Below are 59,568 nucleotides of genomic sequence, written 5' to 3'. Positions count from 1 at the left end.
CTTGCTTCTATCACCAGTCACATCCACAGCTAGGTATTCTTTTTGCTTTGACTCCATCCCTCCATTCTTTTTGGAGTTATTTCTCCACTGATCTCCAGTAGCATATTGGGCACCTACTGACCTGGGGAGTTCCTCTTTCAGTATCCGATCATTTTGCCTTTTCATACTGTTCATGGGGTTCTCAAGGCAAGAATACTGAAGTGGTTTGAGGAACCCACACCCGAGGCCAGGGGCGGCGGCCAGGAGGACCAAACCCACGCCCAAGGAGCCGTGGCTGCACGGGCGCAGGAGGGCCTAGAGGAGCACTCCCACGTTGAAGGTCAGGAAGGGCGGTGGTAAGGAGATACCCGTCGACTAAGGTAAGGAGCAGCGGCTGCGCTTTGCTGGAGCAGCCACGAAGAGATACCCCACGCCCAAGGTAAGAGAAACCCAAGTAAGATGGTTGGTGTTGTAAGAGGGCATCAGAGGGCAGACACACTGAAACCATACTCACAGAAAACTAGTCAATCTAATCACACTAGGACCACAGCCTTGTCTAACTCAATGAAACTAAGCCATGCCTGTGGGGCAACCCAAGACAGGCGGGTCATGGTGGAGAGATCTGACAGAATGTGGTCCACTGGAGAAGGGAATGGCAAACCACTTCAGTATTCTTGCCTTGAGAACCCCATGAACAGTATGAGGCATGACTTAGGTTTATGTATTAATAAAAACAACTCCTGTGTTTGGGTTTCACAGTTTATCAACCAAGCCTGTGATTTCATAAAACAAGCCTGGCTTTTGTCATCACACACAACCTTGGTTTAAAATCCTGGCTCCTTGATCACTTTTTTGTAATCTTGGAAAGGTTACTTATCTGTAAAGTTAAGATATCTCCTCTGCAGGGTTTTTGCAAGAATTAAAATAAGTGTATGGATATGAACCATTAACACCATGATTGTTTTATGGTTGTCAATGAAGAATGGCAGCTGTTAGCATTCCAAACATATCTGGATGGGAGAAGGGTAGTAATTTTCAACCTTGTTTCCAGTAACATAAGGTGGTTTTGATTGAGGCAGTTTGTACTTCTCAACATTTTTTAAAAATATATATTTTCTTGGCCACACCACACAACATGTGGGACCTTAGTTCCCCAGCCAGGTATCAAACCCACACTCCCTGCATTGAAAGTGTGGAGACTTAACCACTGGACTGTCAGGGAAGTCCCTCAATATTTTATAAGGGAGGGTGTGTGCCTGTGTGCACACACACATTTTTTTTTTCCTTTGGCGAGGGCATTGTTTATCTCCCATGGCCCTCTTTCCTATTGAAGTTGTAGTCACTCTGTTCTTGGACTAGTTATTGTTATTCATCAGACAGGCAATATGAGATGAACAGGGGTGATGAGTTGCTCCCACTGCCAAGCAAGTTCATGTTTTGCAGGAAATGCCAAGTTGTTTCCTGCGGGGATGTTTTTCAGGAATGGAAGGACATGCTTCACTGGCCTTCACAGACCCCATCCCGTCCCCTTAGTGATGTCACCTCGTGGGGTGATAGCATAGCTGTTCAAAAGCCAGTGCATGGAGCTGTTATCCAGCTGTCCTGGAAGTGTGTTTGCATTGTTGTTATTGTTGTTTCTTCTTCTGGTAAATGAAACCCACACCAAGTAGGAAATGGATTGCAGACCTCCCACATTTCTTCAAAAAATATCCCAACATTTTCAGTCCCTTCATAAACTAGCAGGGTGGGGGAGGCTAGTGAAAGGCAGGGAGTGGAGGGGAAAGAAGGAATGTCTGAATAAAAATGGGATTGGAAAGTGTTTTGAGACCCCCACCCCGCCACCCTTCTAATTCATATAAAGACCAATGCATATTTCAAACTAACAAATGAAGATGCAATTGTCATAAAAATATGTCTTTGCATTTTTAGTTCCTCCGCCAGCCACATTTATTCATGAATTCTCCTTATGGACTTGGAGCAGATTTAAAAGAGAGAGGAAGAACGTCTTGGCATCCTAAGCTGTCTGGGGATTTTTGCTGGGCGTATGAGTTTTCCTAAAACTCTGGTGAAAGCACAAATTACAAGTGATCAAATTTCAGTTTTATTTCAAATAATGATTTTGAGTTGCATTTGTAAACAACCATTAATATTCAGAAGTAGCCTTCGGAAGAGCTTAAAAATCTCTCTCCTCCGTGTTGACACATGTTTAGATTTTACAGTTAACTGAAAGGACAGGAAAAAAAAATCAAACAGGATTTTACTGAAGATGGGAAGCTGAATCCCCTGACTTACTATTTGTCCAAGGAGACCTCTAGTGATTTGGGAGGGGAATCCTGGGCACACTGGTCTGGAACTCTGGGGCCACAATGGGGTAAGAGCACCTTCTCCACCCCAACACAGAAAATCATGATTGAAGAGTATGTCAGGTAATTATTGCTGTGTGACAAATAGTCCCCAGATGCCATGATGTAAGATGACAATCTGCTGGTCAGTTCTGATTAGTCCCACTCATCTGGACTTGTCTAGGATGATCTATGTCCCTCATCCTTCTTGGACCAGCTGGCTGGCCCAGGCAAAATTTTCTCATGGTAATGGAAAAACACAAGTGGGCAAAGAGTAACATATGAAATCTCCTCAGGTCTAGCCTCAGAACTTGAACACCATTACTTCCTTCTCGTTCTGTTGGCCAAAGTAAGCACATGGCTAAACCCAAAATCAAGAGGTGGGGAAATATATTCCACTTGATGAGTGGAAGGAACTTCAAAGTCATGACAAAGGGTAGGATTCAAGGAGAGCTCAAGCCAGTTCTGTAATCTACTAAGGAGAAGAAGGCCTATGACTCTGTATACTTTATAATGGAATCACACAGCTTATCTGTGGTATTGATGATAGTAATTATAAGTTGATGCTATACATCAATCAATAGTCCTCCTAACTCTTCTAATTTTAGTTCCACATCCCTCCCCAGACAACCTTCTGATTTTCATTTAGCTTCTTATAAGGCTATTTCTGCAGGGTGTAGTGTTTTCACCTTTAGATACAAATGTCTGGGACCTGCAATAATTATATTTCTTATTTTATTTTAATAAAATAAGAAATATAATGATAATAATAAATAAATAAAATAAGAAACACGATGGTGTGATCACTGACCTAGAGCCAGACATCCTGGAATGTGAAGTCAAGTGAGCCTTAGAAAGCATCACTATGAACAAAGCTAGTGGAAGTGATGGAATTCCAGTTGAGCTCTTTCAAATCCTGAAAGATGATGCTGTGAAAGTGCTACACTCAATATGCCAGCAAATTTGGAAAACTCAGCAGTGGCCATAGGACTGGAAAAGGTCAGTTTTCATTCCAATCCCAAAGAAAGACAATGCCAAAGAATGCTCAAACTACCGCACAATTGCACTCATCCCACATGCTAGTAAAGTAATGCTCAAAATTCTCCAAGCCAGGCTTCAGCAATATGTGAACCATGAACTTCCTGATGTTCAAGCTGGTTTTAGAAAAGGCAGAGGAACCAGAGATCAAATTGCCAGCATCCGCTGGATCATGGAAAAAGCAAGAGAGTTCCAGAAAAGCATCTATTTCTGCTTTCTTGACTATGCCAAAGCCTTTGACTGTGTGGATCACAATAAACTGTTGAAAATTCTGAAAGAGATGGGAATACCAGACCACCTGACCTGCCTCTTGAGAAATTTGTATGCAGGTCAGGAAGCAACAGTTAGAACTGGACATGGAACAACAGACTGGTTCCAAATAGGAAAAGATGTCAAGGCTGTATATTGTCACCCTGCTTATTTAGCTTATATGCAGAGTACATCATGAGAAACGCTGGACTGGAGGAAACACAAGCTGGAATCAAGATTGCTGGGAGAAATATCAATAACCTCAGATATGCAGATGACACCACCCTTATGGCAGAAAGTGAAGAGGAACTAAAGAGCCTCTTGATGAAAGTGAAAGTGGAGAGTGAAAAAGTTGGCTTAAAACTCAACATTCAGAAAACTAAGATCATGGCATCTGGTCCCATCACTTCATGGGAAATAGATGGGGAAACAGTGGAAACAGTGTCAGGCTTTATTTTGGGGGGCTCCAGAATCACTGCAGATGGTGACTGCAGCCATGAAATTAAAAGACGCTTGCTCCTTGGAAGGAAAGTTATGACCAATCTAGATAGCATATTCAAAAGCAGAGACATTACTTTGCCAACAAAGTTTCGTCTAGTCAAGGCTATGGTTTTTCCAGTGGTCATGTATGGATGTGAGAGTTGAACTGTGAAGAAGGCTGAGCACCGAAGAATTGATGCTTTTGAACTGTGGTGTTGGAGAAGACTCTTGAGAGTCCCTTGGACTGCAAGGAGATCCAACCAGTCCATTCTGAAGGAGATCAGCCCTGGGATTTCTTTGGAAGGAATGATGCTGAAGCTGAAACTCCAGTACTTTGGCCACCTCATGCGAAGAGTTGACTCACTGGAAAAGACTCTGATGCTGGGAGGGATTGGGGGTAGGAGGAGAAGGGGACGACAGAGGATGAGATAGCTGGATGGCATCACTGACTGGATGAACTCCGGGAGTTGGTGATGGACAAGGAGGCCTGGCGTGCTGTGATTCATGGGGTCTCAAAGAGTCGGACACGACTGAGCAATTGATCTGATCTGATTTTATTTTAATAGATGGACCTATTAATATTAACAGGCCCTACTGTCTAGTTCAAACTCTAGTGAGCCTGACCAAGTCTTCTAATTTAACAGAGTTTAACTTAGTAAGCTACAGGGGAAGAGAAACAAGTTTCTGAACTAGAAAAGCTGAAAGTCAGTTTCCATACTATGATAAATTCATGCTGGGAAACCAGTGGGCAACTAACCCCTGGGGAGACCTCTACCATGGTATAATTTTTTTACCCAGATTTCTGTAGTTCCTATATATAAACCCCAGCACACTGCCTTTAATAATGGAAGGGAAGAAAGTGCAATTCACATAATCTTCCTGTTGGGCAGCCAAGCTCATGCATGGTGAACCAGAGGGCTTCAATCAAGGCAGAGAACTACTAGATATTAGTGATATATGAATAAGATCTCACAGATTTGTGGGAGAAGCAGGGGAAGTACAGGTCTGTAGTGTGGGATTGAAGGATCAGTGAAAAGTCACTAATCAGCCCCCATGAACCCCCGGTGCAGGTGGACCTGAAGGGCCAGAACTTGCAATGAAGCCAGGAAGCCAGGCGCGTGTAACTGCAGGAGTAGTATCCAGAAGGAGTGCCATGGGAAAGTCTGTAGACTTCTGTGAGCTCTGTTGGTCTTCAGCCAAGGCCTGGAGGATGGCCTGGGACTCTGGTGGTCAGTAGGGCCGGTGTTTAGGGGGAGAAGCTTAGACCTGGAGAAGCTTAGACCTTAGACCTGGCAAGGACAAGCTAGAACCTGCCAGCATCTCTGTTTGTCTGTCCCTATTATCACAAGGATCTTCAGAGAGTAAGAACTGTTTCGCTTCGAGTTTGCAAACTCTACCCTACTTCTTCTTTTTGGTCAATCTAGCAGAGAACAATAGAGGGAAAGAGATTTTGGGAAAAGTAACTTTGGCTTAAACAAACTGACACAGTTTAAACCATTGCACCAAGAGTCTGGAAGAATGCAGTCATTAACTTGGGGTGTGAATCATTTCTTCCATTTCATACAGAATTCATAGGAAGTAGGGATTTAAATGTTTGTTTTATTCAGTGAGTCTGGGGGCCTTTGCTCTGGAATCCTGGGGCAATGTCACATGACGTGCTCCAGGCGTCTCTCATCCTCTCATCCTCTTTGGACCAGCATCTCAGCTTGGTCGGGCAAGTTGGTCTTGTGGTTGGTAGGAAGCCCTCTTTTTATTTTTCCTGGGTCCTCTCTTTTTTTCTTTCCTCCTTTATAATCATCCTCTGATTCTACCAGTGCAATTGCCTCCCATCTTAGGAGCTGAATATTTTTCATTTTGGCCTCCATGAAACTATCAGCCTTTTGGTGCTATGAAGTTTCATTAACTAATGGGTTTGGAGCAGGGAAAGGCTGTGGGCGAGGGCACTGAGAAAAGAGGCCCTCATCATGAATATATCTCTTGGTGGCGCATCTATGATTTTCCCACCGTTACCTTAGCTTTAAGTGGGTACCAGTTACCCAGGAAAGAAGATGATGGGCAAAGGAGAGAAAAAAAAAAAAAAAACTCATCCCACCACAAACAGGCCATAGTTTATTCAACTATATGTCCTACAGATTAATACACAATCTCCTTGGTAAGATATTCAAGAGCCTTCAGAGCCTATCTTTGTATTCCTATTATCCATCACTCTTTAGTACATACTCTGCTTTGAGTAGCACTGAACTTGCTGAGCCTCACTAGGAAACCCTTCAAAGTGCATGAAAGAGACTGACAAGGGCTGATAGAGATGATGAATATGATGCAATGGTGGTGCCACGCTTCTTTTCAGGTCAAGATGTCAGCATTTGGATCAGGTGACCATCGGATAGAGAGAAAAAAAGATCTGTGTATCCATAAGGATTTTTCATTATCCATTTGGGACAATGCTTTCTTTGATCAATTTTCATGTTTCCTACACAAGGCCATTTGGTGGGTCAGACAGTAAAGAATCTGCCTGCAAAGCAGGAAACCTGGGTTCAATCCCTGGGTTGGGAAGATCCTCTGGAGAAGGGAATGGCTACCCACTCCAGTATTCTTGCCTGGAGAATCCCATGAACAGAGGAGCCTGGCAGAATACAGTCCATGGAGCTGCAAAGAGTCAGACACGACTGAGTGACTAACACTTTCACTTTCAATCAAGGCCTAAAGTAGGATTAGACGTTTTCTAGTGTTTTATGTTGGAGAAGGTAAGGCACCCCACTCCAGTACCCTTGCCTGGAAAATCCCATGGATGGAGGAGCCTGGTAGGCTGTAGTCCATGGGGTCATGAAGAGTCGGACACTTACTGAGTGACTTCACTTTCACTTTCATGCATTGGAGAAGGAAATGGCAACCCACTCCAGTGTTCTTGCCTGGAGAATCCCAGGGATGGCGGAGCCTGGTGGGCTGCCATCTGTGGGGTCGCACAGAGTCGGACACAACTGTAGCGACTTAGCAGCAGCAGCAGTGTTTTATGTAATCTACATATTGTCATGTATGGCAGTATTAATCAGGGTAGATAAAGCTAGCTGGAGAAAAAAATGCCTGAATATTAGTAGTTTACACAAAAAAGTTTGTTTTTCATTCATATCACAATCCAATCAAGATCAGTGGGAGGTGGGTGGAGCTTTGTTCCATGGAGTCAATCAGAAACCAGGACCTCTTCCATCTGGTTGCATTATTAGCTTTAGTGATGGTTGTTGCTATTCAGTTGCTCAGTCATGTCTGACTCTTTGTGGACATGGACTGCAGCACCCCAGGCTTCCCTGTCCTTCACTAACTCCTGGAGTTTGCTCAAACTCATGTCCATTGAATCAGTGATGCCATGGTTAGTAATGGTTTAACAGGGGTCCAAGGTGGTCAAGGGATGGAAAGGAAAGAGACTCCCGGTTTTTAATTGTGTAGATCCAGAAGTGAAACTCCAAATTCCATTGGTGATGACTGGTCATATGACTTTACCTAGATGCAAGGGGAATAGAAAATGAAGTTTAGCTCTGAGGCCACAAGAAGGAATTAAGGTTTGATGACCATCTGTGACTCTGTTGAAATGCCACTTTCTCCCTGAAGCAAATGCTTAGGGTTGTACTTGATATACTTCAAGCACTCAAGGAAGTTTGTTGAACATCAAGTGAATAAATTAAAGAATGAATATGTATAGGTTTCTGCTGTTATATTTTTCTAAGGCAGAATATGACAAAGAAATAATTTGGAGGGAAGCAGAAATCTGTATGCCACCCCCACTGTGTTCCTACAACCATTTATATTTGTGAAATTATTTTACAAGTACTCTAGGAATTCACATTCTTTTAAAGATTTGTTTTTCATTCATTCAATGAATATTTGAGTGCTGCTATGTGAGGAGCTATGAGTATGCTCAAGAAGGAGGTGGGTTATAATTCCTGTTTATTGGTAACTCACATAGAATGAGTTTGATAGGAAAAAAGGGGGAAAGCCAATAATCACAGTTATTGAGTAGGTGCCAGGATACAGATATGAATGGATTATGAAGGAATGTTGAGGAAGGGTACCTAATGCACTCTCAGATGGGTTTTGTGGAGTTTCATCTTCCAGAAGAAGTGATACTGAATGAACATGATCTTACCAGTGATACACATAAAATGGAAGTAAAGAGAACAGTAGTGCAAATTTGGCAATTTAGGGAATTTCAATTAATTCAGAAGGTCAAAAATGTGTGGTGGGGTTAGTTTTAGGGGAGACTGGCAATGTAGGGCTGGACTGAGTCACAAAGCATTTATAAACTGCACTAAATCAAGGAAGAATGAAGAGGATTAGGACAGGGATTAAGTGATTTGTCTCTATCAAATGAAATAAGCCGCATAGCAAAGTCTAGGCTGATGTGTTATCCAGGTCAACCTAAATCTGTTTCTCCTTATATCTGCCTCAAATAAAAGGACATTAAACATTAAAATCATTAATGTTTAACATTAAAAAAACAAACACTAAACAAAAAAATAAACCCACTCAGAATGTTGCAAACACCATCATTCTATGGGAAGAGGCATCACAAGGTCACAGAGAAAGAGGTACCATATTCTCCATTAGTACATTATCAATGCAGCGTTGCCTCTGAAAGTGGAACAGGAAAGGGGAACATTTCAAAGAAAACAAAGGAACTGGTTTTGTTGTTTTCAATAAACTATCTGTCAGCCAAGTAAGTTCTTCTAATAGGCCTTTTTAGATGGAAGAAAATTAGGAGCAATTTGGGGAGCTCTTGTTTGGGGACTTCTGCATCAGTGAGGAGGTTGCTAAGGTTGTCTGTCAGGGAACCAAGCACCCCATCCAGTTCAGGAAGGACTGTTGCGCATTCATTCAACATTCACTCTCTTTTTTTGTTTTTAAGTATTATATTGATTGCTTCTTTATTTGGCTGCATCCAGTCTTACTTGAGGCACACAGGCTCTTCATTGCATCACACAGGATCTTTTACTGCAGTGCACAGACTCTCTAGTCGTGGTACATGGGCTCAGTAGTTGCCGTGCACAGGCTCATTTGCTCTGTGGCATGTGGGAGCATCACCTGCATTACAGAGCGAATTCTTAACTGTCAATACTGAAGGAAATCAGTCCTGAATAGTCATTGGAAGGATTGATGCTGAAGTTGAAGCTCCAATACTTTGGCCACCTGATGCAAAGAACTGACACATCGGAAAAGATCCTGATGCTGGGAAAGATGGAAGGCAGGAGGAGAAGGGGACGACAGAGGAGGAGATAGTTGGACGGCATCACCGACTCAATGGGCATGAGTTGGACCAAGCTTCAGGAGTTGGTGACGGACAGGGAAGCCTGACATGCTGCAGTCCATGGGCTCACAGAGTCGGGCACGACTGAGCAAATGAACTGAAATGAACTGGACCATCAGGGAAGTCCCCACCAGTCACTCATTGTTCATCCAGCACATTTAGGTGACACTTCTGTGCCCTACACTATGATGTCAGGTGCTGCAGGGAGTAAAAGATAGGTAAAGGTCCTTGCCCTGGAAAAGTAACACATGAATCCAGAGATTTCCAAACAAGGAAGTGCTCTACTTAAGGGTCAAATGAGAGAGAAAGTATATGTGTGTGTGTGTATGTGTGTGTATGTGAAGTCACATACACACAGAATCATTTGATCCTTAAATACAGCACATTAGCTACACACTTTATATAATACATATTTTTAAAGCTTTAGAGTCTGAAGTCCAGAGTTAATCTAGACTCGATACTTGAGTAACTACTGCTTGTTTGACCGTCAATATTTTCAGCTGTAAAACTAGGATAAAAACAGTTACATCATAATTGTGAGGCTTAAATGAGATGACTCACGTGAAAGCTTTGTGTAAAGAGTACAGAACTCTGCAAACATTTGTAATAGAATGAAAAATTACTGAAGTGAATAATCCAGGACTTTTAAGCAGTGTTTATCAAAGTGTGTTTGCTGAGACACTGAGGCCCCAGGATGCTAACTAGCATTTCTCAAGAAGAGAGTTGGTGTGGTCTGGAGGGAAGGCAAAAACTTTACACTCTTAAGGTTTCTACCTGGAACTGAGAATTAAATTGACACAGATAAACAGGAGCAAAGCACACTGATTTTTTTTTTACATGTTCATGGGCATACCCATAGGAAAATGAAGACCCAAAGAAGCAGTTAGAGCCTAACATTTAGTTATACATTAAATTGGACACAGAGCAGTAAGGAGCAAAAACGGGGGGCAACAAAGGGACTTGAGCCAGGGCAATTAATAGTGGAGAATTGAATATAAGTATAAAGGTTACTTTAAAAAGGTTTCTTTGTGTAGACTTCCCCCTTCCTTGACTCTCATCTCTGGTGATAAGCCTTTTTCTTTCCTCATGATATAGGGAGGACATTGTTCACTTGGGAGTTCTATATCCTGCTTTCAGAAAGAAAAAGTAAGTTCAGAGTACCCTTCTTCCAACTGCTGATTCTCAGGTGCCTCAAAATAACCAAGTATCCCAATATTTTGGGGTGGCATATTCTGCCACTCCTCGAATCAAATAACTTGAGAAATACAGGATGATACAAAGTAAAGCACAGTTCTTAGGCCTTGAAAGCCCTGTCAACTCAAGGAGAGAAGCTATAGTCTCTCTTTCCCCAGATTAATTTGTTCTCAGGATCAAGGCATCCTCCTCCCCACCCTAACTCCCACTCTAGCAGCTAGATCCTGGAAATGAACAGAACCCATTTTCAGAAAGACTACTCTCCAGAAAGAAAATGATTACCTTAATTCGACGTTTTTGAACTGTGGTGTTGGAGAAGACTCTTGAAAGTCACTTGGACTGCAAGGAGATCCAACCAGTCAATCCTAAAGGAACTCAGTCCTGAATATTCATTGGTAGGACTGATGCTGAAGTTGAAACTCCAATACTTTGGCCGCCTGATGTGAAGAACTGATTCATTGGAAAAGGCCCTGCTGCTGGGAAAGATTGCAGGCAGGAGGAGAAGGGGATGACAGAAGATGGGATGGTTGGATGGCGTTACCGATTCAATGGACATGAGTTTGAGCAAGCTCTGGGAATTGGTGATGGACAGGAAAGCCTGGTGTGCTACAGTCCACGGGATCGCAAAGAGTCAGACACAACTGAGCGGCTGAACTGAACTGAACTTCAATTTATAATCCATCAGCCTCTCAAAACTTAGCCGTTCATCAACAGATAATCTAGGAATTCATTCAACAACTTTCCAAGAACAGAGATTCCCAGAAAGGAAGGCAAAAAAGAAAAGGGCCAGCCAACTGTGCCAAAGTGTGCCAGATGGGATTCCAGCATAGAATGGGGCAGGACAAGTAGTGGATACCTCTGGGATTCCTTCCAAGGTACCTGCTGCTGGTAAAGTAGTATATGCATGCTCAGTCATGTCTGACTCTTTGCAACCCCATGGACTGTAGCCTGCTAGGCTTCTCTGTCCATGAGATTTCCGAGGCAAGAATACAGGAGTGGGTTGCCACTTCCTTCTCCAGGGGATCTTTTCAACCCAGGGATGGAACCCCTGTCTTCTGTATTGCAGGCGGATTATTTACCGCTGAGCCACCAGGTAAAGCAGTAGGAAACGTAAAGTCATAAGTGAAGAGTTGTGAGCTGATTCTCATTGCTTTAAATAGGATATAAACACTAAAGACCAGTAACACAAACAAAAGTTTCTTGGCTTCCAAGAAGTTTCTCTACTTGCAGAAGTATCTTCTGGCAAGAGAATTTGCTCCTTCCTTCCCTATTCAGGGAGGTTCATCAGGCGAGTGGCATTCCCACTAAACACCCCTGTCTTTTACTTCCCGTCTGATCCTTCAACACACTCCAAACCCTGCCTGGCTTCATCTTGCTGCTATGTCACTTCAGTCGTGTCCGACTCTGTGTGACCCCATAGACGGCAGCCCACCAGGCTCCCCTGTCCCTGGGATTCTCCAGGCAAAAACACTGGAGTGGGTTGCCATTGCCTTCTCCAATGCAGGAAAATGAAAAGTGAAAGTGAAGTCGCTCAGTCGTGTCCAACCCTCAGCGACCCCAAGGACTGCAGCCTTCCAGGCTCCTCCGTCCATGGGATTTTCCAGGCAAGAGTACTGGAGTGGGGTGCCATTGGCTTCTCCGTGGCTTCATCTTAGACCCTTACAGAGGGTGTATCTGAGAACTGTGCTGGGAGAGGCGAGGGAAGGAGCCTAGGGCGCAGGCACCTGGCGCTCAGGTGCAGGGACGGACGGCCACGCCCCATGCCTCAGGGTCCGCGCGCACCTCTCGTCGGGTGGGGCGGACCTGAGGGGGCGGGGCGGAGCGGACCTGGAGAGAGGGCGGGGCGGTCTTCAGGGGACGGGGGCGGGGCCTCAGGGCGCGGCAGCGCGAGGTGACCTGAATCACGGTTCCCGCGGGCGGCGACGCCACAGCGCCCACTACCTCGAGCAGGTAACCGGCCGCGGCCGCGCGGCACTGCCTCAGCGGCGTGTGAAGCAGGGACTCCCCGAGAGCGAAGCGTGGAGGCCGCGGGGACGCGGCGGGGGAGAGAGCCAGGGGGCTCAGGTGTGGGGTCCCGGGCGCTTCCTCGGGTAAGCTGTGTGGCTTCGAGCGGCCGTTGCTGGGCCCACTGGGTGGGACTCGCCGGCGGCTGAATAGCCCCCTCACCCGCAGCCTCTGGAGGCTGTGTGTGGAGCAATTGTTTTGTAGGGTTTGGTCTCCTTTAACTTAAAAAAAAAAAAAAAGTCGCACTATTTCAGTACAAGATTCTCCTCAGCGACGCCTGCTTTTCTCGGGCCTGAGGGAAGTTTCCTCGACAATCGGAATCTCTGAGGCCTGGAGGGCAGAGACTCGCCCTGTGGAGCACTGGGTCCGCTGGGTTCACGGGTCTCCTCGTTGGGACCCCCGGGCCGGACGGAGGGGAGACCCCAGCCCTGGTGGAGCCAGCCGCGCGCCCCACTCCCTGCCCTTGGCGCGCGCTTCTGACCACCGGCTCTGAGAGCAGGGGCTGGGGAGGGCTGGGGTGGCCTCTGGGTTAAGAGGGAAGAGAAGGCTTTTCTTTTACCTGGAGAAACTAATGAGAACTGGTTAGAGAATTGTTTCTATCTGTGATGTTTCTGAAACTTTTTGAATCCGCGGAGGAGTGGTAAATACCACTTTGCTTTGAATTTTGGAAGATATGAATTATCTACCTGGCTAGTCGGACACGACTGAAGCGACTTAGCAGCAGCAACAACAGCAGCAGATTTTTAGATTTGGCTTCTGTCTCCTCCAGTTTTTTTTTCTTCTTGTTTCTTTACTATGATTTTCTTTAAATCAAGAAAATACTACCCATGAATCGTGGCTATATGGCACACGCATGGTAGGTATAGGTAAGATAAATGCCAAGACAAAAAACGCTGATTGATTCCTTTAGAACAGGGGTCCCCCCACTTATGAGATTAATGCTTGATGATCGGAGGTCTAGCTGATGTAATAATAATAGGAATAAAGTGCACAATAAATGTAATATGCTTAAATCATTCCAAAACCACCCGGGGCACCCCCCTGGCTCCCCTGCCCCGCCTCCCCCCACACACACCACCTCCCTGGAAAAATTCTCTTCCACCAAACTGGTCACTGGGGCCAAAAAGTACCAAAAAGTTCGGGACCCCTACTTTAAAATACAGCATGTAAAAGAATTGCTTTCATTTTTAAAATATACTGATATATGGCAAAACCAATACAATATTGGAAAGTTAAAAAATAAAATAAATAAATAAATGGAGAAAAAAAAATGTACTGATTTTTCCTCCAAGTAGGCTGTTTGATAGAGGTGTTTTCCCTGATTGCTGCTGCTAAGTCACTTCAGTCGTGTCCAACTCTGTTTATTGCTGTAAGTAGCCTGGAAATATTAAGAGTTAACAGTAACAACACTCCGTACTTACCAGTTCAATATTTTGATATGTGACTTTTTCAAAGTTAAAAATTGCTCTTTCTGGAAGAAAATATTAATATTGATTGCCTTTGAGAACTGGGATTTGAGGTATTTTATCATGTATTTTGTAGCTTTTGCTAATGACTTTGAGTGTGGAGGAAAAAACTTTCATAACAATTTGCTCTTTTTTTAAAAGCTCTTCAAGAAACAACAATTTTAAGTTCCTCTTGTATTTTATTGGCTCCACTTGAATTACAATTGTGTATTCACAAATAAAACTAACAAACTGAGGGACTAATTCAGGTTGAGAGAAAATGAGCTTGTGATTCTTGTAGGACCTTCTGCAGAGCTGTCTAGTTGGCAGTTAGGTATATTGGTACAGGGATTTTCTAAAGTCAGGATCAGAGTTGTGAATGTTGGAAACCACCCATGGACTTGTGATACTTAATCTTGTGAGAGTGGAAGAAATGATTCAAGTAAGTAGAATTAAAAAAAAAAGAGGAAGACCAAGGATGGAAAATATCAGTACTTAAGTGATGGGTAGAGACAGCCAAGGAGACCAAGGAAGCAGTTCAGGAAAGAAGGAAGCAAATTAAGACAGTGGTGTCATAGAAGCCAGGAAAGGGAAGAGTTTTAATAAAGGATAGAAATCTATTTTAGAATCAAATGAAATAGAGGAATCAGGAAGATAGGAACTGATAAAGTGCCTGTTGGCTTTGGTAGTTAGAAGGCTGTCATTGAACTCAACAAGCATAGTTTAATATTGGGTTGGCCAAAAATTTTGAGATTTTCCATATCTTACAGAAAAACCTGAAGAACCTTTTTGGCCAACCCAATAAAAAGATAAGGATGGAAGCCAAATTTGAATGACTTTGAGGAGTAAATAGAAGATGAAGAAATAAAGATAGTGAGTGTAGAATCCTTATTTTGAGACACAAAGATTTGAAGAAGTGATAGGGTAGTAGAGTATAGGGGAGTTTATGGTCAGATTGGAAAGAATATAAGGCTAATAGGATACATTTATATTAAAGAGCATCTCCCAGCATGGTTCCTGTCTGCTGGTTAAGTAGTAGCTGAGAGCAAGTATCTGAGCATATTAAATAGAAAATATTTAATCCCCCCAATTCAAATTATGAACACTATTTTAGTGGTATTTTCATCTGTTGAGTTCAGATGTTGTCAGTGTTAAAGTCACACTTTAACAAACTGTTGAATTGTATTTCACCTGAGTTCCAGTATTTAGATGCTCCCAACTTAGCATCTTAAAAAAGCAGAGACATTACTTTGCCAACAAAGATTCATATAGTCAAAGCTATGGTTTTTCCAGTAGTCATGTATGGATGTGAGAGTTGGACCATAAAGAAGGCTGAACGCCAAAGACTTGATGCTTTTGAACTGTGGTGGTAAAGACTTGAGAGTCCCTTGCTCCTTGGAACCACTTTAACATTCTTGCCTTGAGAACCCTGAGTAGTATAAAGGAAATCAACCCTGACTATTCATTGGAAGGACTGATTCTGAAGCTGAGCCTCAAATACTTTGGCCACCTGATGTGAAGAGCTGACTTGTTAGAAAAGACCCAGATGCTGGAAAAGATTGGAGGCAGGAGAAGGGGACAACAGAGAATGAGATGGTTGAATGGCATCACCAACTCAATGGACATGAGTTTGAGCAAGCTCTGGGAAATGGTGACGGACAGGGAAGCCTGGCGTGCTGCAGTCCATGGGGTCACAAAGAGTCAGACACGACTGAGTGAACAATAACTTTTAAGTCATGTGATTTTTCTAGTGTGTATCTCAATGACTCTTCTAAAAATCTTATATAGGTATCAGACATTTTGGCTGAATCAGAATTCATGAGGCATATACCAGTTAGGGCCTTTGCTTCAGTTATTATCATGCATTTAAGGGAAAATGCTCTTAGATGAAAATTTCTGAGTTTAACTTCAGTCTTCACTGAGAGTTTAAATTTTTTGTTCAGGCAGTACTTTTATGTGTATTTTTCTTAGGATATGAAAAAAGTGGCTAAAAATGGAAAAGGCAAACAAGTGTTGATAAGTATGTGGAACAACTGGAACTCTTGTACTCTGCTGGTAGAAGTGTAAATTGATGGCAGTATCTACTAAAGTGAAGCGTATGAATAAGTTACGCCCAAACTATACCTGACAAAACTCTAGAAACAACAAACTAAAGTAATAGAAAACAATCAGTGGTTACCTGAGGGTAGGGGGCAGCAAGGGAAGGAAAAGGGGATGGATGTAAAGGGGGTAACTTTCAGGCATGGCAAATTTATTCATCAGTCAGTTCAGTTCAGTTGCTCAGTTATGTTCAACTCTTTGTGACCCTTGAAATGCAGCACGCCAGGCTTCCCTGTCCCATGACTGTATTAATGGGTATGTTCATTTTCTTGGTTGTAAAGATGTTTCCGCTTCTGTATACATATGTCTGACTCATGTAATTGTACATTTTAAATATGTGCAATTCACTTAAGTCAGTACCTCAATAAAACTGTTAAAAAAAAAAAAGAGTAAAAATAGTAGAATGGGAATTCCCTGGTGATCCACTGGCTAGGACTCCGTGCTTCCACTCTAGCGGGGATGGGTTTGATCCCTGATCAGGGAACTACAACCCTGTAAGCTACAGGGCAGAGGCCAAAGCCAAAACAAAACAAACTAGAGAGTAGAAGAAAAGACATCATTTAAGTATGTTTATTTAAGTATTGTAGTTATCTCAGGATTATGGAGTTATTGTTAATTTTTATTTTCTTCATATAGTTTTCTGTATTTTCATAATTTATACCACAGCCATGTGCTTGCTTAATTTTTAAATGAAAATTATTTCATGTGTGCAAAATAGTACTTTTGATACATCTACATGTTTAGAGACTACAGATAAAATAGATGCCCTGTACCTATATCATGCTATAGACTAATACATATTTTTTTAACCATAATTGTATCTTTCTTCTTGATCATGTCTTTTGCTATGCTCCTTGAATTTTTGTATAGTTTTACTACATAAGTAGGTATTCATAAGTAATGTACTTTCAGTTTCATGTTTTTGGGGAACACAAAATTGTATTTATGAGAGTCATCTATGTGGTGTTATAGTTCATTTCCTTTTTTTGCTGCATAGCACTCCATTATATGAATTTACAACTGTTTATCCATCCTCCTGTTGATGGATATTTAGGGTGCTTTCAGTCTTCATATTAAAATCTGATTTTGCTTTTTGCCACTAAAGCTATTTTGTTATTACAGTACCTATTCATGTTTCTCTGTGTCCATGTGTAAGAATTTTCTGTGCTTTTTTGCCTCAGAGTAGAGTTGTGGATCTTCAGATTTGCTAGATAATACTGAATTGCTTTATAACAGTTCATACTCTCACAAGCAATGTGTTAAGTATTCACGTTCCCTTTCTCAACAACATTTGAGACATTTGTACATTTGTAATAATCTGAATTTTTTCTTTTCAACCATCTGGTAGGTGAGAAATGGTGGGATTTAATTTACATTTCCTTAATTATGGATGTGTGGAATGGCTGTGTTTTTTGCCTGTTTTTAATTTTTTGTCTTTTAAAAGTTGATTTCTGGCGTATATATATATACATTTTCTGTATACTAATCCCTTATCAGTTATGCTTGTGGCAAATATCTTTTTTCTAGTAAGTAGCTTGTCTTTTCGGAGAAGGCGATGGCACCCCACTCCAGTACTCTTGCCTGGAAAATCCCATGGACGGAGGAGCCTGGTGGGCTGCAGTCCATGGGGTCACGAAGAGTCGGACACGACTGAGCGACTTCCCTTTCACTTTTCACTTTCCTGCATTGGAGAAGGAAATGGCAACTCACTCCAGTGTTCTTGCCTGGAGAATCCCAGGGACGGGGGAGCCTGATGGGCTGCCGTCTGTGGGGTAGCACAGAGTCAGACACGACTGATGTGACTTAGCAGCAGCAGCAGCAGCAGCTTGTCTTTTACTTTCTTTATAGTGGTTTTTGACAGACACATTCATTTTGTAGTTTAACGTGGTTGAATATGTCAAGCTTTTCCTTATGGTTTGCTCTTTCGACATCTTGTTTAACAAATCTTTCCTTTCCCCGAAACAGATACAGTCTGATGTTTTCTTCTAAAAGCTTTAAAATGTTGCCTTTCATAGTTGTGTCCTTAGCCCATGTGAAATTAATTTTTGTGTGGTGTGAAGTAGGAATCCAGTTTCATTTTTTTTCCATACAGGTAATCTGCTCTTCCCAGCATCATTTATTGAATATTCTGTTTTTCTTTTCAATAATCTATAAGTGTCATATGTCAACTTTCCATACATATGTTCACATGTTTCTGGGCTATCCTTTTATTGGTCTCTTTGTGTATCCTTGCTGCAGTCTTACTTTTACTTAGTCATATAAAGAGCCTCCCTACCTAAAAGACAAGTCACTTATCCATGCTTCTTTTAGGACTCAAATTAAAGTTTAATGGTTTTTCTAAAGTAAACTTTTCATCAGAGTATATAGAAATATGTTATTTAAGTCTTAAATATCTGCTGTAGTCACCCAAGGTCACAAGTACTTCCGAAGCTACTTTATTGTGGATTATATTAGGCTGTCTTTAGTTTTTGCAAATCCTGTCCTAACTCACTGGAGTTAACTTTAACTTGAAAAGTAAATATTGGATTTTTACTTTTGGAATATAGTTAAGGCCTTTGGAAAAACCTTCACACTGAAAATAGCTAAGAATAGCTGTATTAAAAAAATTTTTTTTAAGGTACTTAGGATTTTATATGCCAAAATCTAAGAGAAAGCTGGAAATCTAAGACTGTAGGAGCCCTTGAGCTTTATTTGCTTTGAAGGTAGTTTCTAAACTGGGGGAATTTGATTAGATTTGAATAAGAATTTGGTAGATTTGTAGGGTTTGAGGCATAGTTAGAAGTCAGTCCAGGGCTTATTCACGGTTAGCCAACAAGAGACTTCTGCCCATAATTCTGGGATCCCAATGGTCTGTGATGTCATGGAAAGGATGAAACTTCCTTCAGGGATCTGCAAGGAAAGTTGTCTCAATGCCAAGTGAAACAGAAGGGGAAAAAAAACCTGTCCTTGGGCAGTTAAAACTACCAGATCACGGGGGAAGTACACGTCACTTTGGTGGTCTAAAAAAATTTCAATATGTAAATTTTAAAAATCTTTTTTTCTTTCTCTCTCTCTCTATATATATGCCGTAAAATTCACCCTTAAGGGTGTATAATTCTGTGGATTTTCATATATCCACGAAGTTGTACAACCATCATCAGTATCTTAATTCCAGACCACTTTTATTACCTCCAGAAAAAAACCTTATACCACTGATAGTCATTCCCCATATTCTTCTTTTCCCCCAACTCTTGGCAACTTCTAATCTACTTTTGTCTCTGTGATTTGCTTACTCTGGGCCTTTGATATGAATGAAATCATATAATATGCCTTTTGTGTCTTATTTCACTTAGCATAATTGTTTCAAGGATTATTCATGTTTACTGTAAATCAGTACTTTATTCTTTTTAATGGCTGACTGATATTCCATTGTATGGATAATACCACACTTTGTTTTCCCATTCCTTGGTTGTTGGTTATATCTACTTCTTGGCTCTTACGAATATTTGCGTACAAGTTTTTGTATGGAAATGTGTTTTCCATTCTCATAGGAAATATATTTTCATTCTCCACTTACCTACAAGTATGAATTGCTGGGTCATATGGTAATTCTGTATTTGTTTTGAGGAACTGCCAAACTGTTTTCCAAATCAGCTACACCTACCAACAACGTATGAGGGTTCTAGTTTCTCCACATCCTCACCAATGCTTACTTTTCTCTGTCTTTTTGATTATAGCTATCTTAGTGTGTGTGAAGTGGTATCTCATTGAGGTTTTGATTTGCATTTCCCTAATAACTGATGATGTTGAGCACCTTTATGTGTGTTTATTAGCTGTATTTTTCTTTTCTTTTTTTTTTTGAGAAATGTTCACATCCTTTGCTCATTTTAAAATCAAGTTATATGTCACGGCATGAATTTAAAATGATATGATATACAAATGCAAATTCTCTGTAGGAGTATACTTTCGTCTTTGGCTTAAAAAATTTCTACCAGTTAAGTTTTGAGGTCAGTGGATAATCTGTAAAAGATAACCAAGTGGAAATAAGACAACCTGAGCAAGAATCAGCAAAAACAGTGGACAATTAGAGGAAAACTTGAAAATGCTTATGTATTGTAATTACTAATTATTGATTATTAAACTAACCCTGATGGGCTCTATTTAAGTAAATAAAAGTCACAATTGAAAATACATGCAGGGAGCAGGAATCTGAGAAGGTACCAAATTGGTTGAAAAAGGAACTGAATGTAATTTCTATTAATGAAAAATGCAGTAATAAAAACTCGAAACTCATTTGTTAAGTTTAACCACAGATTAGGCAATTAGGCAAATCCCAAGAGAATGAATGAATGAACTGGAATATAGATCAGAGTAAATCATTCAGAATACAGCTCAAAGATACAGAAATGGAAGATATGAAAGAGATTAAGATACATGAAAGTTAGAATAATCAGAACGAGAAGTTAAGAAAGTTTAGTGAATGGCGTTCCTGAAAGAAAAGAAATATAGAATGGGCAAAAACTGTATTTAAAGAGATAATGAATGAGAATTTAGTACTGGAAAGTCTACCAGTACAGGTGGAAAGACGCCAATCCACAGATTAGTTATTAAAGTATACCCAATTGTTTATGCATCTGTTGATGGATATTTGATAATTTCTATGTTTTGGCTGTTCAAATAGAGCTTCTGTGAACACTAATGTACCAGTCTTTGTATAGATATAAAATTTCTTTTTTCTTGAATAAATACCTAGGAAAGAAATGTCTGGATCATATGGTAGCTGTATGTTTAACTTAAACTGCCAAACCATTTTATAGTCCCACCTGTTGAAAATGAGAGTTCTATTTATTCCACATGCTTGAAATGGTCAGTCTTTGCAATTTCATTATTTCTAACAAGTGTATAGTATTATCTCATTGTAGTTTAACTTGCATTTCCTTAATGAATTATGGTGTTAAATGTGTTTTTAATGTACTTTTTTGGCCACTTTGGCCATTTTTTGTGGAGATGTGTCTGTCCAAATCCTTTTTAAAATGGATTACTTTTCTTTTTATTATTGAGTTGTAGTGGTTTTAAAAAATGTTTTGTATTGGATGTATGAGCCATTTTAATATGACGTGCCTTGGCATAATTTTCTTCATAGTTTCTAAGCTTAGTGTTTGTTGAGTTTCTTAGACCTGAGCTTTGTATGTCTCATATTTGGAAAATTTTAGTATTATTTCTTAAAAAATTTTTTTCTGCCTCCCCATTACTGTCATGAATTTCAATACATGTATATTCAGTTCAGTTCAATTCAGTCGCTCAGTTGTGTCCGACTCTTTGCAACCCCATGAATGGCAGCACTCCAGGCCTCCCTGTCCATCACCAGCTCCCGGAGTTCACTCAGACTCACATCCATCGAGTCAGTGATGCCATCCAGCCATCTCATCCTCTGTCGTCCCCTTCTCTTCCTGCCCCCAATCCCTCCCAGTGTCAGAGTCTTTTCCAATGAGTCAACTCTTCACATGAAGTGGCAAAAATATTGGAGTTTCAGCTTTAGCATCATTCCTTCCAAAGAAATCCCAGGGCTGATCTCCTTCAGAATGGACTGGTTGGATCTCCTTGCAGTCCAAGGGACTCTCAAGAGTCTTCTCCAATACCACAGTTCAAAAGCATGTATATTAGGCTTCTTGAAATTGTTTCATGGGTCTGAGATATGTTTTTCATTTTGTTTTTATTCTTTTTTTTCCTTTTTGTATTTCATTTGGGGTCTCATTGCTGTGCTTATTGTTGCTTTTGCAGTATCTAATCTGCTGTATTAATGCCATCAGTATTTTTTCCATCTCAAACACTATAGTCCTCTTTAGAAGTTGGTTTGTGTCTTTTTTTTGATTCTTCCAAGTTTCTACTTAACTTTTTGCACATATAGAATCACTTATAACTGTTTTGAGGTCCTTAACTGTTCATATCTGTATTGGTTCCAATTGATGGATTTTTCTCTGCATTATTTTTTTCCCTTTCTTTGTATGAAGGTAATTTTTTATTGATTGCTACCAGAGATTGTAAATTTTACCTTTTGTGATATATATATTTAGGTTTCTATAATTATTTTCTGCTTTGGAACATAGTTAAATTTCTTAGAAATAGTTTGATCCTTTTGAGACTTGTTGTTAAGATTTGTTAGGTCAGACTAGTCTTTAATGTAGGGCTATTTATTCCCTACCACTAAGGCAAGTCTCTCTGAGTCCTCTATTCAGTATTCTGTGTGAGATTTTTCCAATTTGGTTGGTGGGGATAGGCATTATTACTGACCTTAGTAAAGGTTGTTATGGTCTTTGTAACATTTTTTGGTGGTCTTCCTTCAGTCTTGTGTAGTTTCTCTATATGCATGCTCTGATCAGTACTATACTGAATACTTAAGTAGGACCTTCCACTGATGTTTGTGCTTCTTTCTGTGTACCCGTCTCTGCTCTCCAGTAGTCTGTCATAACAAACTAGCTCCATTATTCTTATTTATATAAGAATCCCTCTCTCATCTCCAGTTCATTTTGGATGGTTCAAGGCTGTGTAAACTTTGAAAACTCTTCTCCCAGAAGCAGTAATCATTTTTAACCAGTCCCCTCACATTCCCCTCATAATTAATGTAAAGTAGTTGCAAGTTGACAAGTCCAGAAATGTAGTTTGATGAGCATGTTAGGAGTTTTTATATAGTGTTAGTCACTCAGTCTTGTCCGACTCTTTGTGACCCTGTGGACTATAACCCGCCAGGCTTCTCTGTCCATAGAATTCTCCAGGCAAGAATACTGGAGTGGGTTGCCATTTCCTCCTCAAAGGGATCTTCCCAACCCAGTTTTTATATAACCTAGTTATTCTACATTGTTTCATTGTCTATCAACTACATATTTGCTGAGTTCCTGTTGTATTCCCAGTATCATACAAGGTTCTGAGTGTTAAGTAGAAAAGTGAGTACAATATTGTTTCTGGAAAGTTTTTATTCTAGCAGGGGAGATAGAACAGTTGTCATGAAATGTCATGAAAAATGTAAAACTTAAAAAAAAATTCACTAGATGTTTAAAGATGAGAAAAATTAGTATGATATGGCATGTCAGGGAATGCATCCTCTAAACTGAGACTGAGAAGGGCCTTTGAAAAAATGTATAAATTAAAAAATAATAATAAATTACAAGATATAATGGGAGAAAAGGTGCCATTTAGCCAAATAAATTTTATGGGCATACACTTAATAGAAGTTCAAAATTTATGAGGAAAACTATAAAAAACTCCCAAAGATACAAACATAAACTTGAACAGGTATTTTGAATCAGAAGACTCTACATCCTAAAGATGTCAGTTTTTTTCTAAAATAATATATAAATGTAACATGATCTCAATAAAAATATCAGACTTTTAATTCCTAGGTCTGGACTAATTATAAAGTTTATTTGTAAAAACAGACAAGTAAGCATAGCTAGGAAAATTTTGAAATTGAAGACTAGTAAGAATAGAAGTCTAGCTTTACTGGATATTGAAACATAAGCCTTATAATTTTTTTTTTTTTTTGGCTGCACTGGGTCTTTGTTGTGGCATGCAGGCTTTCTCTCGGAGAAGGCAATGGCACCCTACTCCAGTCCTCTTGCCTGGAAAATCCCATGGATGGAGGAGCCTGGTAGGCTGCAGTCCATGGGGTCTCGAAGAGTCAGACACGACTGAGCGACTTTACTTTCACTTTTCATTTTCATGCATTGGAGAAGGTAATGGCAACCCACCTGGGTGTTCTTGCCTGGAGAATCCCAGGGACGGGGGAACCTGGTGGGCTGCCGTCTATAGGGTCGAACAAAGTCGGACACGACTGAAGTGACTTAGCAGCAGCAGCAGGCTTTCTCTAGTTGCAGCTGAGGGCTTTTCTTGTCGCAGAGCATGGGCTTTAGGGCACATGGACTCAGTAGTTGTAGCACATGGACTTAGTTGCCTCACAACATGTGGGATCTTAGTTCCCTGACCAGGGATTGAACCTGTGTTCCCTGCATTGGAAGGCAGATTCTTAACCACTGGACCACAAGGGAAGTCCCATGATTTTTAAAATGTGGTATTGGTTCAGGAATACAAATCAATTGAATACAAACTATAAAACCCAAGCCCAGTGGCATGTGGAAATTTAGTCTGTAATAAAAGCAGCATCCTAAAATCAGTGTAGAAAATATGGAATCTTTAATTTTTAATTAAATTTTAATTTTTAATAAGTGGTGTTTGTGATACTAGGATAGTCAATTGAGAGAAGATAGGATTGGATCCTGTTCACACACTACTGGGATGTACAGTATTCACACACCCATATATGTATGTATGTTTGTATATATGCCTGTTTATATATACACATACACACTCCCACTTCTGTTTTTTGCATAGCAGAAAACACCATCATCAAATTGAAAAGACAGTGACAAACTGGAAGAATGTTTTACCACTTACATTATGGACGTTGCATTAGTCTTTCAAATATTTATCCTCTAAAACTGAGGAAGAAAAGGACTGGTAATTATATAGAAAGATGGACAAAAGATAATGAACAGTGAGATGAATTAAGATTTGCCACAAGCTGATGCTGAAGCTGAAACTCCAATACTTTCCCACCTGATGCTGGGAAAGATTGAGGGCAGGAGGAGAAGGGGATGACAGAGGATGAGATGGTTGGATGGCATCACCGACTGACTCAATGGACATGGGTTTGAGTAAACTCTGGGAGTTGGTGATGGACAGGGAGGCCTGGTGTGCTCTGGTTCATGGAGTCACAAAGAGTCGGACACGACTGAGCAACTGAATTGAACTGAACTGATCATTGTTTAGTCCAGGTGGTAGGGGGTTTGTTGTACAATTTTGTCTCCTCTTGCATACATTTGAAATTTCCCATGAAAAATTTTGGTTTAAGTAGGTGTAAATGAGAATGCATTTGGAACAAAGTCACTGAAGCCAAGGTGGGCAATTGGCTTTGTATACCATTTTATGTTTCTGGTAAATTTAGAATAGACTGTCTTTATTTCCAATAGATCTTATTTGTGGTTTAGTTAGCGTGTACGTGTGTGTGTGTGAGAGAGAGAGAGAGAGAGAGAGAGAGAGAGAGGAAGAATATGTGTTAGTGTATGTTTAAGACAGATTTTTCTGTTAGTGTACTTCTCTGCATTAAACTAACTCACAAAGTATGAAGTTGTTTGTTTATTGGCCCTCATTGGACCTTTGGATTACCAACAGAATTGATTTGGAAGAAGTGAAAATTTTCTCACACTTTTTATGAATGCCATATATTCTTGCAAATTTTATTTGGACATTGATTTAGATATATCAGCTGAAAGAGAAAATTGAGAGTGGAATTTTTTTCCAGATTTAACATTGAGATTGTTCAATTAGTAATTTTTAAGCATGTTATTTTAATAACTTAGAAGGATCCAAAGTTATATAGAATTACGTAAAGGAACAAAAAATCTATCTTCTCTAAACAATTTTTTTTTTGCTTTGGAGCCCTCATAATGCTTTAGAAAGACAGATAATATCATTTATTTAATGATACCTAATGACATTATGCATGATCATGTTAACTTGTATTCTATTCTTCCAACAGATTAATATTAAAATCGGAAGTTTGTATCTTTTGCTGGATATTGGAGATTTAATGTAATGGCAACAGAATTTATAAAGAGTTGCTGCAGAGGATGTTTCTATGGTGGAACAGAAAAACACAACTGTGAGTTTGCTTCTTTTTGACTTCAGCATTTATTTAATGCCTTTATTTGTGGCATTTTGTGATATAAATGTAAATGAGACATATTTTTTAACTTCATGAGGGGGTCAGAAACATAAATGTGAGGCACACTAGCTAGGTATGAAAAGTACCTTGGAGCATAGGGGAGAGAAAGATGAGTTCAACATAGGAGACACTCTAGAACATTACCACAAGAAGATGGCCTGTGGTACGGAAGTTTGAAGTGGATTTTAGCAAGCCAAGTGGGAAGAAGGAAGTAAGAGAAAGTGAGGATTAGACATGCGTGTTATGGTGGATGAAATAGTGTGAGCAAAAGTAGGAAGAGAAGTATTTGGGGAATAACATACTCTGGCAAATGTTTTAACTTAAATACAGACAGTTTCCAGTTTATGAACAATGCTTTAAAACATGCCTTCCACGGATGAATGAGTGACCAATAGAGAAGAAACCTGTAACTTTATCAAGAGCCACACTTATCAAGGACTCCTGGAGATTTCCCTTGCTATTGCATGGGTTTTCTCAGCCCTTCAAGGTTATGACTGGAACTTTATTTTTCTTGGTTCTTTCTTATATTTCTTAGTCTAAAGCATAGATAGCTTCCTACTATATTTGAATATGAAGGCTTCTTTTTCATAATAAAATATTTCATAAATTCCAACAGAGTAGTAGTTGTGCTTTCATTCTGTCTATAGACAGTATTAATTATACATAAAGATTAGCTCTAGATGTTTCTTACTTCCTCATCCTAAGTCACACAGCCTAGGAATCACATATCTTTCAAGGTAATAAACAAAAGAGGTCACAGAAGCTAGCACAGAGGAGTTGATATTATACTAGGGTCAAAGTAAATTTTATTTTGTGGTTTAGTAAAGATTTTTTTTGTAGACATGGAGACCTTTAGCTTCTTTTCAAAGTAGCTTTTGGCATTTAAGGCTGAAATTAACCATTAGTATTAACAATAAGAATTGTTTTGTTGACAGTATTTTATTTAAATGACTAGATGAATATTTATTTGAAAGCACTGTGAAATTAACTACAAAATTAACCTGTTTTCCATCTATGAACTCTTTTCTGGAAATGAGATTCTTTAGAAACTGCTTTTACCATTATGATAAGTTAATACACTTTGGTAGTATATTAACTTCTCAAATATTGGCTAGGCAGAATTAATGTAGATTCCAGAGTGCTTGATAAGACCTAAAAGTAGTTTATGTGTCAACAGTTTCTTTTAAAATGGTTAAATAAGTACCAAAGCATATTAGGTTTAGATTATTATATGCATAAATCTCCATGCATATTTGTAATTTTTTCTTTTCTTTTCTCTTCTTTTCTATGCAGTATCTGTGGAAAGAGACTTTAAAGCAGCAGTATCACATAGTCAAAATACTACTATCTCTATACCCCCATTGACTTCTGTTTCTGTAAAGCCTCAGGTTGGCTGTACTGAGGATTATTTACTTTCCAAGTTACCATCTGATGGCAAAGAAGTACCATTTGTGGTGCCCAGGTTTAAGTTATCTTATATTCAGCCCAGGATGCAAGGAACTCCTTCACAGTTGGAAGAACTAGAAGGTAAACAATCAAATGGCAGGATTTAAAAATCAACATGCAGCATTTAAATGTTGTTATTGCTGTTATTTAATTTGCTCTTTTATATATATATAAAGATATAAAATATCTTTGTGTACAAATTTGACATTTCATTTTTTAAAATGTCTTGCTTCTTCTATAGAGGAATTCAGTGCACAGTGTTTTTGAAAAGTCCCATTATGATATCTGACACATTTGTGTGTAGAATTGGCCTTTTTTTAGGGCTTTGCAGGTGGCACTAGTGGTAAAGAACCCACCTGACAATGCAGGAGATGGGGTTTGATCCTTGGGTCGGGAAGATCCTCTGGAGGAGGGTATGACAACCCACTCTAGTATTCTTATTTAAAGGAGTAATATAATTGTAATATGTCAGTTAATCCTTCACACATTTAGAAAGAAAAAATAGAGAAATTATTCTTGTTTTGGTCAATAATATAGGAAATATTATGTTCTAAATTTTAGTGTAAAGAGAAATGAGGAAGCAATGAAGTAGTGTTCCTCCCTTCCCTTCTTTTTCATTATTATACTTCTCAGTCTAAAAACGCTTCCCAATCTAAACAGCCACTTGAATGAGGTAGATTCATTGGTTGAATTTTGGCTGATATTCTAGAGGCCAATGGACTAAGGAAGATAAAAGGAAGCAACATGTAACTTGTATTTTAGAAATAGTTTGTTTTAGTTCATTGAAACAGTCACAATGGTTTATTTCCCTAAAAATTTTATTATGGAAATTTTCAAACATGCAGAATAATTGAAAGAACTTAATGGTGAATGCCTGTATATCTACCAAATAGATTCTGTCATTAACATTTTTACTATATATACTTTATCACATATCTATCTATCCATTTCCTTAACCATTAGTAATTCTTTTGAGGGTAGGGGGCGAATGCATTTCAGAGTAAATTGTAGACATCAGTACACTTCTCTCTAAATATTTAAGTATATATATATCATTTACTAGAGTTCAGTTATTTATAGTTTCCTTCTTTTGACATAAACTTTAAACAGAATTAACTGCCCACGTTGTAAGTGTATGTTTGTTGAGTTTTGACAAATGTGTATACCAATGTGATCCAACCTCCTGTCAAGATCTATAGTATTTCTCTAAGTACTTTTTCTGCCCCATCCTTTCTCTCTCCTTACGGAATACCAATTACACATATGTTGGACCGTGTGATATTGTCTTATTTGTCTATGAAGCTTCTTTTTTTCCCCAATTTTTTTCCTCCTCTCTATTTTTTTTTTAAATGTAAAACATTTAATTTGTTGTTCTTTTGGGGCAATTTGATGCATCATCAGTGTATTACAACTGAACCACTAATCTTATAGTTTCATCAACATTAGCTGGTTTGCTTTCATGACACTGCTGAGCAATCAGCTGTTTCTGCAGAGGTTCAAGTGAAAAGCCTTTTAAGAAGTGTGCAAGTTCCTTTTGTATATCTCCAAAAGGTTTACTCACTCTATTAGCTTTTCATCATTCACAGTATTTATCTTGTTAAGATTAGTGGGAGCTGGTTTTGCTTTATTTTTAACCTTAAAGCTTTTTTGGCTGGCTATTTGGAATGTTCCTGGACTTCTGCCCTCTTAGTTTGTTCTTGGCCATCGTCTCTGATAGCCTCGTGCAGCTGTTCAAGTTCCAGGTGACGCCATATGCACGCATCTCCTCTGTATTCTTAAGGTTTGGTAATAATGACCTATTTTCAGGTTCACTGTCTCTCCTCCATTATTTCCTTTCAGCCATTAAGCCCGTCCAGTGAGTTTTTAATTTTAGATATATTTTTCCATTGTAATATTTACATTTGATTCTTCTTTTCATAGTTTCTATTTTTCTGTGGTTTCTGCCCCCATCCCCAGTAATCATGAACCTATTTTCTTTTATTTCTTTGAGTTTTAACATCTTTGTGTACTATTCTAACATCTGGGTCTTCCAGATTTGAATTCTGTGGATTGTCCTTTTTTGAGAATGGAGTCCCATTTCTTTGTATGTGGAGTGATTTTGGATTGTATTCTGGACATTGGATGTCATGTTGTGGAGACTCTGGAATCTGTTATATTACTCTTGACAGTTTTTTTTTCCCCCTTCCTTCCCTTCCTCCTTTCGTCCTTTCCTTCCTCCTTCCTTAACTTCAGCAGTTAATTAACCTGGTTGTACTGTGTGGCAGATTCTGTGCCTTTGGTGGCAGCTGCTATCCGAGCTTAGTACTTTTTTTTTTTTTTTAATCCTTATTGGGAGCCTGTATCACACATGTGTGGTTCAGGGATCAGCCAGATATTTGAGCAGACTTTTAGTCACAGAATTTGGGGTTTTCTCCTCTTCAAGATTTCCACCTTATTTCTAGCAGCTGTGGTTGCTCTATACTCTGCTCTATGTTCTTCAGGCCAGAAACACTGGATTTTCTACTGGAATTTTATCTGCCCTCCCCCCACCCCCCAATACAGTGCCAATTTTGGCCTGCCCAAAGGCTAAAAGTCATTAAAAACGGGTGTCCATTCCCCTTTGTCCTAAAGTGCTGTTTAGAATCCTTACTACTTTTTTTTTTCACACTCTAGTGCCTTCAGGGTATTTTGTTTGTTTGTTTTGATTGGTTATTATAGTTATCTAGAGGAGAGTTGGACTTCCCAGGTGGTGGTAGTGGTCAAGAACCTGCCTGCCTAATCCAGGTGACCTAAGAGATGCAGGTTTAATCCCTAGGTTGAGAAAATCCCCTGGAGGAGGGCATAGCAACCCACTCCAGTATTCTTGCCTGGAGAATCCCATGGACAGAGGAACCTGGAGGACTGCAGTTCATACGGTCACAAAGATTTGGACATGACTGAAGCGACTTAAGGTCTGATGCTGTAAAGAGCAATATTGCATAGGAAACTGGAATGTTAGGTCCATGAATCGAGGCAAATTGGAAGTAGTCAAACAGGAGATGGCAAGAGTGAACGTTGACATTCTAGGAATCAGCGAACTAAAATGGACTGGAATGGGTGAATTTAACTCAGATGACCATTATATCTACTACTGTGGGCAGGAATCCCTTAGAAGAAATGGGGTAGCCATCATGGTCAACTAAAGAGTCTGAAATGCAGTACTTGGATGTGATCTCCAAAACGACAGAATGATCTCTGTTCGTTTCTAAGGCAAACCATTCAATATCACAGTAATCCAAGCCTATGCCCCAACCAGTAATGCTGAAGAAGCTGAAGTTGAATGGTTCTATGAAGACCTACAAGACCTTTTAGAACTAACACCCAAAAGAGATGTCCTTTTCATTATAGGGAACTGGAATACAAAAGTAGGAAGTCAAGAAACACCTGGAGTAACAGTCGAATTTGGCCTTGGAATATGGAATGAAGCAGGGCAAAGGCTAATAGAGTTTTGCCAAGAGAACACACTGGTCATAGCAAACACCCTCTTCCAACAACACAAGAGAAGACTCTACACATGGACATCACCAGATGGTCAACACCAAAATCAGATTAATTATATTCTTTGTAGCCAAAGATGGAGAAGCTCTATACAGTCAGAAAAAACAAGACTGGGAGCTGACTGACTCAGATCGTGAACTCCTTAGTGCCAGATTCAGACTTAAATTGAAGAAAGTAGGGAAAACCACTAGACCATTCAGGTATGACCTATATCAAATCCCTTATGATTATACAGTGGAAGTTAGAAATAGATTTAAGGGACTAGATCTGATAGATAGAGTGCCTGATGAACTATGGACGGAGGTTCATGATACTGTATAGGAGACAGGGATCAAGACCATCCCCATGGAAAAGAAATGCAAAAAAGCAAACTGGCTGTCTGGGAAGGCCTTACAAATAGCTTTGAAAAGAAGAGAAGTGAAAAGCATAGGAGAAAAGGAATGATATAAGCATCTGAATGCAGAGTTCCAAAGAATAGCAAGGAGAGATAAGAAAGCCTTCCTCAGTGATCAGTGCAAAGAAATAGAGGAAAACAAGAGAATGGGAAAGACTAGAGATCTCTTCAAGAAAATTAGAGATACCAAGGGAACATTTTATGCTAAGATGGGCTCAATAAAGGACAGAAATGGTATGGACCTAACAGAAGCAGAAGCTATTAAGAAAAGGTGGCAAGAATACAAAGAAGAACTGTACAAAAAAGATCTTCATGACCCAGATAATCACGATGGTGTGATCACTGACCTAGAGCCAGACATCCTGGAATGTGAAGTCAAGTGGGCCTTAGAAAGTATCACTATGAACAAAGCTAGTGGAGGTGATGGAATTCCAGTTGAGCTATTCCAAATCCTGAAAGATGATGCTGTGAAAGTGCTGCACTCAATATGCCAGCAAATTTGGAAAACTCAGCAGTGGCCACAGGACTGGAAAAGGTCAGTTTTCATTCCAATCCCAAAGAAAGGCAATGCCAAACAATGCTCAAACTACTGCACAATTGCACTCATCTCACACGCTAGTAAAGTAATGCTCAAAATTCTCCAAGCCAGGTTTCAGCAATATGTGAACCGTGAACTTTCAAATGTTCAAGCTGATTTTAGAAAAGGCAAAGGAACCAGAGATCAAATTGCCAACATCCGCTGGATCATGGAAAAAGCAAGAGAGTTCCAGAAAAACATCTATTTCTGCTTTATTGCCTATGCCAAAGCCTTTGACTGTGTGGATCACAATAAACTATTGAAAATTCTGAAAGAGATGGGAATACCAGACCACCTGACCTGCCTCTTGAGAAACCTATATGCAGGTCAGGAAGCAACAGTTAGAACTGGACATGGAACAACAGACTGGTTCCAAACAGGAAAAGAAATACGTCAAGGCTGTATATTGTCATCCTGCTTATTTAACTTATATGCAGAGTACATCATGAGAAATGCTGGACTGGAAGAAGCACAAGCTGGAATCAAGATTGCCGGGAGAAATATCAATAACCTCAGATATGCAGGTGACACCACCCTTATGGCAGAAAGTGAAGAGGAACTAAAAAGCCTCTTGATGAAGGTGAAAGAGGAGAGTGAAAAAGTTGGCTTAAAGCTCAACATTCAGAAAATGAAGATCATGGCATCTGGTCCCATCACTTCATGGGAAATAGATGGGGAAACAGTGGAAACAGTGTCAGACTTTATTTTTTTGGGCTCCAAAATCACTGCAGATGGTGATTGCAGCCATGAAATTAAAAGACGCTTACTCCTTGGAAGGAAAGTTATGACCAACCTAGATAGCATATTCAAAAGCAAAGACATTACTTTGCCAACAAAGGTTTGTCTAGTCAAGGCTATGGTTTTTTCAGTGGTCATGTATGGATGTGAAAATTGGACTGTGAAGAAAGCTGAGCACCGAAGAAATGATGCTTTTGAACTGTGGTGTTGGAGAAGACTCTTGAGAGTCCCTTGGACTGCAAGGAGATCCAACCAGTCCATTCTAAAGGAGATCAGTCCTGGGTGTTCATTGAAAGGACTCATGCTAAAGCTGAAACTCCAATACTTTGGCCACCTCATGCGAAGAGTTGACTCATTGGAAAAGACTCTGATGCTGGGAGGGATTGGGGGCAGGAGGAGAAGGGGACGACAGAGGATGAGATGGCTGGATGGCATCACCAACTCGATGGGCATGAGTTTGGGTGAAATCCAGGAGTTGGTGATGGACTGGGAGGCCTGGCGTGCTGAAATTCATGGGGTTGCAAAGAGTCGGACATGACTGAGCAGCTGAACTGAACTGAACTGAAGGGACTTAACACTGTGCATGCACAGGAGAGTTGGGTCTGGCAGAAGTGATAATTTTTTTTAAAGAAGCAAGGAAAGATGAACCCTGAGCCTGGCTTAGCACATATCAGCTTTGATACCCTGCTTTGCACATATCAGCATTGTCTCTCCAAAACAACCTAAAAGTTCTGATTTACAATATACCCTGATCAGTTGATCTTTCTCTTGTACTTGTTAACAGCATTGGGAGTAAACCATATAAATGGCTTTGTAATCTGTTTTATTCATATCATATATCATGAAATTTTTAATGGCTCAATAGTAAAGGATAAATCATATGAAAGTACTATAAAATTTATTTAATAAATTCTCTATTCTTAGACATTAGGGTATTTTATGTATTATTTTCATTATCAGAAGCTAAGTAAGAAATACCTACCTGACAGTATGTGGTAGTTTTTCTTTTGTCTTTTTTTTTTTTTTCATTGTATTGCTAGAAAAAATTACTTTCCAGTTGGATGAGTGAGAAATTGGTTTACACTGAAATTATAGGCTCAATGAAGATGTGATAAATCCACCTGATTTTTAGCATATTGGAAAGAAAATTACTTTATTTAATGAGTCAATAAAGCACTTTTGGTGCCTAATTATAGAAATCAAATATGTATCTCTTATATGTATGTATGATTGTGTGAGTGCTGGGCTGATACAGAGATTTTGAGAAGATAGGGTGGACCACTATCAATAATGACTAAAATCATGTTTCAGATATTTGACATTTGTTACATTGCATTACGTACTTGCTGTTGGATCTGATTTTAACTGCAGCTTACTGCTTGGATAATAGAGATTGATTATTAATATTTTACTATATTTGCTTTATGACATGTCTGTCCATTAAGAGAATGCATTTGAATAAATCCTGAAATTTTTAATTGGGCCTTTGAGAGGTATAAGCAGTTGTGCTACTTTACATTTAGTTCTATAGCACTGTGGTTCTGTAAATTGAGTTATTAATCTTGAAACTTTAAATATAATATCTTTTTAAGAGGAAAATTGGAATTCTTTATTGACTTACTTATAAAGGAAAAATGAAATAAGAATATTCATTTTTAGGGATAGCGTATAAAGGTAGAGAGTCATCTTTATGCTACTCCTGTTGACAGTGCTGTTCTTGTTACCATAAACAGACTTTTGTAGTAGTGTTTATGTGCTGAATGATTTAACTGTTGGCCTATACGGTTTACAGGCTTCTTATAAGGCTCTCTGAGATCACACCTCCCTCTTGGCACCCCTCTGCCTATGTACAGGGCTTGGATTGTGCATATAGTTATTTGAACCAGAGTACAAGGATAAGATCTCACTTTAAAACCAAATATGTTATTTTTCTTTTCTGAACTCAGTGTGAAGCCACCTGTTTTATTGTTCAGCTTAATTCAGAAAATATTTGTTTATACTGTGGTTTCCATTTTAGAAAATAATTAAAAGATGGTGATGATTTAAACATTTAAAAATTTTATGTCTATTAATTCTAATGTAAGTCTTAACTTTGAAAGGAATGTGATCTATTGTTTTACACTTTTAAAATTGTCAGATGTACATAGACAAAAGGAACAAAACAAATTATTTGTGATTTATTATAAAGTAAAATAGATATATGTAAAATATAAAAGTAAAATGGATGTATGGTCACCACTCAAGTAAAGAAAGAGAGTATTACCAGCAAAGCAAAAGCTTCCATCTTCCCCCTTTTCAGTCACTCCAGTTATTACAATCATATTTTCTTGCTGATTTTACTTTTTTAACACCTAAGCACATATCCCTAAATATTGTGGCTTAGTTTTTTCTGTTTCTGACCTTTATATAAGTGAAATTACATATTGTATATATATTCTTTTGTTATAGGTTAGTAAGTTTTTTTCCCCCTTTGCCTTGGGTACACCAGTTGTTAGCTAATAATTCCAAGAAAAGGATGTTGTAAAATTTTAGAAATACTTGCTTTCAGGATCTGCCAGAGCATCATTTGGAGACAGAAAGGCAGAACTTTCCAGTTCAGCCCAGCATGGACCCAGCTATGATGTATATAATCCATTCTACAAGTACCAGCACGTGTCACCTGATTTGAGCCGGCGCTTTCCTCCTCGTTCTGAAGCAACAAGACTATATGGATCGGGTACAAAAAAAAATTTTGTTTTTCCTCTTTGTCTTTTCTCTTTAACAAATGTAGAAATCAAATTAAATCTAAGATTCTGGAAGAAATGATTAATCTTATAATGAAAAACAATTTAATGAATGAAATGAAATGAAAAACAATTTAAAAATAAAGAGAAAAGCTGGCTTCAGAATTGATCTGATTAAGTCACATCATAACTTCTCTATGGTTTATATCTCATGTAAAAATTGAAAGATTAATGAGTTCTGTATATTGTTAGTTCTAAGTTCCGTTTTGTTTGTCCTATTTTTAAAGAAATATTTAGATTTTATACATATTTTATATACCATCTATCCATTCATATCTACAACAAGAATTTACTAACTGTATTTATTTTCTCTTCTACTCAGTGAAAGTGAGAAATTTAGAAACTAATGATGAGATTAGAAATGTAAACAAAAAAAAAAAAATAGAAAATGCCTAAGTGATTACCAAACTTTTTTAGTTTACTATTTGAGACTGTATCAATTATGGACTATCTTGTACATATCTGACCCACAAAATTTTCACTGTTTTTTAAAAAAATATATGTAGCTCTCTCAACCACTAAATTCAGGGTGAGGTACTGAAAATAAAGTAGAAGTACTTATTTAAATATTTATTTCAGCACTGTGCTAGGCTATACAATTATTATTCAGAGTTTCATTCTTCAAGGATCTTATAGTTTAGAAAGGATACTAGAAATACAGACTAGAAATATAACAGTACATGGAATTCAATATTGATATTTTTAATATAATAAGTGCTCATTAAATAGTTGAATTGCTGTTAGAACAGATGACTTACATCCTCTTAGATTATTCTTCTGGATGAAGAATCAGATGATGTAAGCAAAAAGAACGAATTTTTCATGGTTGATATTTGATGTGGTTGTAGAAATGTGTTGTTTGATTTGTGTTGGTTCCTGTTTCAAACAAAAGTGAAATAATTGAAAAACAACTTTTTAAACTTCATTGGAAGGCTTTGTCTCTTAAGTAGATTTTCATATATTATGCTTGCCTGGTGGCTCAGCGTTAAGGAATCTGTCTGCATGCAGGAGATGTGGGTTCGGTTCTATCCCTGGGTTGGGAAGATCCCCTTGGAGAAGGAAGTAGCAATCCACTCCAGTATTCTTGCCTGGGAAATCCCATGGACAGAGGAGCCTTGGCGGGCTACGATCCATGGCGTTGCAGGAGTCAGACATGACCTAGCAACTAAACCATCACATGTTTATGCTATTTCTCCTATAGAATTTAGTTCATGGTAATTAAGTAGACTTCTAGTGTTTCTTCTTCTTTACTATAAAAATAAGTAATTTTCTCATGTCCCTTTGTAGTTTGTGACTTAAGGACCAATAGACTTCCCAGTTCCCCTGGGCTAAGCAAGTCTATGTTTGATCTTACAAGTTCATCTCAGCGGTTCATTCAGGTAAATAATTTATGTGAATTTAATTATAAGCAATAATTTATTTTCATGCTAAAATTCAGATATGTTTCATTAGGAACAACATGTTATGTATCTTTTGTAGACATTTCTATTCTAATATCTAAAGAATAAACACTTGGCATTTCCCATGTGTATTATTTCAGGAAGCTTTCAGCTGAATACTAAAAGAGTAGTTTTTCTCTCTTTTTTTTAAAAAATGAATTTTACTTTCTTATGGTATGCACTGAGGCAGTCTTAAGGCAGTTGGAATTTAAAATGGTATACTTAAAAATGCTTATTGATTTAATTTTCCTTGTTGAATATAACTACCTGGTTAGTAAATATTAGTATTTCTGTTGAGATATAGAACTTTATTAATATTAACACAGTATTCTATTTTTGAAGTAGAATTGAGAATTTTGAAAATACATACTTGTGGGCCTTTTTCCGTGTGAATGTATGTGCATATGTTAAAATGGAAATATATTCTTAATCATCCTCAATTGAGTTAATTTTTTGTAGAATTAGTTCTTTATAGCACCATTTTTTTTAACGTGCATCAGAATTGTTAGAAGAACTTGTTAAAATACAGATTGCCAGCCCTCACCACCAGAATTTTTTATTCAATAGCTCTGCACTGGGGCCTGAATTTGTATTTCTACCAGGTTCCCAGGTGATGCTGATACTGCTGGCCCAGGGGACTGTGCATTGCTAACTACTGCTTTATAGGTTTTTTGGTAATAGGGCACTTCCAAATATTAATATATTCTGACTTAGTACCTCCAAGTAGGAAATATAAACAGTAATCTCTTCCTCTTTATTACAAAACCAAACCAAAAACAGCAAAGCCTTTGCCATGTATTACCTAGTAAGAGATTTAAGATTTTCCTGATTAACACACATAAAGAAAACTTTTTCCCGCTCTCCTGTCTAAAAGTGGAAAATTCTGAGCAGTAACACTGTCAGAATGGTTAGCACTCAGTTTGATACTAGAGTGGGTGCTAAGGCATACGTTTCAGAATCCTTAACATCTGATATGTAACATCTGACTAAAAATGAATTTTATCTGTAGAGACATGATTCATTGTCCAGTGTGCCTAGTAGTTCTTCTTCGAGGAAAAATTCTCAGGGGAGTAACAGAAGCCTGGGTAAGGAATAAATCATTCTACTTTATATTCTTAAGGGAATTATTTCTACCCAATACTAATTTGAATATATTTATGATAAGGTTTTAAGAAAAGTTTAGATGATTTTATCCATATTGGCAGTGTTATCTGCATATGAATACTCAGATCAGAGGATGTATTTTTCAATGTTCAGGCATAAAGGCATTTTTAAAATTAAATATCTTTTGTTTGTTTTAAAGTATATTAGTGAGGGAATTTCTAGAAGCATTCAGTATTAAAACCGTATCAATGTTATTTGGGAAAGGTTTTCTTAGTTTTAACTTAAATTCTTTGGGTTATAATTTGGTTTAGTTTTTAAGCCAGTTATTTTTTTATGGTATGTCTTCTACCAGCACTTCAGTAAAGGCATTGAAGTTAAATGCCTTTAAACTTAATAAACTGACAACTTTAAAAAATAATTATAGCATTTTTCAGTTGTGCTCTTAAAATTGGATTGTATCAAAGTTCAATTGGGCTTCCCAGATAGAGCGGTAGTAAAGAATCTGCTTGCCAGAGCAGGAGATGCAGGAGAGGCAGGTTTGATCCCTGAGTCAGGAAGATCCCCTGGAGGAGGGAATGGCAACCCACTCCAGTATTCTTGGCTGGAAATGTCATGAACAGAAGAGCCTGGAGGGGTCCCAAAGAGTTGGACAGGACTGGGTGACTGAGCACAGTAAAAAGCTCAGTTGGGTTGGAAGGATTGCATAGTAATTGAAACCTCTTTGTCCATTTACAATTCAGACACAATTACTCTATCAGGAGATGAAAGAGACTGGGGGAGATTAAATGTGAAAGTGTTTTATAATTCTTCAGTAGAGCAGATCTGGATCACAATTTTACAGGTAAGTTAATATAGCTAATACCAACTTTTCTTACAAAATTGAATAATAGGGGTGTAAACTATAAGCATCTACTGTTGCTATCTTCAGAAGAATGGGTCAATATCTTCTTTGGAATTTAGGGTTCTTTAGTATTTTGCAGAAAATAGTATTTAATAAAGAATCTAAAGAAAATCTTTAGATATGATTAAAACATGTTTTCCTCAAGAGGGAAATTGATATGATGTGTAGAACATTAATTGTCAGATTATTTTAGTGGAGATGAAACAAAAGATCTCAGTAGATTAAAGTTTACTTTTATAGTTTTATTTGTCATTAACTCAAGAAACGTATCAAATATTTGAATTGTCAGAGTCCTTTGTAAAACTCAAACTATAATTTTTTTTTTAGTGCAGAGATTTAAGTTGGCCCTCTAGGTATGGAGATACTCCTACTATTTCTGTAAAAGGAATACTAACATTGCCCAAACCAGTGCATTTCAAATCTTCAGTCAAGGAAGGCTCTAATGTAAGTGTGTTTCAGTATCTTTTTATGTTTTCCTCATGTTTGTCACTTTAACCTATGTAAAGAATTAGAATATGAAAGTGTTTTATTTTGTGGAAACTACAAATTATGTATGCCTTGCTTTTTAAAAGAATTTTGAGCCTCAGAAATATTTGATATTTCATTGACCAATATAAGATGCATTTAAAAAGAAAATCTTAATCACTAAAATATTTAGGAATAATATCTGATGAGAAATATTTACTTTTCTTGTATGTAAGGAAAGTAAGTGTCTTAGTTTCATCCTCTTTCCCCCATCCCAATTGACTTTGATAAATAATTACATGATTGTAGTTAATTTCTTTTAAATATTTTCCATGATCATAACTGGAAGACTTATCATCCTGAATTTGTTTTATAGATTCTAGATTCCAATTTAATTATATCTGTATTTCTGTCTTCTGATATGGATTAAAAGGTTACTGTTTTTCCATACAAATGAAACTTATCTTCTATAAGAACGTATCATTTAACAGTAAAGTAATTCATATGACTAATAAGTATGAAGAAATTTACACTCACTAGTATTCATAGATATACAAATTTAAATTACATATTGTTTTCTCTGTCTTTACGTTTTTTGCTTATTAAAATTAGGAAAGTTTTATGAGCACTCTAGCCTATAAAGTTATTTTGGCAATTATTTTGACAATATATATTAAAATTTTAAAATAAGATTATACAGTGAAATAAGTCAGAGAGATAAATATCATATGATATCACTCATATGTGGAGTCTAAAATATGTTACAAGTGTACTTACTTACAAAGCAGAAACAGACTCACAGACAGAAAACAAATTTATGATTACCAAAGGGAAAGCGGGTTGGGGAGGGATAAATTAGGAGTTTGGGGTTATCAGGCTCAGTGGTAAAGAATCTGCCTGCCAGTGCAGGAGACACAAGAGAGGCAGGTTTGATCCCTGGGTCGGGAAGATGCCCAGGAGGAGGAAATGGCAACCCACTCCAGTATTCCTGCCTGGAAAATTCCATGGACAGAGGAGTCTGGCAGGCTACAGTCCATGAGTTTGCAAAAGAGTTGGACACGACTGAGCAACTAAACAACAACAACAGATAAAACACTATATATACAATAGATAAACAAGAAGGTCTTGTTGTATAGCATAGGGAACTATATTCAATATCCTATAATAAACCATAATGGAAAAGAATATGAAAAAGAATATATATATATAACTGAATCACTTTGCTGTACATCAGAAACTAACACAACATTGTAAATCAACTGTATCTCAATAAACAATTTTTTTAACGGAAAAAAACTTTCAAATATTTATAGGTTTTAACATAGTGTTTCTACTTGGATCACTTCATGGAAATAGAGATGCAAACAAAATATGTATAAAGTATTTCTGGCGGTTTTGTTCATAGGCTGAAAGCTGGAAACTATCTAAATGTTTGTCATAGGAGAATGATTGAGAAAACTCATGGTATACCATGTGTATTAGTTTCTTATAATTGGTGTATTACAAACTAGGTAGCTTAGAACAAATATTTCTCTCTCACAGTTTTGGAGAAAGTCTGAAGTCAAAGTGCCAGCAATGTTGGTTGCTTCTCTGAAGGAGAATCTGATCCATCTCTAACATGCCTCTCTCCTAGCTTGTGGTGATGACCAGCAATCCCTGTCATTCCTGGGCTTCACTCTAATCATTGACTTTCATTTTCACCTAGCTATGTGACTTTCATCTCCATGTGTCTCTATATGTCACATGGCTATCTTCTTACAAGGATGCCTGTTATATTGGATTAGAGGTCCACCTATCCAGTGTAACCTTATCTTAACTTCACAAATTGCATTTTCAATGACCCTATTTTCAAATAAGGCCACATTCTGACTTACTGAAGGTTAGGACTTCAACATAACTTTTAGCAGGGGGACACAATTCGAACCATAACACCATGTGATAAAATATTAGGCAGCCATGAAAAAATAATGCTTAGGAAGAGTTTTTAAGGACATGGGAAAATGTTCTTAATAAGTGAAAAGGCAGTAACCAAAATTTATGTGTTATATTAGGATCTTACTTTATGAAAATATGCATTGTAGAAAGTCTGGATGGAAATAAATCTTAACTCTAATTTTAATCCTGACACTCACAGATGAATATTTCCCAAATTAAACTTTTTGACTTTCAAATAAAACTAAGCCAACTTGGGAAAAGTTAGGGGGAAATGTTTTCATATTAAAACTTGCGTGGAATATTTTAAAATTTATTATTTATCAAGTTGTTTAGGAGTCCTCTATTATGACAATGTAAACCAGCTCACTTACTTCATTTATAAGCTCATTGCATATGAATTTAAAAATTAAACATTTTATGTATACTGTGTTATTGATGTGATCTATGGTTTGAGACAGAAAGAAAAAGACAGCTCAGGTGGTTGAGAGACTCTCAGAAACACAATTCTGTACACAGATATAAGTGATTGTAATAAAAGTGAACACTTGGGCACAGTATCTAAAACATTGATGTTAGTTGCCCAGATATCTAAAGGCAAAAAAAATTCCCCTTCAAAAAGATGCACTAAAGATGGAAAGAAGGACATTTACAATCAAAAAACAGTCTAATGTCAAGAAGATGTTAGTTCACAGTAAGCCAAGGATTTAAAAAATAAAAAGAACATCTGAAAATAGTCTGCGCGTGGAAAACACTTGCTGCCTGCAGTGGAAGATTATCAGAGAAGGTAGAACTTGAAACTCATATTTTGCTTTGTCTTCTCTGTCAAGGAGATCAATTTTCATTTTGGAAAGAGTAAAGATAAATTAACCCCCACATTAGATGGGAAAAGCATTAGACAGACTAGGTCCTTTAAGGAAGTAATTCAAGTCTCTAAATGTGAACAAGTTAGATTTTGCATACAGAGAGAGCTTGCATGAGAGTCTTGAAGTACTCTCATTAACTGTTGAAGAACTGTGGTGAACAGTAGGAATGATGCTCCAGAACCAAAGATGGAGAACAACCTCATATCTGAAAAGGGAAAAAGCTATATTCTGGTGTTAATACTGAAATTCCTAAGTAATTAGAAGGATTTGTGAAACTAAGACAAATAGTAGCTAGAATAAATTTTGGAAAAACAAGTCATGGCCATTCTCATTTTCATTTTAAAATATTTTTTTGTTATTATAAAAATATTAAATTTGCCTTTCCTAGATTATAAAATGTTATTTTTACTTATATTGTGTTGGCATATGACCCTTTTTAAAATATGCTATTTACATGTTTTATATTTTTATTTATTTTTATTTTAGAATATTGAATTTATGGAAACTTTTGTATTTTCTATTAAACTCCAAAGTCTACAAACTGTGAGACTTGTATTTAAGATTCAAACCCAAACTCCCAGAAAGAAAACCATTGGAGAATGCTCATTGTCACTTAGAACTCTTAGCACACAGGAGATGGATTACTCTCTGGACATATCACCACCTTCAAAAATTTCTGTAAGTGATATAATATGTAATGTCAAAGTATTTCACGTTTTTAGAATTATTTACTGGATGAATTTTTTTTTGGAGTATAATTTGAGCATGAGAATATACTGGAGGATTAGGAAGGCTCTCAAGCAATAACAACATAAATGTAATGTAAAAAAGTAATAATTATGTCATTATTTAACTTTTTTGAAATTGATAAAACGTTAACAGAGCTGCTTTTCTTTCTCCATTGAAAAGTCACAATAGGCTTACCTTCTCCTAATACCTGTTTTATTAATGTTTCATACTTAAAAATAATGGGCTTTCCCAGTGGCTCAGTGGTAAAGAATCCACGTGCAATGCAGGAGACACAGGTTTGTTTGATCCCTGGGTCAGGAAGCTCCACTAGAGGAGGGCATGGCAACCCACCAGTATTTTTGTATGGAGAATCCTGTGGACAGAGGAGCCTGGCAGGCTGAGGTCCATGGGGTTGCTTAGTTGGATACGACTGAAGTGACCAAGCACAGCAGGGCACTTCAACATAATAACCCTAAAAGTGAATACTTTTTAAAAATTATTTATTTTTTTGTTTTTTTTTTAGGTAGCTGATAACATAGGGAAAGCAAGAAAGAATTATAAACTCCAAACTCAATGGGAGATTGCCTTGAAATAAGTTAGGAAAGTTTTAGTCATGAGTAGTTACTGTATCTATCCATAAATTGAGTAGAATGGAGGATCTTCCAGCTGTATATTTTTTGTGAAGGACATGATTGTCTATAGTGTTGATTGATTTTTGAGGCCCAATAGTTGCTTCTTTCAGTTAACCAGCTGAACACTCTTTAAGTTGTCTAGGAATTCCTAATGATTTAATTATGTAGTTTCTGTGTTAGGATAACATATATATAAATCAGTCATAACCCTTTTTAAGGTCAAACTTTCATGTGATTTTAAGTTTACTTAGGAGTCATATTTTACCTGTTTTCAAAAATATTTAAGGTGACTTGAAGTGGTTCTTAAGCTGGTTACACGTTAGAATCACATGCGAAGCTGTTAAACATGTCTACACTTAAACCGTTAAATCAGAATTTGGGGAGGAGTGAGCCAGAGGCATTTGTAATTTTCACGTTACTCAGGTGATTTTCATGTGTAGCTTTGCTTAAGAACCACTGAATTGAAGTGAAATTAGGGATTAAAAGTAAAGAACGAACATTTACTATAATCAAGAAGAGTTGAAAAATCTTGTTATTTCTGATCTTTTATTTTCTGTTTTCATACCAAATCTGTTTTCTTTACAGCATTTACTATAACTATAGACAACTTTTATCATCATTTTAGATTTTTCAAGAAGGAGTGACCTCAACAGTTGACTTTAAACTTTTAAGTGATTCACTTTGTATCTTTTGATTTCTTAAGGCATGAGCAATTTTGGCCATTTTGACCATTACAGAATATCATGTTTAGAAACTATCCAAGATTCAGTCAATAGCATGTACATAAAAAGGTTCTTTTTTTTCTGATCCATATGTCAGTTACTGGGGTAATTATCAAATATAAATCACTTGATGAAGTATCGGTCAGCTGTTCTGTAACTTTGTTGGAATCAACACTAGCCAAGACTTTTGTGTTTATCTATGCTGACCCTAGTGACATCTGTTAACATTATGTTCTTTCTTTAATCTTATATTTACTCTTTTCAACATGTGAACAGTAATGTTTTTGTGTTGGCTGACTTCATGTTTCTTCTATTTTTTACTCCAAGAACCCTGGAATCCATGTAAGTAAGTTCGCTTGTGTAAGGCAGATTACTCACTTTCTTCTGCTCTTAGTATTCAGCAATACTGAAGAGCACATTTTAGCTTCTCCCCCTTTCTAAATTTCCTTCATTTTGTTGTTTGTCTCAGACTTTATTTGACCTTTTCCTTATTATTTACTGGCTCATCACTTTCACTAGCTTCCTTCTTGCCAATTTTCGTCATCAGCTTACTTCCATTTAGCATAGTAATTCAACTTTTAATCAACAAATCTGTTCATTGTAATAATCCTTTGTCTTCTGATTTTGGTAGCACTACCTCTGATTTCTACAACTGGAAAAACTAATGATGTGTTTCATATATAACATTTTTATCGTATTTCATATATTCATATATCATATTATCATATTTCAGTCACTTGAAAAGATTATTCCCATGACTACATTTAAGTCTTTTGAAAATGTGCTCTTGTGGTGTTTATTTCTCTGACATTTTCTCTACTTAAACTGCTTAGGAATTTAATTTTTTTTTAATTTGGTCTCCCTGATTTTGAAGGTTCAGTATATATGTGAAATTTACATTATCAGAATTTATGAAAGTCAGTAAGTACTTTATACTGACAGACTTCATGACATTTAGCATTCTCTTTTAACACTTAGCTTTGTATGACAGTAAAGAGCATGTGTTCATGCTGAGTCATTTCAGTCGTATCCAACTTTTTGTGACCTTATGGACTATAGCCTGCCAGGCTCCTCTATCCAAGGGATTCTCCAGGCAAGAATACTGGAGTGGGTTGCCATCCCTTCCTCCAGGGGATCTTCCAACCCAGGGATTGAACTTGTGTCTCTAGGTTGGCAGGCAGGTTCTTTACCACTAGCGCCACCTGGGAATGTCTAGCCTTAGCTCTTTGTTTTTGAATTTTGAAATATCCCCAAACTTTATTCTTAATTACCAAATAACACTTTTTTAATATGCAGGTTTGCCATGCAGAACTTGAACTAGGGACTTGTTTTCAAGCAGTGAATAGCAGAATTCAGTTACAAATTCTTGAGGCACAGTACCTTCCAAGTTCATCAACACCCCTAACTTTGAGTAAGTATGTCAAAGTGGTTTAAAGTGAAATCTTCAGAAAATATTTATAACAGATAGATTTTTCCTACATTTCTTACAGTGAAGATTATAATCTTAGTTATTTTTATTATTTAACTTATATACTTACCTTTCAACTTAAAATTACTTTATTGGATTTCAAATTTTAGCCATTGTGTTAACCCACTCCTCTCTTGATTCTTATCCAATTGTGACCTTCTTGCATTTGATGCTATTCTTTATTTATCTCATTAGTTAATATAGGTTGAGTGTCCAGAGGACTGTCAGGTATGTTTCACCAGCCTAGATGGTGTATCCTCTCTCTAGGTCTATGCCCTTTTTTGGATACTCTGCTAACTCGAAACTTAATTTTAAAAAACTAACTCACACCTTGAAAATCTTGAAAAAACACAAACCTTAAAACACTTTCTCACCTTGTGCCTTTGAGTATATTCAGAGTTTCTGACATTTTGGTTGTCTAGCCCTGGTTCACATGGCTACTCCTAGAGTGGGAGGTTTGAGGTCAGTCCTACCTAAAGGGCTAAGAGTGGGGGTAAAAGTGTTCCTTATTCCTACTAGAAGAAAAGAAAATATCTGGAGGTAGGCAGAAGCAATGATGTCTACTGTAACTACAAAGATTGAAAATTAATATAGTTGAGCACAATTCAAGAAACTAGGAAAACAACAGCAAACACAAAGGAAGTTAGAAATAGAAATTAAAGCTAAAGTTGGAGTTGATAAATATGGAGAAAACAAAAACCTCACAAAATTAATAAAACCAAAAGATTATTCTTTTGGAAAGAATATTAAAATAGATAAACCTATAGAAGGCTGGATCAAGCAAAAAATAAAAGAAAACATGAACAAGGAAGAGGATATAATTTTAAATTCATAAGAGATTCAAAAATAAGATAACACCATTTATAATGATACCAGTTCATTTGAATAGCTATATAAAATAAATGATTTTCTAAGAAAAAAAATGTTGGAATTCACTCCAGAAGAGGGAAGAGTCTGAATAGAACAATACTATAACTATGTAAAAGCACTTTAAGAACTGCCTCTAACAGAAACAGGGGCCAAGATGATTTTACTGGCAGATTCTACTAAACTTTCAAGGAACGTGTAATTCCTTTTCTATATGAGCTGTTCCACAGAACGAAAAAAAGATGGAAAAAGATGGTTTATGAGGTTAGCATATTCTTGACATCAAAACGGAAAGGATAGCATACACAAAAAATAGCTATAGACTACCATTATTTATGTAGGTAAATGGAAAAATCATAAAATAAAAAATAAGTAAAGTCCAACTTGGCATTAAAAGAGTAAGTTAAATTACCAGGACCGTAAAAGGTTAAGTCTAGGAAACAAGGAAAAAACAGTGCAGTTTAATACATTAACATGTATCTTCCTTTAATCAAAACGGCTAATGGTAATCAGGATTATCAGTGATCTCCATTTTATAAATATTGGTCAGCCTCAATTCTCACTTTGTGGCTGCCTCCTAAACTCTTCACTTTCTTGTTGTCTGGCAGCCCCATCTCTATACCATCACTTCTCGAATTAGTCAGACTGCACTTTCTGCTTGAGCTGTAAGCACTGTATGTCAGATTTGGGGGGCAGCCTTAGGTGAATGCTGTATAAACCCGAATTTTACTTAGTGTGCTTCCCATCTTTTAAGAGGTGACACCCCTATAGTTTCTTTCTGTTTCTGGTCTGTGTTTAGTGTCTTGAACAATTGTTTTTAATATTTTCCCCAGTTTATAATCATAATCTATGAGAAGTTGGTTTGTATAAGCTATTTTACCATTACTGGAAGCTCTACATCTCAAATTTACTTAAAGAATAGATTTTCTCTAGTGGGCAGGTGTTTAACTTCTGGAGTCTCAGCAAATAATTTTACTTATATAAATTGTGAAATAATTCCTTTAGCTCTCCAAGGAGTTGGCACTTCTCTTTTGTATAATCCTTTTCAGTGTGTACTCCTTTACTGCTGATTGTTATTTATGCCTACAATTCCAGTCTTTAATGGCAGTAGAGGAAGATTAGATTCATTTAGGTGACAGTAGTTATTTGTAAATTACAATAGTAATTGTAAAGTTTACTAGAGAAGTTTTCTCTTAATGGTAGTAACTCATCAGATCTTTAAAAGTACTTATTTTGTTATTTTATGACAAATATATGGATTATATCTCTATATGACATTTAAAATTTTATTTATCAAAATTTCTTACTCTTTAGGTTTTTTTGTGAAAGTGGCAATGTTTAGCTCAGGAGAGTTGATTTATAAGAAGAAGACACGCTTACTGAAGGCCTCCAATGGAAGAGTAAAGTGGGGAGAGACTATGATTTTTCCACTTATACAGAGTGAAAAAGAAATTATTTTTCTCATTAAGCTTTATAGTCGAAGCTCTGTAGGAAGAAGACACTTTGTGGGACAGGTTAGTAGGCAGTTTTATCTCATATTCTTTCCTTGCACTTAAACAGTAGCATTTAAACAGTTGGTTAACAAAAAAATAGGTTAAAACTGAGGCTGAATAGAGTGAAATCAAAAGTTAAATTCAATGCAAAACTCAAAAAAACATTTACTGTAAAAAAAGTTTGCAGGAAAAAAATTTACCGCAAAAATCAAATATTGTCAGACTTTTGGCTTTAATACAAAAATAGTTTTAATTTCTGAGCAACCAGGATTTTTAAAATGAGTTTTTTTCCCTGAGTTTTTCAATACTCTCCTTGTGAAAGAGGAAACTCTTAAGTATTTGAATCAGATTTCTTAATGCTTGCTTTATTGTGTCATGTTCATTTTAATGGTTGTATGCTATTAGCTCCATTGTGGTAAAGCTGAATTCCTAGAAAACATTGATCTTAACAGTGGTTGTGATATTATTTAGTCAATATTGTTATCTGGATTAACCTATTTTAAAATTCTTGGCAATTTTTATAAGACTGCATAACACTTACTTACTTGCCAATCCTATGGAACTTGTTTCCTTTTGTAGTTCTTTTTTTCTCTTATTGGGTACATTGTATTAGGTGTATATTATTTTTTATCCTAATTACAGTTGTTTGACTCACATTTAAATTCCAAAATCTGTATTATTAGTTTTAAAAGCTTCTGTTTGACAGCAAGATGTTATTAGCGCTTTACATGAATCTTCAAATTATATGTGAATTTTCAAAGATTGATATTAACTGACTTCATATATTCTACCTAAAATGTTTGTGAAAAATATTACATTTTTGTTGTTCTCCATTTATTCTTATTTGGAAAAGAGTTTGAACTCAAGAATTAGTATAACTAGCATACTTTTCAAAGTCATGGGGCCTGTAAAGTTTTCCTGTATCATTAAGTCTCAACTACCATGTATGAAAGGAATAGGAGATTTACCTGACAAATAATTTTCAGAATAATGTTTTTTGGTGATGCCGCTTTCTCAGTTGAGATTGTAGTTAAGAATAACTCTGGAAAGGTTCCTGTTGGTTATCTGTTCCCTCTGGCTCCTCTGGGAGCCTCAGGGAGCCACCCTGGTCAGGTAGCCACATGTGGAAACAAGATCTCCCACTCGTCTATTAGCCAAAGCACTTTCCTGTTATGTTTTATATATTGGGATTCTTTATATGATTTTATTTGAAGGAAAGTTCTTCAGACCAAGAAATTAAAAGAGAAAAGTTTGAAAAACAAACCTTTTGAAGTGACCTGCTCCAATTTATTTATTTAGAAGAATTAGAAACCGAGTTTCAAAGAAGTTAACTCCAAAGTAACATCATTTGTTAGTGCTATGGCTGAGTTGAGAATTCAAGTTTGTTTCCTTGTTCACCTTGCCTCCATGATACATAACACATAATGTGATAACTTATATTTGCATAATGCTTTACAGTTTTTCCAAGTTCACTCACATATGCTATCTAAAGTTACATAAGTGATAGGTTTATTGAAAGTTATGGATCAAGAATGATTTCATTTAGATTAGATTTATTAGATTTCAATTAAAATTACAGTTGTATTTAATATAAAGGTACTTAAAATACACATTCCTTACCAATCAATTTGCAGCTTCCCAGGTGGCGCTAGTGGTGAAGAAACTGCCTGCCAGTGCAGGAGATGTCAGAGATGCAGGTTCAGTCTCTGGGTCAGGAAGATCCCCTGGAGAAGGGCCTGGCAACCCACTCCAGCGTTCTTGCCTGGAGAATCCCATGGACAGAAGAGCCTGGTGGGCTACAATCCATAGGGTCGCAAAGAGTTGGATATGACTGAAGCGACTTAGCACACACCAATCAATTTAAATTATAATTAGTCTCAATTAGTATTTACAAAAATGTTTTTAAGTGGTTGGGATCAGTCTTAAGTTGAGCTTCTAGGTTAATTGCCTAAGAAAGGATACTAAAAACTGTTTTGGAGGAAATGATTCTGTAATATCTCACATTGAATTTTTAAATTGAATTGAGTGATATAAAATAGTCTTCAGTGACTAGATTAAGTGTTTTAAAATTTAAGTTTCAAAGAGACAAACTTTTGGAAAAATGGAAATATGTTTAGTTGAAAATAGGTAACCCAAACTTCCAATTGTCTTTCGTTAGTGAGAGTAATCAGTTGTATGAACTCAGTTACCATTATTGTGTTAAGTTAAATGACTGTACTATTCCTTTACAGATTTGGATAAGTGAAGACAGTAATAACACTGAAGCAGTGAGCCAGTGGAAAGAGACAGTCACACATCCAGAAAAGGTTGTTGTTAAGTGGCACAAATTAAATCCATCTTGAAGACGCCGCACATTAATTTGGTGATGAACTTGGCATTCTTTTCGAGGACTTATGATTTTAATTTGCTACCAATTTAAAGAAACAAATCAGTACATTTATTTATGGAGGCCATATTACAGTAATATAATGGATCTAATAGAAAATTAAACTTGGTAAAAAATGGGATGAATTATATCAGATACCCAAAGTAAAGGAAATGTTTTAGACAGTAGGGCAACTAAATAAATTATAAAGTCAGTAGGAATATCAGTCATAGATAGTTACTGCTGTATAATGGTTATGAGTATTTTAAAGCTTTACATAGATATTAAAAATCCAATATATCAAGTCTCTGTTCGTACAAGTGGACATATAGAAGACTGCCACTGTTTCAGTGCTAGTCATTATTGATTATAGCTTAACTCTACTGTTTTAACTCCTTGCTACATATTTTCCCTCAGAAAGCAAAAATAAATTGAACCACTTCAACTCTTCTTATTTGGGGAAACTTTGTGGCCTATGTTTATCATTATTTACCCATAAGTTGTCACATTGCCGCTTTATAAGCTATTTATCTCTAAGAAATCTCAGACATAGAAAACTACATTTTGGCAAGAATAGAATAAATGAAAACACCATAAGGTTGAAGTTTAATTGGAAATTCAGTGTACACACATTTTTCTGTAAGGTTATCATCCATATAGCCCATCCTAATTAGCAGAATTAATTGAACTTAAATAACAAATTCAATATTTTATGATAATCACTTATTTGTTTTTAGTTTTTTAAATATAAATTACTTGTTCTATAATCCACAACATTAGAATATTTTCCTATGTTTTAAAACTGACCATACATGATAACATTATGTAGCAAATACATATTTTCTGTTACAGTTTTTCTCCGGTACTCACTACAACTCAATATGTAGGGATAATTTCAATTTAGTTGGTCAGACAAGCTGTGATCAAAAAAACACATTTGGAGAAATCAGTGACACCATTCCTGATCTTGGAAAATATGACTTTATTTTTGCTAATGGGTAGTCTAAGTGATTCATCTTCTATTTTTTTCTCTCTTACCTTGTCCCACACATGCCAACAGATAAATAGTGATATTTTAGGTCAGAAGTATACTTTGCTGTAATTTAAGCATGCCCCCCCCTTTTTTTTTTTTCTAATTCTTGTTCTGTATATCTCATTCAGTTCAGTTGCTCAGTTGTGTTCGACTCTTTGCAACCCCCTGGACTGCAGCACGCCAGGCCTCCCTGTCCATCACCAACTCCCAAACTCATGTCCATTGAGTAGGTGATGCCATCCAACCATCTCATCCTCTGTCGTCCTCTTCTCCTTCCACCTTCAATCTTTCCCAGCATCAGTTAAGATTTCCCAAATAAACACTAATTCCCCTTTTCCTGAGTACCACCTCCTCAAGCTACAAAACATGCATAGTTGACATGCCCTTTGCTTCTGCTTCTAGAGTTACGGTATACTGGAGGTGTTGACAGGTACTCTCTGACACTCTGCTTTTTGAAATAATTTTTTTTTAGATTTGTGAAAAATGGCACATTGGTGAGTACTCATGGACTTTCAAGAGAAATCACCTTGAGAGGAGGTGTTTTGAGTCTTTAAGACACATGGCAGTCATTTAAAACAATTTAAAAAAATAGACTTTATTTTTTTAGAGCAGTTTTAGATTCACAGCAAAATTGAGAGGAAGGTACAGAGAGTTCTCATATACCCTCTACCCCCACATTTACACAGCTTTCCTTGCTATCAACACCTTGCACTATAGTGGTATATTTCTTAAAATCACTGAACCTTCATTGACATATCATCACCCAAAGTCCATAGTTTATATTAGGGTTCACTCTTTATGTTGTACATTCTATACAAATGTATAGATGTTGTACATTCTATACAAATACACAAATGACATGTATCCACCACTCTAATTTCACACAGAGTAGTGTCACTGCCCTAAAAATTCTCTGCAAATACAACCATTTGAATAGTTAAGAAAGAAGTAAATGTATCATTGTCTTTTAGATAAGTAACAGACTGTATTGTTTTAAAAAAATCTAGAATTTTATTTTAGCAATTTTTTTGTGTACTAGTAATGCTTTCAATTCCTAAATTTATTACAAGTAGTCGTGTATTTAATGAAACTTCTAATTATTTTAATTATCAATATTTTAAATATGTGTGTAGTGTATAATTTGAAGGAAAGATACAACGTCTTGGTTTCTTGTGTGTCTTAGAATCCTAGGTAAATAAAAAAATTAAAAGAAAATCTTTGTATTTTAAGGACTTCAGTTAGAGAAGTGTTTGACCCAACTAAGATCCCAAATATTTTAATTAGTGTTTACTTAAGCCTTTTTCAAATAAAGTAGTACTGACTAGGAGATGTTCTTACTGTTTCCTTGAAGCTTTACCTAGAAATAGAAAAAGAAATACACTGTTGTATTAATAGCTACTCATGAGAAAAAACATTAGAAACTTGTAATAAAAATTTAAATACTATGCAAAAAATCACTTCTCTTTGTACTTACTTGGCATTTTTTACCTTTACCCACTTATAAATGAGAGGGAACTAAAATGATGCTGGGCAACCGAGAAAAGCAGGGAGAGTTCACACTGATAGCTAACAGCTTGCACAGTGCTAATCTCTAACAGTGTATTTATTTATAAGTTTTCAGGTTAATACAATTAAATAGCTGCAGTCCATATTGAAATATAACTTCATTTTTTGGCTTTTGTTTGGTTTTCTATGATTATTTTTTAGCAGAACTAGAGAACTTACCGCTGAAGTATATCAGTTCAGAGGAAACCAGTGGGATTTTAAACGTAAGTTATGTAGTCATGGTCTGAAAATAACCTAAACTGGTCTTTTGTTTGAATACAGTTATGTGAATTTCTCTGATACTAATGTACAAAAACTATATTTCCCAACAAAAATTTCCACTGTTTGTTTAATCAAATAATGGTTGGTTTATGAAGGATTTCAGAAATTTACAATAAATATCAACTTTTTATATTATGGCAGTAATGGATATTTCAAAAATATATATTTACTTTTGGTATTTGGTAGGTTACATTGAGGGAAGTTCCAGATAAAAGTCTGTATTTACATTAGTTGTGAGAATGTTTACAGTTGACCCTTGAACAACACAGGGATTAAGGGTATCCCAATGCAGTTGAAAATCTGAGTATAACTTTACATTTGTCCCTCTGTGGTTCTGAATTCATAGGTTCAACTAACCTTGCATTATGTTATACTGTGCATGTGTGTCGAGTCGTTTCAGTTGTGTCCGACTCTTTGTGACCCTAAGGACTGTAGTCTGCCAGACTTCTGTGTCCTTGGGATTCTCCAGGCAAGAATACTGAAGTGGGTTGCCATGCCCTCCTCCAGGGGATCTTCCTGACCCAGGGATCGAACCTGGTCTCTTTTATCTCCTGCATTAGCAGGTAGATCTTTACCACTAGTACCACCTGGGAAGCCCAGTTATCTGGTTAGTAAATATCAAAACTGGGACTTAGGTTCAGGAAAACCCCAGCAGTGTCAAGTCCAGGGGGAGAGAATTCTTCTTTTCAGATTTAGTCTAAATAAACTGAACAATGTTTATCTTTTTAAAAATTTGGTGGAGTATCATTTTGGATATGGACAGTGGATACAGGGAGTTAAGAGAGGCTGTCTTCATTTAGAACCTGGCCACATCTCTGCCTGCCTTGGCACTGTGTCTAGGAAAGGTACAAAATACTCTGATGAGAGGTTGTGCATCTCAGCAAGGTCCATGCTCGGATTACTCAAGCCCAGCCTCAGTGGACCTGGTTAGCTCTGAGCCCATCCACTAGCCTGGGGCAGAGCTTGTCTGCCTCATGTACTTACTGAAAAAAATCTGCATATAAGTGGACTTGTACAGTTCAAACCTGTGTTGTTCAAGAGTCAGCTGTATTAGGGTTCCAGAGAAATGGAATCAGTAGGAGATAGATAAGAAAGGAGGGAGATACAAATTTTCTTTTAATTGTGAGGAATTCACGTATGTTTATGGAAACTGAGAAATCCCACAGTCTGCCCCAAGCTGGAGACCCAGGAAAACCAATGGTCTAATTCAGTCTGAGTCCAAAAGCTTGAGAACCAGAGGCACCAATAGTATAAATCCCAGTCTAAAGTCAAGAGAAGATGAGATAAGAACAGCTCAGTGAGGCGAAAAAAAAAAAAAAAGGCAAATTCATCTTTCCTCTGCCTTTTGTTCTTTTCCGGCGCTCAACAGATTAAAAGATGCCCACCCACACTGATACAAGTACTAATCTCATCCAGAAATACCCTCACAGACACACCCAGAAATGATATTTAATCTGGGCACCCTGGCCAGTCAAGCTGACACATAAAATTAACTATGGCAGGTACCTACTAGTGTTCTTTTAGTGCATTAGTTGTAATTCTTGTTCAAAAATAAATATCAAATGCTTGACATTTTGTCTGAAATATCAAGAAAATAATTATGAAAAGGATATATATGAAGTACCTGTCCATTTTGAAATACAGATTTAAGATTTAAAAAGGTGTTAAGAGTGTTGACCTGAAATAAATACACTGTGCTGACTGAAAAGAAAACAAACAAACAAAAAAACCCACACAGCCTGAAAGTTGAGAATTCTGTTTTATTCAGCTGTTTTCCAAGGACTTCAAGCCTAGAAGATAGCCTCTCAGATCACTCTGCCCTGAAAATGTAAGGGAGGAGCCAGGATATATAGGGGTTCTTACAACAAGGTAGTGGGAACATCAAAAGATGAATTAAAGAAAACTGGATATCTTAAGGAATTTAGCACTTTTCTATATATGGGAAGATGCAAGAACCAGGGCTCATTGAAAATCATTTCTTTGATGTGCACCTTAGCTATCAAGAGCCAGTGTCCTTGGTTTCCCATCCTGAGTTCCCTCAGGGTGCACCGTTGTGGGTGGTTGCAGCCACTGAGGGCTTGCCAGCAGGGGCAGCCCCATTTGTCTCCATCCTGAGTTTCCTCAGGGTTCACTGTCAGGAGCAGCTTGATGGCAACATCCTTTGTTTACCCATATGACAGGAAGCATTTTTTATTCAAAACTGTCAGATATTTCTCTAGAAAAGATGAATTTATTTGGGAACAGCAGAAGATTGCAATTTGTGGCCAGCTACCATGGAAACTCAAGTCTAAGTCCCACCTGCCAGTGAAGGAAAACATTTTATGTTATAGAGAGGAAAAGGAAGTTGAGAGGGCTGCTGTAAACAGAGTCCATGGCTTTTCATTGGTTGAGTTCTTGCCAGGAAAGAAGAGGAGTCTCTGCTTACTGTTGGGCTTTGGTCACATTGCAGGGCATGGGAGCTCCCCCTTCTGGTCTCCCAATTCAATCTTACTGAGGTTTCTGTTTGTTTATTTACAAGAGTTAATATAGCCTGTAGTAGTTAATCCAATACTTTGGCCACCTCATGCAAAGAGTTGACTCATTGGGAAAGACCCTGATGCTGGGAGGGATTGGGGGCAGGAGGAGAAGGGGACGTCAGAGGATGAGATGGCTCGATGGCATCACCGACTCGATGGACATGAGTTTGAGTAAACTCCAGGAGTTGGTGATAGACAGGGAGGCCTGGCATGCTACATTTATGGGGTTGCAGAGTCAGACACAACTGGGCAACTGAACTGAACTGAACGTAGCCTTGGGCTTTCCAGGTGATGCAGTGGTAAAGAATCTGCCTGGCAATGCAGGAGATACATGCAAGAGACATGGGTTTGATCCCTGAGTTGGGAAGATCCCTTGAAGAAGGAAATAGCAACCCACTCCAGTATTCTTGCCTGGGAAATCCCATGGACAGAGCAGCCTGGTAGGCTACAGTCCAGGGGATCACAGAGTCAGACACAACTGAGCACACACATATACACACACACAAAATGTAGCCCTGTGAAATTTTGTTATTGTTTAGCTGCTAGATCAGATCAGATCAGTTGCTCAGTCGTGTCCGACTCTTTGCAACCCCATGAATCGCAGCACGCCAGGCCTCCCTGTCCATCACCAACTCCCAGAGTTCACTCAGACTCACGTCCATCAAGTCAGTGATGCCATCCAGCCATCTCATCCTCTGTCGTCCCCTTCTCCTCCTGCCCCCAATCCCTCCCAGCATCAGAGTCTTTTCCAATGAGTCAACTCTTTGCATGAGGTGGCCAAAGTACTGGAGTTTCAGTTTTAGCTGCTAAGCCCTGTATAAAATTAGATTATATTTTATGGGTGATAGATTGTCTGAAGATGAATGCTGCCTACATTATCAGTGATTTTCTAGTGGAAAAAATTTTAATTTAGGATTTACAGATTTCTTAACTTTCATGTATAAAAGTCTGATATCTAAAATAATGACATTTTATTAAAACTGGTAACTAACTTCAATTATATAACTATATTAAAACATAGGACTCTGATAATAGCAGTAAAAGAAAGTAAAAGTGAAGTCGCTCAGTCGTGTCCAACTCTCTGCAACCCCATGGACTGTAGCCTACCAGGCTCCTCGGTCCATGAATTTTCCAGGCAAGAGTACTTTAGTGGGTTTCCATTTCCTTCTCCAGGGGATCTTCCCAACCCAGGGATTGAACCCAGGTCTCCCACATTGCAGGCAGACACTTTACCATCTGAGCCATCAGGGAAGCGGTAATAGCAGTAGATGTCTAGAAAGAAAGGTCTGTATGTCCTCTCAAACAGTTAAAAAAGATATCTGATTCCATGCTGGGATAAATCTATGACTGAGATATGTCTTTTAGAATATGATGATTTTCATTTTCTCATGCTGTGGAATTTTTTTTCTGGGTCACCATTCTTTAGTTTCTGAGGTAGGAGGATAAAATAAACTTGGCAATGGCACCCCACTCCAGTACTCATGCCTAGAAAATCCCATGGACGGAGGGGCCCGGTGGGCTGCAGTCCATGGGGTGGCTGGGAGTCGGACACGACTGAGCGACTTCACTTTGTTTTTTCACTTTCATGCATTGGAGAGGGAAATGGCAACCCACTCCAGTGTTCTTGCCTGGAGAATCCCAGGGACGGGGAGCCTGGTGGGCTGCCGTCTATGGGGTCACACAGGGTCGGACACGACTGAAGCGACTTAGCAGCAGCAGTCCTTAATCAAAGAACTAGATTGATTTTAACAGATAAATTTGGTTGACTGTGGTTTTAAGTTGTCTTTTAGTTTAATTTCTAGATTGTCAATCTTTCTTGATTATACAATGCATGGACTAAAATTAAAAACTAAATTTTAAAATGAGCCATTTTATATATTTCATAATTCAGTACAAAAAATGTCTATATGGCATTTCATGCAAAGAACTGTTCTAAGTCCTTTCAGGGATAAAAAAATGAATAGTCCATCACTCTTTACTCTGGGGTTTAATATTTAATTAGGGAAATAAAACAGTATAATGCAGAATTGTAATAAGAAGCAGGATTTAAATATGGACAAAATGTTTAGAGGCTTAAATAAAGAATTGAGAAAGTAGCATTGACATATATACAATACCATGTGTAAAATAGATACCTAGTGGGAAGCTGCTATATAACACAGGGAGCCCCGCCTGGCACTCTGTAATGACTGGGATGGAGTGGGGGTGGGAGGGAGGCTCAACAGGGAGGGGATATACATGTAGTTATGACTGATTGGTAGTGTTGTACAGCAGAACAACACAACATTGTAAAGCAATTTTCCTAAAAAAAGAAAAATATTTAAAGTTTAAAAAAAGAATTAATTAAATACAGCTGAAGAAATTAGGAAAGGCTTGGTAAATCTTTTATCTGAAACACACAAAACCAGGCAGATTGGCAGCAATGTGAATTCATGATCACTGACTCTGCCAAACTAGCAATCTTAGTTCATTTTTTTGATCAGCTGACTCACTTTGAAAAACAGTTTATACTTGCTTCCACCCTCTTCTAATCTTCAACTCACCTACTCCTTTCTTTACTCTTAGTAGTAGAAGATCTTGTTTCATACTTCACAAAAGTGTCAGGCATTCCTTCACTATCCCATTGTCACATCCACAAACTTATTTTTAGTCGTATCTATTCTCCATTGTATTAGGAAGTCAATTCTTTCTTATGAATTCTGAATCCAACCCTCTGCTTTTCAGGGATCTCATTTCTTTTACTATGCCTATTCTCTTCTATTCCTTGAGCCTCTCTAGTGGATAACTCCTATCATCATTCAGGCTCCTTGGTGCATGCTTGACAATGGAAGTCAAGTTTCTGTTCTGATGAAGGAGCCTATGGAGACATTATATAAAGCAAGAACAGTGCATACTCCTGGTGTAGATCTGTCTCTCCAGGTCCCTTTGTTTGCCTCAGGGCATACTACTGTGAATGAATCTACTTGGGGCCCATAACGATTCCCAGAAGCTCAGTTTTCATAACCACAGGAATTTTTATTTTTCTTCACTTTCCTTCTCTCACTTGGTTATTCATTTCCAACCATAACCTTCATTTCTGCTTGCTTAACAAGTGTTGTATCTGGTGGAAAACAATCCCAACAAATTCCCAAGCAATTGTTAAGAACTTAAGTGTAGTTAGTGAGTACAAGTATTCGTTTCTCAACATAGTATGTTAGACCACCTACACTTCAGGCCTCTCTAAAGTGGCCTATTTCCTTCCTTTAAGAAATTATTTATATATTATACAGTTAATATTATATATATAATTTTATTTATTTGTTTTTGGCTGTGCTGGGTCTTCACTGCTGCTTGGGCTTTTTCTAGCTGCGGTGAGCAGGAACTACTCTCTAGTTGCCGTGAGTGTGCTTCTCATTGTGGTGGCTTCCGTTGTTGCGGAGCACAGGCTCTAGGGCATACGGGCTTCAGTAGTTGTGGCACGTGGGCTCAGTAGTTGCGGCTCCCGGGCTCTAGAGCACATGTTCAATATTTGTGTCACACGGGCGTAGTTGCTCTGGGGCATATGGACTCCTCCCGGACCAGGGATGGAACCCTTGTCTCTTGCACTGGCAGGCAGATTCTTTACCACTAAGCCACCAGGAAGCCCTAAGAAGGCAGAGTGTTATTTTTTAACATGTAAATATGGTTGTCACTCCTTAGTTCCTATTGCTGTTGATGTGAAGCCCCAAATCCTACAAGGTCATGCATAATCCAAGCTCTGCTTTGTATTCCAGCCTGATCTTAAACTATTTGCGTGGATCCGTTTCTGTTCCTGGAGGACAGTACATGCCTAGCTTCCTCAGTATCTTTGCACATGTTGTCTCATCCCTGTGGCATAGTTTTACTCTTTACT

General features: G+C 37.6%; 1 protein-coding gene and 1 pseudogene across 4 annotated transcripts; one reads left to right on the top strand and one right to left on the bottom strand.

The window, feature by feature from the left end:
- The first annotated feature begins 12,422 nt into the window (after positions 1 to 12,422).
- Positions 12,423 to 52,811, top strand: TC2N (tandem C2 domains, nuclear). 4 transcript variants are annotated; one of them, XM_061395114.1, is made up of 12 exons: positions 12,423 to 12,528; positions 25,699 to 25,821; positions 27,178 to 27,411; positions 35,104 to 35,271; positions 36,626 to 36,717; positions 37,787 to 37,862; positions 38,622 to 38,722; positions 39,110 to 39,226; positions 42,532 to 42,723; positions 45,425 to 45,539; positions 47,778 to 47,977; positions 50,188 to 52,811. In XM_061395114.1, the coding sequence occupies exons 2-12, from the start codon at positions 25,755 to 25,757 to the stop codon at positions 50,296 to 50,298; spliced, it is 1,473 nt and encodes a 490-aa protein (XP_061251098.1). In that variant the 5' UTR covers positions 12,423 to 12,528; positions 25,699 to 25,754; the 3' UTR covers positions 50,299 to 52,811. The 4 variants fall into 4 exon arrangements, with proteins under 4 accessions (XP_061251098.1, XP_061251100.1, XP_061251097.1 ...); XM_061395113.1 differs by having other exon boundaries at positions 12,467 to 12,668; XM_061395115.1 differs by lacking the exon at positions 12,423 to 12,528 and adding an exon at positions 23,683 to 23,836.
- On the bottom strand, positions 28,736 to 29,092 carry LOC133234498 (ribosomal biogenesis factor-like; annotated as a pseudogene).
- Positions 52,812 to 59,568: the final 6,757 nt, after the last annotated feature.

Source organism: Bos javanicus, chromosome 21 (assembly GCF_032452875.1).
Source record: "Bos javanicus breed banteng chromosome 21, ARS-OSU_banteng_1.0, whole genome shotgun sequence".
In the NCBI taxonomy this organism is placed as follows: Eukaryota; Metazoa; Chordata; class Mammalia; order Artiodactyla; family Bovidae; genus Bos; species Bos javanicus.
The sequence above is the reverse complement of the archived record's forward strand: the minus strand, read 5'-3'. Positions and strand labels throughout refer to the sequence as shown.

Bases quoted from the DNA above. Each gene is read 5' to 3' on its own strand.
- TC2N (XM_061395114.1), top strand. From the start codon at position 25,755: ATGGCAACAGAATTTATAAAGAGTTGCTGCAGAGGATGTTTCTATGGT. The intron at 35,272-36,625 runs GTACAAAAAAAA...GTCCCTTTGTAG, and splicing joins AACAAGACTATATGGATCGG to TTTGTGACTTAAGGACCAAT. The intron at 39,227-42,531 runs GTAAGTGTGTTT...TTTTTATTTTAG, and splicing joins CAGTCAAGGAAGGCTCTAAT to AATATTGAATTTATGGAAAC.